General features: G+C 46.2%; 2 protein-coding genes across 3 annotated transcripts; both read right to left on the bottom strand.

Annotated features, from left to right (window-relative positions):
- Positions 1-14,481: 14,481 nt before the first annotated feature.
- On the bottom strand, positions 14,482-44,743 carry nudC (nuclear distribution C, dynein complex regulator). Its single transcript, XM_065449416.1, has 10 exons — positions 44,575-44,743; positions 44,050-44,127; positions 42,757-42,939; positions 39,948-40,007; positions 36,756-36,869; positions 28,382-28,450; positions 21,175-21,300; positions 20,371-20,454; positions 17,900-18,018; positions 14,482-14,599 (listed from the first exon to the last, which is right to left on the bottom strand). Exons 1-10 carry the CDS (start codon positions 44,650-44,652, stop codon positions 14,548-14,550), a joined length of 963 nt encoding a protein of 320 aa, XP_065305488.1. The 5' UTR covers positions 44,653-44,743; the 3' UTR covers positions 14,482-14,547.
- A 7,889-nt stretch (positions 44,744-52,632) lies between these two features.
- Positions 52,633-58,800, bottom strand: LOC135916149 (uncharacterized). 2 transcript variants are annotated; one of them, XM_065449414.1, is made up of 7 exons: positions 57,946-58,800; positions 55,223-56,184; positions 54,950-55,132; positions 54,680-54,871; positions 54,410-54,601; positions 54,140-54,331; positions 52,633-54,063 (listed from the first exon to the last, which is right to left on the bottom strand). In XM_065449414.1, exons 3-6 carry the CDS (start codon positions 55,073-55,075, stop codon positions 54,263-54,265), a joined length of 579 nt encoding a protein of 192 aa, XP_065305486.1. In that variant the 5' UTR covers positions 55,076-55,132; positions 55,223-56,184; positions 57,946-58,800; the 3' UTR covers positions 52,633-54,063; positions 54,140-54,262. The 2 variants fall into 2 exon arrangements, with proteins under 2 accessions (XP_065305486.1, XP_065305487.1); XM_065449415.1 differs by having other exon boundaries at positions 54,144-54,331.
- Between the last annotated feature and the right edge of the window lie 13,289 nt (positions 58,801-72,089).

Raw genomic sequence — 72,089 nt, 5'->3', positions numbered from 1 at the left:
GTCTTCACATTCTAATAAAACATGCTCCGTCGTTTCCCTAGCTTTACCGCAGCAAGCACAGGCTTCTTCTTCCTTCTTATATCTCGCTTTATATAGGTGCGGTTTCTAAGGCGTCCCGATATCGCTTCGAAAAGTAATGAGCTTCCCTTTGAGTTATCATAGGTAGTTTCTTTCCTGATTTCGTTTTTTTCCTCTTAAGTAGTTACTCATATGGCAGGTTTCTTTTCCATTGCCGCCACCCATGAGATTATTTCAGCCTCCCTGACTTTCCGCTTCGGTCTCATCTCGTGCGCCATCGAGGTGCAACACAAGCTGCTGGCTCGCGCACTCATCACGCCAACGCTCTGCAGAGAGCGCTGCAACCTAGTCTCATGTAGAGTTACTGTATATGCTACCAAAGGTATACGCTACCAAAGTTACTGTATATGCTACCTTTGGTAGCATATACAGTACCTCTAGTCTCATGAGACGCCTCCAGCGCAGTGCTAAACTTTGCTATCGCTTTGAATGCTTTGTACTCGGGCGAAACCGATACTTTATTTAGTTTCTCAAGATCGCCAGAGGGAGAGGGGAAAGAGGGAGGGAGGTTAGCCAGTGTAGATCGGCTGGCTACCTTGTGCTGGGGTACGAGGCTATCACTAATTAAACATACTGAGGAGGCAGTGCCTCTCACTCAGTTCACAGCAATTGAGTGAGGGGTAGTATCAGCGCTCGCGTTCACGTCTTCCCGTAGCCTCCCGCCTATACGCGCTCATTGTTCAAGATGTAGAAGTGTCAGTCACTAGAGCCACGGAATACATTAATAATGCGTTAGCATTAGGAGTTTCAAAGTGTGAAAAGTGTGTGTGTGTGAAGCCAGTCACCTGGTAAAGGTAAAGAGGGAATGGGAAAGTTTGGAAAAGTGTGAAAATAATAAATATAAATATATATATATATATATATATATATATACACCCTTAAACAGAATAAAGGATTCATTCAGAGTGATGGTGCGTAATTACCGCCCCGCGCTTAAGCTGAGCACCAATGCGCCTGCTACGTCACACTGATCCTTTAGCTTCAACAGAGATTCAAGATCTACATGTTCACGTAGTACATGTGAAACCTCGCTCATCCATATAGCCAATGCCAAGAGCTGTCGCGCATCTAGTCAGAAATCAACATTTCAACGATACAACCGCAACAAGGAAACCATAACTGTCGAACAAAATCGAGATCATTTTTGTGACTTTACAGCGAAGCTGTATACCTCTACCATCCAAGGAAATTTTCGTGTCGTAAGCAGAAAACTACCCTTACGTGGGCCGATCGCGAAGATAGTGCAATGCCGGGCCGACCTGCGGCGAAAGTGGAGCAGGCGTTAAAACCGTCTCCCTACATGGGCCTATCCCGAAGTTAGTGCAATGCCGGGCCGACCCATGGCGGTGAACCAGGCGTTAAGCACTCCCCATGAGTGGGCCGATCCCGAAGATAGTGCAATGCCGGGCCGACCCGCGCCTGAGGTGGAGCAGGCGTTAAGCACTCCTCATACGTGGGCCTATCCCGAAGTTAGTGCAATGCTGGGCCGACCCGCGGCGGAGGTGCAGTTCGCCATTAAAGCTTCGCTGGTCATCCTTCTTCACAGAGTGGAAGGGCACTGAAGATTTTTATGCGAAGCATATTACGAGAGCTCAACCCAGCTCCTCAGGCGCGGCGGTGTCGCCTTGAAACCACGTGACACCGTGACGTCACGACAGAGGAGAAGTGGCTTTGGCTCAACTCTTGCAAGACGGGCTGGGTGGGAATCGAACCAGGGTCTCCGGAGTGTGGGACGGAGACGCTACCACTGAGCCACGAGTACGATGCTTCAAAGCGGTACAAAAGCGCCTCTAGTGAATGCGGTGTTGCCTTAGAAACGAGCTGTTTCTAAGGCGTGCGTCTCTTGCTCAGGCGCACATTTCGTTGCCGCGCCGAACGCTGCTTTGCTCGACGCTCACCGCGTCCAATGCGGGGCGCGTAGTCGCTGCCCTGTAGCCCATTGTCTTACACCCCTTGGCGGGTCGACGGGAACGCTGTCGCGTTCCACTCTTGAAGGCGAAGCAGTAATGCATGAGTTGTTTCTTCGTCTAGCCGAACCAAATATAGCCAAGCAACAGCAGTTCACCAGGCTAAACAGTGGTTCAACAACTAAAATAAAGGCTAGTATGCTTCGCATCCTGGGCTTAACCTTACCTAAGCCACAGCCATTTTTTCAAGCCAGCTCTTTAGACTTACGCGTCTCTTCCCCGACTGCGTGCAATATCTGACCGTGTTGCACATAAGCCTCCCGTCTGATACATGACATGATCGTGTTCTATAAACAGGCACACGATGCATGCAAATCTTTTGCCATTCTATTTGGCACTTAACGCTTATTCCACTTGTCAAAGAAACAAATAACGATAACTTACATCGATCCCTAGAGTGTGTACGGTGGTTATGTAACATAGCAACTGCACGAAGGCTCCATATTCTCGGCGATTTTTTCCTTCGTTTACGGCTTGTGTCTTGTGGTGATGTACAACACAGCAAGTGCGCAAAGGTCACGTAATCAAATAGTAGGTTATCTATGACGTAAATGCGGATCTTAACCCTTTAAGGCGCCTTGTACACAATTGTGTACATTGTACTTCTGGTGTTTTTTTCGCGTTTAGGGCGCGCCATTTTCTATTAGGTTGGTTTTAGCACATTCCCAAACTTTAAACTGACAACCATGTGCATTTTGGGCACGATCTGTCGCATTTCGGTGAAGATGTTCATATCAAAACAAGAAATGGTGGACGCCGGAGCAGCAAAGAGCGGTGAGTCAAGTTCTTATTTTTTTTAGAGCCACTTTTTTTTATTGTGGCAAGCGAAAAAAATCAGACGCACTTGTGCATCATATGAAGTACCGAGGAGTGATAATTTTATCCTTTCTGAGGAGATGACCGAACGCTAACGCTCGCACGCGCATGTGTACACGATTGTGTACAAAGCGCCGTGGTCGCTGCAGAAATGAAGAACGCTGAGAGTTGCTTTGATTTTCTTTCCAGGTTTTTTGGCCATTCGTCGTTCTTTCTACACTGCAAACAAGTATAAGAAAACCCAAAAGACAGCTGAAAGGCTTTTGGAGCTCATTGCTGATAAATGTTTCAGACGTTGGGGAAAGTGACGAAGAAGAAGCCACGTGCGAAGCGACCGACGCCTGCGTTGCAGCTGCGTTCACCAACCTCACAAAAGAGGAAGACGCTGCTGCAGGGGAAACGCAAGCTGAAGAAGTGGACACAGAGTGTTTTTTCCTTTTGTGAACCTGGGTATCTGCAATTCTTGGCTGGACTACCACCGTGACAATCAAACGCTGCCTGGAGCTAAACTCCTATATTTGATGAATTTTCGCTTTCTTGCACGCTGCCGAAGCATTAATTAAATCGGTACTACCCGAGAAAAAGCGTGGAAGGCCTTCTCTTGCAGAGATCCAAGCACCACAACCAAAGATATGGCAAAAAAGCAAGAATATCGCGTCCTTGCACCGACGCGCACTACGACTCCTTTGACCATTGGTCCGAATCCCGCGACCAGAACGTGCGAATTAGGTGCAAGCTCGAGAAGTGCACATGAGGCACCCGGATATTCTGCATGAAATGCGCCGTGCAACTGTGCCTGACGAAAGAGAGCAATTGCTTCCTCGCCTTCCACAAGTGAATATTGTGACCACCGAGGCGCTGTGTACACAATTGTGTACGATGTTGCAAATAATAAAGTTTCATACTAACTTTCAAGAATTCAATGGTTTTGTGTTTCTTAGGTCCCAAAAAGAATGTTTATATATAAAAAGATTTTTTTCTATGCATAATTGCAAGTGGCGCCTGAAAGGGTTAAAGGGACACTAAAGTGAAGAATGATTTCTTCTGCATCAATAAATTACCGTTCTACAACACCAAAAACACCACTCTTAACACGATAAGACGTTTGGTAAGCCAGAAAAAGCGCAAGAAGGAAATACGAGTGGCGACGCCTACTCAAGTTCCCGCACCTGGGGGCTGTGACGTCTTGGATTTTGATGGCACCTTCTAGGGCCTATTAATTATATATAGCGGTACAGATTGACAATGTGCTCTTAAGGAACCAAACATTAAACATGGCAAGTTTCGGGAACCTTTATTCAGCCAACGCGGCCAAATGCGAAAACATACTTTGGAATCCCTGACGTAACGCTGACGTACCAGCGCTGGGGTTTCGGCGGGAAATTCAAATACTGATACTTGTACCTTCATTTTCTCATCTATTAATCAAACTATTTTTTGAAATGACTGCCTGCAGGGTTCTTAAACAATGCTTCATCAGTCTAAACGGATTTATTGTTTCGCTTTAGTGTCCCTTTAAGCATTGTATTGTGATTAATTCATGTTAGTGCATCTGTGTGGATATTTATGATGTACATGATGCCTCAATTGTATAGCATCTGACATACATACGTATACTGATACACGTCTTACCAAATAAGTCATGATACTTATAGGAGACACTCAAAGCCGTCATACAAGCCGTACCAACATTGCGGTCGCTGTCGGTGGGAGCAACGCTTAGGGGCGGCAGCGATTTCAAATTGAAATTCCGGGTTACAACGTGCTCTGAAGGCCAAGTTTATTTGTGTGTGAAACCTATTATCACTCTACCCTGTTTACGATGATAAAGTTAGAATAGTTGGACGAACATGTAGTGGCACTCATGATAGTTTATATACATTCCCTCCCGAACGGATTACGGCCACGGCAGCTGAGGATGAAGCCCTAACTTCGTGCTGAGCAAACGCCACACTCTTGGTGCTGCAACAAAACGCGCTGCTTCGTCTACAGCGTCGTTGGACGTGGCGCGATTCGGCGGCACTGAGCTACGTCATACACGTTCACGGAATTTTTGTCCGTCCTGTGATTCCTCATCTGAAGCCTAGATGGTGCGCATGACAATTATATATATATATATATATATATATATATATATATATATATATATATATATATATATATATATATATATATAGAGAGAGAGAGAGAGAGAGAGAGAGAGAGAAAGCGTTCCTAAAACCCCTTAAACTTCCTAAAGTAGCGACACTCTCCTCCTCCGCCTTCACTCGTCCTCGTTTCTCCTCTCTTTCACGCTCCCTCCTCGACCGTGGCGCCGCCTACACCGCTCGAGCGTAGCAGACGACCTTTCGCAGAGTGAATGCACGGATAGCAAGGTGCGGTGCGCTTTAAGCGCAGGCTTTCTAGCTCCGAATAACTTCGTGTACAGCTTAGAATTTCTATACGGAAGGTTATACAAATTCAGTGACGGCAGCTTTTTTTTCCTGTTTTGATAACTATATTTTAAATAGTATCGGAACGAGCGCTAAAGCTGTGCCACGACGACTACGAATGCATCGCATGCGCTACAATTAGGTATGCAACATTTATCAAGCGCGTACGTGTCGCAAGACGTTGGTGGGAATGGTTGTAAATAACAAATTACCTCCAGCAAGCCCTCAGTAGCCTAAATAATCCGCGCCATCCTTACCATGTGAATTCGCGGCACGGATCAGCTATGACGTACAAATGCCTACAGAGGGCGCGAACGATGACTGCTCTGTAAAGCCCCTTAAACTTCGTAAAGTAGCGACACTCTCCTCCTCCGCCTTCACTCCTACTCGTTTCTCCTTTCTTTCACGCTCCCTCCTCGACCGTGGCGCCACCTACACTGCTCGAGCGTAGCAACGACGCCAACATGCGCTTTTCGCCACTCCGTAGACGCTTCTCGAGCAAAAATGGCGCTGAAGCAAGGCGTGAGGGCCCACGTGATGCTATTAGGCCAATAGCGACGCGGCGGCGGCCTCGGCCAGAGCGCGCGAGGAGATGGAGGCATTCTTCAAAGCATGGCACCGCTTTACGAAGCTTAAGGGGCTTAACTGCTCTGAAGGTTCGAAAGAGTATTACAAGTTACAGTGCCGCCAACGTGCGTGTTTGCCAATCTTCTAAGCACGCGCAAAGGCTCAGAGGTGGGCGCTGGTGCTATACGTTTCTCGCGCCACAAAGTCGACAGAAACACGCGCGGTCGAACATCGTGTCGGGATTCTGCATATATAGAAAATGAAATCAGTTTTTTAGCATTCGTTCGCGAAGCGGGAATGCGGGAACAGCACTTCATTCGAACTCAAACAAGTGCATCATTTTTTCAGGTTAGTGAGTCATCACGAATAACATTTCATCGTGCTTTAGCTCGTCCGTTCGCGAATTGATGTACTTCGATCCGGGTCATGCTAAGGTGTATGCATTGAGGACGGTCGCGCTCGCTCCGAAATAACATTTGCGAGATATGACTTTAGTGAAGCGATGACCGCGCAAAGAATTGCCGCACTATGACGCGGCCGAAATTGCGGTAAGTGATATGATGCAGTCGTTCACAGTGAGACGCCATTTGTTGTCTCATTACGTGTGTCTCAGAGACATGGTGGTAGAACGAGCTAATAGTTGAGCAAACGAGTAAGCGAACGATGACTAAACCAGGCAGTGCACGAGAGTGCGACCGCACGTTTTCTTGGCGAGTGCTCTACTGCCGCATCTTAACGTATACCCACACTTTAAAGCAGACACGAACGAAGACGTTGGTTTCAAAGAATTATGATGCTGTCGTACGGCGACGAACGCGGTTTCGGGAGAGCACGCACACTTTTCCTTTGTAACGCAAATCCACTGGGCGACCGACTGACGAACAATAGATGCAAACAAACCTATTCGCTCTAAACAAGGCTAGTTAGTAACCACAAAATGCAGAGTATCTTTCCTGAGTTTTTACGCTCGAGCCTCAAATTTTGTCAATAGGAATGCGCTGAATCCAAAGGTTTCGTAATCACGTTTTCGCTCGCAGCCTTGCATGCCCGCGATTTCAAGCCTGCTGGCGTACAGTACGATTAAGCGCCCCAAATACGACCACGTACTGCTTATATAAACAGAGTACACGTCGCGTAGGTCTACACTACGACAGACTCGCAAATACCTCGTACACTCGAGTGAAGAATGTTGGTCTGAAGTTCTCCCTCCCAATTCGATGAATCTGTCTTTCTTAACCCGCAGCGCTTACCGGACGGTATCGAGAAGAGCTTCTTGCCTTTTCTGAAACTATTTTCGCATACGAAGGCGCAGCAGGTTATGGTGATCGAAAATGCCGTGAAGCGACGTCGCACTTGCCACAAAACTTGGTTCAACGCTTACGAGCAATAAAAACAGCGCTAAGCGACGGGACGAGTGAACGGACACAGACAATTTTAACAGCGCTGACTAACAACCAAAGTGTCTTTATCCTTTCAGTCAGCGTATATATGCTCATCGCTATCTGAAACCACAGAATCTACAGAATTGGGCATGCGCAGGGGGAATTGCAATTAATGTGATAGGAAGGCAATCTCCCTCGGGAGGAGAGAAATGGACGGAAGGCTTACACATGCTGTTTTTATTGCTCGTAATCATGAACCAACCAGCCCAAATGCGTACTCTTTTGCAGTTCACTTCAACGCGTTCACAAACAAAACAACACAGAATAGCAACGGCGCCAACATGCTCTCCTCGCCACTCCGTAGACGCTTCTCAAGCGAAAATGACTCGGAAGCGCGACCATATGGCGCAACTGTAAACAAACGATGACGGCGCAAGGGCCCACGTGATGCCATTAGGCCAATAGCGACGTGGCGTTGGCGTCGGCCAGAGCACGCGAGGAGGAGGCGGCATTCTTCAAAGCGTGGCGCTACTTTACGAAGTTTAAGGGGCTTTACATGTTCCGATTCTGACCACTGTCTGAGACAGTCCACGTAGACAGCTAATGAGACAGCTTAGAGGCCATGTAATGGAACGCGTTTCGAGCCTTCTGGAATACGCTTCTTCGACGTTATGCCACCTCGCAGTGACAAGAAAAAGTTGAGAAAAGCGCACATTACTTCTGTATTTTAAGACTGCGCCTGTGAACCTATGAAAAACAAGGTGCGACTTATATTAAGGGCACGGGAAAGCCTTACTACGTTTTCTTGTGCAAAGGCACCTTCCTGTCGAGCATCAGTCGAGTCGTGCCGCCATTTTGTTTGGACAGAAAAGTAGCCTGCATCATTCTTGACTTCCATGCCGTCTTCGCTAGGCGGCTGTGTACTTTGACATCTTAGTGAGAATGGGAACGAGACTTAAGATGACTGGCGTCCGCTTAGTCGTCTACTTTTCCATCTATGGCAAGTATTGGAAGACAGCAAGAGATAGCGAAAGGGAGGGAGCAACATCAATCGGGGTATAACATCAATTTTGTCAACACTATTAACTATAACATCAATTATGTTCTCCCATGCAACTGTAATATGTGCTCAGTCTGATCCTTTAATAGGCGAGAAGCATATGGTAGAGTTGCTACAATTCCGTAATACGAGTCTACTCCTTTTGAAAGGACACTAAACCAGGTTGTGGAACTGAAATCTTTTCGGTTCAGTTCAGCTTCGGAGCAAAAATATTTACGGATCGAACCGGTTCGGAGCATTCTGAACCGGTTCATTCAGGTTCAAACGAGTTCAAAGAAGCTAAAAATCCAAGGACACCTAAGCCCTTCTTATGAGTTGTGTAAGCGTAAGCATTAATTTCGAATTGAACGGCGCTGGAGCAGTCCGAGCTCTGCATAGAGGTACGTGCTGCCTGACCCATCATGCAGCAGCAGCGACCACCAAAGTCAGCCGGTGCGTGCAGCAGCTAAGCCCAGTAGTGGTGGGAGAGAGCTACGGACCACGCACCAGCTTCTGGGAGTGAGTGACGTGGCGTCGCTGCGACGCCCTCTCCCCTCAGGCAATAACCGGCACGCTAAGGCGGCAGAAGGCGTACCCTTTCGCCCGCTCTACTACATCGAGGTGCACTCGTGACAAGGCATCACAGCCAATGGGAGCTCCGTCGAGGTGTGCTCGTGACGTGGCGTCGTAGCCAATGGGTCTTTTGGGGCCGTTTCGCTGCTACAGACTACAGGCGCCGGCCTTTTCGCTCAATGGGCCATACGACGCTTTTGCATGAAGAACAACATTCGCGGGCCTTCGGTTGAAAAACACGCGATGCTTTTAGAAAAACGTAGTTCTCTTGGGTACTAGCTGTGTAAGAGCACTTTAATTTGCACTGACATCAACTTCACAAAGCTCTCAGAAAAAATGATTCGCGAGACAGTTGTACCACGGGGTTGGAATTTCTATACAGCGATGTTTCTGGCGCCCAGCTCGCCTACATGATGGTTTAGTGCGATATCACTCTCTCAATTTTTCTCCTTCATTGGGTTCTTGAAGGTGCTCATACTCGTCCATACTGTACATATGTAATCTGCTCGTACTACCCATGTGTTAGGTGCTCATATTTTTTAATAAGGCACCTACTTCTAAGAGAACCTGTAATGTCACAGTAAAATGGGTTGCTAGCAAGGCTAGTTCATACGTAGCTTAAAAGCAAGCCTGAAAACAAGACATGATGAGTGAGGCAGCTGGACTCACAACTAAGTGAATTCCACACGAGTTGTACACCTGTGAGCGTGACGGAATCTGCACCATATGAAGGTGAGTGAACTGAGAGGTCAGAAACGTTGGCCATTAAAGTAGTGATGCATACAATATCAAAATCATATGTAAATTGGGGATACAGAGTAATGAATTTTAAAAAATATGTGATAATACGGTAGCAAAGAACCTTTGATTTGGTTTGGAGGTAGTTTACATGTTCAACAAAGGTTAAGTTCGGATAAAATATAGCGCTGTGGATTTTCTTTTTTTCTGCCGATGGTGACTTTTGCAAGATGTGCACAACAGGGAAATAACATACTTAATAGTAGCAGGGTAATGCCTTGCTGGCAGTAAAGCGGTAAACGACAGTTCGATGTTTGAGGAAATATTTCTTAACTGATGGCAATGGTTTTTAGAGCAGTTACGAGGCTCTGAACAACTAATACCTTGGGATGCAAAACAATTGTCGAAGGGGCCTTTGAAACCGAAAGTGATGAGCAAAGCGTGCAGGTTTTTGCCTTTTATTTAATTGTTTTAGAGAGCACGTACAAGGCAAGGGGTGCGCTCTTCCCATATGAAAGCCAAATTGTTTAATATCTGCGAGAACTTAAAAGTGGTTCTGAAATTTTACCAGGAATGGAATTTATTTGATTAAGCTGGTGTGACAGGAGTGAGTTGGGTGATCAGTTAGGTTTTGCTACGAAAATTATGCTACAAGAATGAGAAAAAAAATCTCAGCTGCTCATGAAAAAGAATTTTCGGCATGGGAAGAGTGAGACCGTCCTGCGCATGCCCATTGGGCAGATCGGGCGTTACACAATGATGTTTGATTTCTTCAATGGTTTTTGAAAAGTACGTTATTAGTCAGACTGTGGCAATTAAGCCATTAATTGCCGGAGCCTATAGTCTAATAATCACCATCGGTGTATCTACTGAAATTTATGTGGTTAACAACTTAGCAGAATATAAAACACTTGTTGTGAACCACTGTCCGGAAGTGGAACGATAGAAGTTGTTATGTGGCATGCCGTTTCCCAAATGAGATTTGTAATGCGAGGCCAACATATTTCGCTGTCTTAACGATATGCAAAGCTGCTCAAAGCTGCTTTACAGCAAGATCAATGTACACTTTATAAGTAACGAAAGTGATATAGTATTGAAGTTTGTTGAAGTCCCCTAGTTGGGGTTCTGTTGTTCTTCTAAAGTTCCTAGATTTTCTGTTTTTTAAAGCACGGAGTATCTGTGGACTTTAGTTTTTCGGGATGACTTGATGTGTTTATGTTAAATCACCGAATCTGGTGCACACCAAGAATTGATCCCGCCTGGTCGCGTTACAGCTGGTCGTAAATGAGTTTTATGGAAGCATTTGACATTATTGTTTAATTTCCTAATGAAAAATTCCGGACCTCCTTTTCAATAAAGGAGAGTTTGTTGAAGCAACTGGGCCTTTGCAGGGCCTCCAAGCACAGGGCAAAGGCTACGATTAACTTACTACAAGTTTAAGCTTTAATTGTACTCTACTAATGAAATGAGTGAATTTAGGGCTACGACGCACACAGGGAAACAATGTATACAAAAAAAGTTAATCCTTTTGAGCACTTGGCTAAGCAATTCCTTGCAAAGCCCATAATTAATCAACTTGCACGAAGATTCCCCTGCACATCACCCATCAATACAGGCAACTTTCTGAAAAGCTATGATTAACTTACTACAAGAGTAAGCTATGATTAACTTACTACAAGGGTAAACTTTAGTTGTACTCTGCTAATGAAATGCGTCTATTTAGGGCTAATGTGTTGTGCCTGCTTTCATTTCCACTATCTCCAGTTTGTGGGACTCTGACATAATTGCATGCTGGCGTTGCATTTTGGCGTTGTGTTTCAAAATTTCCCTGTCACGTTTCCTTCCTTGAGTACGATGAATCAGACGCGACATGCCTGCCATTCCCACGCAAATCCAACCTCATGAGTAAAGGAGAGAACGCTGACTAAGAACTAAAGATTTATTGAAAAATGAAAAGATATATCGGCTCCCACACGGGAGCCGAAATGTTATAATTTATTACTCAATGTTTTTCAGTTCTTGGTCAGTGTTCTCTTTCTTCACCATGCCTCTTTCCGACCAGACGAGGTTCAGCCAAACCCTGGATTTTAAATTTAATGCAAGCACTTTTTGTAACGCTGCTAGAGAGAAAGAAAACAAGCATCTAGTCATTTCCAAAATCACGAGTTAACCTACACACTTCAAGCTTTCGATAGACACTGCCTATAACATGGTCCCCCATTCTTTCCAAACATAAAATTTCGGCCACATTCGCTTGTCCCAGGAAAAGAGGAAATTTTTAAAGCTTTTTATATATCACCCCAAAGACAGAAAAGCAATTTGCATATACCCCTTAATAAACCCACACATTTCAACTTTTACCTACACGACGTTCGTTCCCTCTAACTGTAAACTCTGCGAAGGATTTAGTTATCTCAGGCCACAGGGACACGCTAGTTTTCAAGCACTTCTATTCAGGCCAACAGCTTCACTGTGCTACGTTTCCTGCTAAGAGGAAACTGCCGCTTTCAAGAAATATTGGGCAAAAGATCACTCTGCTATGTTGGTGGCAGTAAATATTTTCCATGCACATCACAGGCACTGTAAGCCAAAGATATAATAGTGCTAACATCTCTGCAACAACTCTGTCCACACAAGAAATCAGTCAGCCGCCGACAGGCAGAAAATGAAATTTGCCTTCAAACAGCTGACAATTGTCGAGGCTGGTCATGCCGGTTATCCATCACACAAATTAAAATTCCACAATCTGACATCATTGCCACTGCTAATGTAGCATTCAAACAATCATCCAAAGATGCAAGATGGTCACGACACAACTGTTCATGCAAGGGTCCAGCTACCAGACTGCATGCAATCTTTGCAAACACAAGGTGTTCGCCGTGTGGTCATTAAAGATCACCCCCACATGGCAATAACGTACACCAAAAAATGAATGCTTACTTGGACTGTTCTAGCTGTCACTGAAAGTTTATAGTTTATAGAAAGTATAGTAGTTTATTCCAGTAACCTTGATATTGGGCACAGCACTAGTGGGTTTCTCGAGATTGATGTTCAATGGCGATCATAAGAAACGAGTAGAAATTTTATGTGAAAGTTCCAGCACTGTGTGTTTTCAGGACTACAGCAGATGCTAAACAACGATGTAAAACTGAAGGGCATAACCACAAAACATGCTTTTTGTTTTGCAGGAGGACTTCTTGTTGGGCTAGTTGGCATTTGCTTAACACATTGTAGTGTGAAGTCGCACTCCTTTGTAGTCGTGCCTTTGTGATACAATATGCCATGCTTTTGTTTGCCATCTTAAAACATGGTTCAAACAAATCAAGTAGCCCTTTTCTGGAATAAGGTTATTTCCTCAGTGATGTTGCTCACGCAATTTCTGAATCTTGTATGAATACTCATCCTGGTACTGTTACGGCAATTTTGGAATCTTCGGGCGATATTCGCAGTTGACCCCGTTCAGGAGTACTACAATCACTTTCGCAATATTTTCGCACGACTCGGGACCAATGCATGTCAGTGTCTACAGGCGACAGTGTACCTGGCACATCAATCTAGAGTACCACTCCTGCAGAAATATAGGCTAGCGCAGGTAGAGTCATCCAACAGCCTCATGGGCCAGAGGTTGCAAACGTATACGGTACCAAATCAACTGTAGAACACAGCCAAAGGGCGCAACTTGCTGCATCAATTAGGCACAACACTAATCAAGAACATAACCAGTAGCAGCTACAGTAAAACCTTGCTAAATGGTACCCGCTTAAGCAGTAGTTTCGTTTTAAAAGTAGTGAAGTCAAATCCCCGACTCAGTGGCCATTGAACATAATGTGTTTTGTATTCGAATAAACCGTACCAGCTTATTGCGTACGCATCGGTTAAAACGTAGCGTTTCCACTTTTCCTCGTACAAGGACAGCGGTGCGTCGTCTGCATCGGGCGGCCCGGCAGAACAACAAGCCTCAGAGATCGGAACAACAACCTCCAAGCGCCCTGCGTGTTTGGCGTGAAGCCACATCAACATCAACATCATTTCGGCGCCGTCCCAGAGAGCATTGTGGCGTTGTGTAAGCGAGGACTCGCGTCATGCCGAAGCTCGGATAAAAAAGAGGCCGGGTGCACAGCATAGAAGAAAAATTAGACCTCGTTCGTGGTGTCGAACATGACACGAAGAAGTCGGCGCTGGCACGCAACATGGGTCTACTGTTGGCTATGGTGTGTGGCATTTGGAATGCAAAGAAGTTCCTCGGCAGCGCTGCTGCGACCGCAAAGAGATGTCGACTACGAGGTTCGACTTTTCACCATAGTTGCCTCTGTTGTTGCCGAAGTGTCGACTCGCTACAGTGGTGAGGACGACATGGCGACATGGAAAGCAATAGCACGGGTGATTCGGGCCCGACAGTGGCAGAAACTGCGTGTTATGTCAGCCTCACGAATGCAATCACCACAACGAGAACAGCACCTGGCAATGAAAAAGGCGCCCTGGGACTTCAGCAGCTCTATTGCGTGCGTGAACAGAGAATACATAACGCCAACGAGTTTGAGACCGCTGTCGTCATGCTAGGCCGCCACGGCATCAAACGAAAATATCACTTTTGTCGTGCGAAATGAATAAATACTGCATGTCTTTTTCCCCTTTCATCGCACTCGCTCCGAGTTCCGTGTTACATTTTTGACAAGTAAGTGGGCGATCTCATGCTATTTCGTTTAAACAGTACTATCGTTTAGTACATACTTTTTTCGAGCTCCGGCCAACTACGGTTGAACGAGGTTTCACTGTATTAGGATAGGTTTCTTGTCTACTATTAACAGGGTATCCTTTTAGCTACATTTAAAGAAAATCATAAACGATTAGCTTATCGGTCTGTTTCAATTTGCCAGAGACTACACAAATGGCAGGAGATTGACATGTTTTTTATTACATAGAAATAGCGCTATTCAGGAATGATTGAGGCATGATCACGTAAACTTGCACTTGGAGAAGTCCATCTCTGGATGCTGCTCCATGAACCTAGAATGAGAAATCCAGAAAAATATTGCACCACAGATGTGTGTGACAGCATGACCTGTCCTACTGTCAACTGCCCGAGAATAATACAGACCCCATTGGTCTATAAGCAAAAGAGAAAGACAATTTTTTCCATTCGAAAAGAGCTCAGAGCATCATGAAAAAACAGGAAAATTGTGTGTTATAAGTTCACGTACTTTAAAACATTCAGCTAGCAAGTTTTTAAGACAGCCTGTGGAATGTCAACGTTGTCTGAAAACGGAAAACAATTTTGCTATGTCAGGCGCCCAATTATGATCCCAATGAAGCAGCCTTTCACGAAACGCACGCTGAGAGCACTGCATAAGGATACTGTGTTGGCATGGATTGCAAGAAACAAAACTATTTGCTTGGCATGCTGAACTGTTTTTCTTAGTTACTAAGTGAGCCAATTTAGTGGCCCCCTACAAAAGGAGCCTTATCAGCAGAAAGGTTTGCGCCGCTTCATCAATGCGCAGGTTGCACGAAAAACTGAAAAGTTGAAACGGAGCAGAGAGGAACTTGTGCTTCTTGAGATGCTGTACATAGTACTCTACAGAAGTGTGCAGCAGCACTAATGGCTAAAAACAAATGCGTGCAGTGCAGTCGGCAGTGACACAAAATGTGTAAGCAGCATAGCACTTACACTCCAAGCTAGCTATCACATTTGCTCTCACTTGAGTTGCTTTTGTGTGTATTAACGTTAAACAAAGCCCCCAGGCATTTCCTTCATTACTTGACTTCTTCACAGACAGAATCCTGCATAGCATTTGTTTTCGGATATACAGCACAAGCCGTAATATGTATGTGCAAACAGAGATGCCCCGGCATAGACAACCTTCTGTGTCCACCTCCGTAATGCTGGCACCATTTCATGCTGTTTGCAACCAAATTCACAAGCCCACTCATTCTCAGTGAGAACCATACACTCTTTCAGCTAAGTTGCAGCTTTTAATCTTTTGTAATTAAAGTGTGCCTTTATTGTTCGGGGCAGTTGTTTCATGCGTAACCATATACTCTATTTATTCAAATCTAGGTCTATAGTTTTTTTTTTCAAGTAATCATATACCAAACTCTAGGGCCGGCTTAAATTTGAAGGTTTTAAGAAAAGCACCAGTTTGTAATAGAAAATGATAAATATGGTGCACAGCTAGCCGCATCTAGAAAAATCAGCAATGCAGCTGCTACTAGCTGTGCCAATAGCCAACTGAAGTACATGAGCGACGTCGCTGTTTTGACCTGTGTCGTATCAACGTGTGGTGTGGCTCATATTGTGGCATTATCGTATAAGGGCCACCAAACAGGCAATGCCACTGTAGCGCTGCTTTCAAACGAAAAGTTGTGCTAGCCACAGAGGCTTCGTCAAACGTGCAAACTGGGCGAGACTTCAGCATCGATGAGAAAAACGTCTGTCAGAGGGGGCAATGGGAGATGCTTTTTGCATGTGCCACACGAGGAGGTGACAACGTCAATGAAGATAAGCACGCAATAACAGAGAAGAGCTGTTCACTGAGATTACGCTGCACTTCAATGCATGCGAGCTGTGCCGCACCATCTGTGCATGCATGGGTGTACGGACGCGAGCTCGTGCACGTCCGCAAGCACGTGTGTGGTCTGGGCTATAGCAACAAGGGTGGCAGCAATGATAACATAGAGTGAGCTTGGCATAATCATATTAAATAAATGCCGTTTCCACTTTGTTACTTTTTTGTTCGGCCTAGGTTCGAGGTAAGTTTTTTTAATTGTTTCCGGCTTCGTACGTTTGGGGGTCAGCTTAGAATCGGGGCCGGCCTAGATTCGAGTAAACACGGTACTAATGAGACTCTGCCCCTTGCAGTAAACTCTAAAATCCAGCTGCACTAAACTTCAACTTTGGATAAACTGGCTATAAATGAGTAGTATATACAGCTGAAGCAATCTTGGCAAAGCCACAAGGCTGGTGATACCTAATCTCTCTAATCTCGAACTCTCTTCCTGCCACGAGGAAAATGTTCGTTTTTTTGCAAGTTACACAAGATTTTTTTTTTTCTGAAGAGACTACTGCACTCAAAATTTTACACAATACATGAAAGTAAAGCAGAATGACTGCTTTTCAGGCATACAAGTTTGATTAACGAGATATAGGTCATAAGAAGATATAAATTGCCAAGAACAAGATTGTAGGGTTAAACTTAACAATGCTAGTAAAGACACACCTGTGTTAAAAAAGAATGTTAAATGTTTTTTTTTACCTATCCAAAATGTTTTGCTATCTAAAAGCCAATAACTGCAAGCAAACCAAATTCTTTCCTTGAGAAACTGCTTCTGCTAAAATAATTTAACTAGAAGCCCTACAGTTGGGCATACCATGAAGCAAAGCAGCTGATTGATGTGAAACAGGTGAACGTTGCAAGCCTTGCAGTAAAATCTTGTTTTCTGCTAGATTTTGCTGCTGCAACATTTCTGTGGTTTTGGCATGTCTCCATGTTAGCTGGCTATGCTCAATGGCTTTAGTTGGTGGAGGAGCACCGACTAAGGGTGCATCCTCATTTTCTGGATTGATCTGCTTCATCGTTGCTCTCAGAATCAAAGTCAGATGAAAAGGCAGAAACCTCTGACTCGCTGTTGCTTGAGCCATCGATAAAATCAGCCACAGATGTGAGATCTGCGATGTACTGGAGGCAGCCAATTTTGCATTTGAATTCTGACGAGTGTGCCCGTCATTGGAGCCCGTTTAATAGACAGCACCAGGAAGGAAAAAGCGAACTCCATAAGAAACAAAAGTTTAGTTTTCGTACTATGTCGGATGGCGCAGTGTATCTGAGCAGCATGGAAGGTGTCGAAAATGGCATTCGAAACCATCGTTAGCGGGCCAGCGAAGCCTAACTGGCACATTAGAGAAAGAGTTAAATAACAGCCTTTAAGTGGTGAGTAAGCAGACGACACGCGCATCTGGTCGCAAGCGGATACAACACAGATCGCAGAACACATGCGTGTTGATCTTGCTGTTGCACTTTGTCGCACAGGTGCCCATGCGAGTGCTGGTTCTTAATGTCCTGGGTTCTGCATCATTTGCAGTGAGCAGCATTGATGGCATTTTCTTGAGTTTCGACATCCAAGAATGTAAATTTTGCAAACCTTTTGAGATGCATCTGCTCATAATACAATCGTAAAAATTTGCATGGAAGTTGCTTTGTATCTACTGTATCAGAAACTAAGCTATGTTGTGGAGTCCAAAATTTCGTAGCCATTTCGTCCTTAGTTCACTCTTACCAAAAACAAGCGGAGAAGCTGTCGTTTACTCACTTCTTAAGAACGTCTTGTTTCTTTTGCTCGTCGGATGTTGGCAGTCCCATTTCCCGCTGCCTCTGGTCATACATCATTTTCTCCACCATCCCTCGCGTTTCACCGTCAAGGTCAGAGAGCTGCACAAACAAAGCTTTCAGTTACCCAGACAGCAGACACACGAGAATGGTGAGCAAATATTATTTCATGGGATTTAATGTTTGAAAGGTGGAAAAGCTTTGCCGCCTCAAGTTCTTTCTTTAAAAGAACATCTAACGTGCACATTAAGTCAAATGAATGTTGCCGATTAGCTCTACAAGGTGTCCAAAAACGTCACTTTACTCAGAACTGAGTTCTGCAATGCAATTAGCAATGCAGTAGTGCAAACACCGTGCCACCTCACATGATGCAACATTCCTATTTATAACTGATCAATTCTATACGACCACAGATATTAACACTTTTTATTTGCTTTTCCAATATGACAGGTAATTCATGCTGCCTCTCCACACCAATCGGTCAGAGCCATTTGCAGGAGTACGGCGCTACCTCTGTGCTGCGTTCTGACGTGAAGCGGGCATTTGTGGCCCAGCAGAGCACGACCTCCAAGATTCTAGACACTGATACGTATAAGATGCCACCCCGTTCATTAAGAGAGATTTAAGTCCTGGAACTGCATGGCTCCTATAGTCTGAAATTTCATTGCAGCAAAGTCACCTTCTAGCATAAAGTAAGCATTGTGAGGTTTTTTGATAGATAATGTAACATATTATATCAGGCCTTTCTTTTTCTTCCAAAGTGTATTTGCAAGGTGACTGATGGGCCAATAGACAAGTGCTAGTAAAGGCCCATCATGAACAGTTCATAAAGCAGTGACCGTACAGCTGCAGTAATGCCCGAGTATACACACTCAAACAAATGTAATTGCAAAGTGAACGGCGCTATTTAAGAAACAAAGAAAATAGCGCAGCCTTGATAACTTGCATAAGTGGAACAGTGGATGTGGAAGCTTAAGATAAAGAGATAGCTCGAATGTTTGACCTCTATGTCTCTTTAACATGCACTGAAATATCAGCCCATAAGTATATTTGCATTCTGCTCCACGGTAACAGCAGCCAGGAGTTGAACCAGTGATCTCGCACTCAGAAGCAGACCATCATGGCTACTGTTCCGTGTAGTGAAAGCAAAAAATTAAATTATGGAGTTTCACGCACAAGGACCACTGATAATCAGGCACACTGTAGAACTCTGAATTAATTCCGACCAACTGGAATTGTATAGCATGCACTTAAATTTAAGTATACGAGCGTTCTAACTTCGCCGCCATCGAAACGCTGTCACCGCAGCTGAGATTGATCGCGCAACCTCAAGATCGGCACCACAATGCCATAGCCACTAAGCCACCGTGGTGGTTAGTTCGGAAGGGAAATTAACAGATCATTTTGCACTGTTGAGGCCAAATTCTGGTACTGCTTATATAACTTATCTGGTGCTGCAGTTCAAAGGCCCTGCAAGCTGTTGGCTTCCTGGCACAAACACTAGTGCTGCCAATTCTTGCATGTGCTCGCCTGTGCTCTGTGTAACACAGCACACTTGGTTGAAAGTAGTGTTTTTACATTGAAATCGCACATGAACAGCTAAGCGCATAGCTTATGGCACGTGGAGGAAGGGTATACTTTAGTATATGCTGCGCCGTCTGTACATGCGCAGTAAAGGGGTTTTCCATGTGCTGGAGTCACAGTTTAGAACAATCCACATCGACTTCAGTTTTTTTTTTGTCCTTGATCACTAGCTCAGACAGAACTATTACTGAATTACTGAGAGAGCTGACAGAGCTATTACTATTATTGATAGAGCTATTAATGCCATATGGCCATAACAGTGGATAATAAGAATAAAAATTAAATGGATCATAACAAAATGTGGGCCTCTCAAGTTCCTCGCCATCACTGGGATTATTAGCATTTTATGAATGTGACAGCACAGCGCTGCAAACCTTTCATTTCCTGCAACATCTTTCGGTGGATGCCAGCGTAAAGCAAAACTTTTTTTTGTTGTTTAGAAGCATCCATTCTAGTACAGCAATGAGCACTGTATGAAATTGAAGACTTGCAGCGCTCATCCGGCACGTTCACAAAATGCTGTTGTGCTGCCACAGTTTTGTGTGCACACGACAACAGCGAAGATCATTGAGAATTGACAGGTGCATCAGAAAAGGTCGTCATTTCGTGCACAAAGATGTGGCAGAAAACAATCTTTTAAGGTTGTTTGGCAGTGCGGCACAGGCTTTTGTACAAGCTTACTCTGTGGTTACTAACAGCCCCCCCACCCCAGCGTGCAGTGTAAGCGGTGAAAAGAGAGAAGCCTTATAACTAAGTAATGAATATATGGAAGTAAGTTCGGCTCCCTCTTCCACTTCATTGAAGCAAGGTCTTGCTGCACAGAAGAAATTTTACATGAAATTCACGGTAGTGGAAATCATTAGCACGAACCTTGGATGGCTCGGGGTTCACTTTCCTAGTGTTGATTTCTGGGTCCGTCATCACCAGACGTGTCCACCATTCCATCTTGTTAATCTGATAGAGAGAGAGAGAGCAAGAAGACAATGTTGGGTTGCACCTTCACTCTATTTTCTAAAGCTAGGGAAAAGAGAAGTGCTGGACAGCATTGCTATAACAAACAGTAGAAATGCCACAAACTAGCTCCATATACTCAAGATTTGACATAAAAATGCAATTAGTTATCAATGCTTTTCTATAAGGAACTAGCACTAAACTGACATCAACGTTTGGACAGCATGCAGTTTGAACACTTTATCTTCATGAGCAAATGCCCAATCCCACAAGAGCTGTAAGCAAAAGCTTTAGATAACAACAACTTCGTAATACATTTGGCTATTTGACAGCACTTCGATTGGTTATGTAAGATAATGAAGCTGTATTACATGGACAAAAGAGTTTATTAGCACTATCCCAGCTTTGCTAACATTGTAGGAGCAGGCTTATTGGCACGGTAAAGGTTCTTTGCTATGTTGAACGATCTTAGAAGCTCTGCAGCAATGCTGGGAAATCACCAGTAAAACGTGACATCTACTTCCTCACAGATTCAATTTCCAGCCTGCAATTTAGAGGGGCAAAGCATTTGCCATGCACAGATGTAAAGTGCACTTTCTGATTTAGAGCAAGGCACTCAGGCTATGACACAAAGCCGAAGCTTACGTGGCAGTACAATCTACAGCAACAGTCGACAATGTGTGCTGGAGACACATTGGCACTCCTCACACCACAAACACTCACTTTTTCCATTGTGACTAGGATGGTCTTGGAATCCTCGAGGATCCAGCAGGACTCTTCCAACTTGATCTCATTGAACAGGTCACCATCAATGATGGGTGGGAAGCCCTTCAGACCAACTTTTAGGTGCTGCATAGAAATAGGAACACAGTTACACTTTCCTCAACTGTAAGCATCAACAGTTCACTGCATGAGAGCTAATAGCCAAGGTGTAGTACATCTCAAGCACCTGGCTACTCACACCTTATGCCCCTGAGAGACAGTTTCGAGCCATGTAAGCAGTCCTGTTAATGAGAGCTCTATCCTGTCTATTATCCTATTGCAGTATAAGGAATACCCCGACTCCGATGTAGATGGTAACCTCAGTGGCAGTAGCGCCATCTTGTGATGCTTTCCAACAAAGCCATGGAATTTTTTTTCTCTTGCTACATTGTTCCCACAGAAAGGGGGCGAGAAAAAATGCACTTCAGTTGAGCTCACTTACGGTGGCCTCACTTGAGACAAACACTCACTTATTGCAAACTAAACCGATATGACAGTCAAAATATACATTACTGCAATGTTGCCATGTCTCATGTACAATGAATGCAACTGACACGGTCAATCGGTTACAGCGGACACACAGCTGCAGAACAACACCTGGTACCTCTGCTACAGTGTCCATGCTCTAGGTGTTGCACTGATCATCACTCGCCTAACTCACCTGGAGTGCCTTCATAGACGCACAGTGCAGGCATGTGTGAAGGCTCTCACAGTCCCCCCTACTCTCACCATTACTATCATCAGCAAATTGTGACACACGGTCGCCGTGACCCACTACCACCATCATCAATTGCACTTCCTCACTTCAGTTTTACTAAGTTTGGAACTGGCTGTCCTCCAGTGTGTTAACAGTTTATTCAAGATGTCGGAAAGGAAGTCTTCTTTGCCTGTGTTAACCCTAAAAAAACCCTTATGCTTTATAAGAAACCAGTCCCGTGAAGACTTGTGGCAGCACTCTGTAGGCTCTGACACAGGTAGCCTTGATGTTGACTGGGACGATTTCGTTAGTGCAGATGATGACATCATACGTGAAGTGCATTAAGTGTAAGCAACACGAAAGTATTGAACGAAACTGCATGGCTAAATTTCTCGCACAGATGATGCACAACAACAACGCATGGATATTGTTTCAAAACATGTGCCGGGGAGACTGCATCGCTGCCGGTTTCTGCTGCAGGTAGTAAAAGTTGTGTGTCGCAATGCTATGCACACTTCTTCCACCAACGTATGTCCTCCTCATCCACAAGTAGCGGTGGTGTGCACTGTGTGGCTTTTGATAAAAACGCATTACTTGACACGAAAAATGAGCTGTAAACTTGCTGTGGCATTTCCGTCATGCAGTTGCTCTCACAGCGGTGGCTGCGCAGGTGTTTGCCGCAAGACGTGTTTTCATCCAATCGCACCACGCGGTTCCCGCTTCACAGCTTATCTACGCTGTGGGCCTCAGTGAGGGACATGTTTTCACAATAAACTTCAGAGCGCGGTTTCACTGGGGCTTGCTTCTGCAAAAGCGGCGATTACCAGCTTCTTGTTCATGTTTTTCTTGTCCCCCCCCGAGCAATCCTTTTATTACAAGCATCAGCATAACGGGCGACGTTCATTTTAAGTGGGCTCGATTGTACGGCTGACTTCCAATAATTTGATCCCGATAAGACTGAAGAAGCTGGTTAATTAAACAAAAAGCAGGAAAAGCATGCCATTGATTCACTTGGCAATATTTGCCTTTAAGGTTAGCTTTGCCGCAATACACTGGTGTTACGCGGTGAGGCATACTAAGGGACAAGAATGGCACTGTTATGGGATAACACGGGGAATGCGGGAGATGGAAATTCAAGACGATGAGCAAAACGTAAAGAAGGTGAATGCAGGACCTGCATTCACCTTGTTCACGTTTTGCTCACTGTTATGGGATATAGCACGTATTCCTTAATATACATGGGCATATGCACCATCTGAGGTCACAGTACAAGCACCAAAAAGACTAACAAGCTTACAGCCAAGCCTTCAGAGTTTTAGATAGACCCCTACTCTTTTATTGGCTTTAACCACTCCCTCGACTTTCAGTGCTTTTTTTTTTCATCTTACTGCCTCTTCCTTTTTGTGAGCTTTCTCAAAACACAGATGGTTTTTCTCCGCTTCACCAACGTTATATACCAGAAAACATGAATGAAGAACATATCAGTCGAGTTTTATTGTATCCGCGTTTGTTATATAGAGGTTCGACTGTACAAGAATCAACAAAAGCTTGATATCATCAAAGAAAACATACGCTGCTTGCCGGGACCAGAATGCAAGTAAAAATTATCCATCTTCCATCTTTTGAATGGATAAACATTGAATTGGATTACTGTCGCTAGTGTGGAAATATGGTACCAGCTCCCACAACATAGAATGCCTCATTTATGACCAGCTAATTGGAATTGGCCACTGATAACAATTAAATGTCTTTCAATATGAATGCATATGCAGTTTGGCCAGCTTATTAGGTTTTATTAAACAGCTTACTGATATTACTTCACACAGCCCTAGTGGCACTTTTTATGCCAGAGCACAGCGTGCACTTTCTATTTAAAAACAAGCAGTAGTGCTAGTACATAATGACTTCTGAGATTGCCGACAAAGCAATGCAAGGTATATTCATCACAGCCGGTTCGAATAGCTGAAGACATGTGTGGCTCCTCCAGCTACAATTTTCTTTGCATTTGCAACCAATTAATTTCTTAGCTTTATATGAAGCAAACACTCTTGAGTTTTCAAGAAGGGTTCAATGTTTGCCTTTACCATGACCTTAAAGGGCCCCCTGAAACGGTTCGGACACATTTTGTAGATGCGTAGGGTACAGCTTAAGTCGAAGATTCGCACCACAATTTAAGTGAAGCGTTACGTATTAATGGAGCTACAAGCGATTACAAGTTACCCTCCTCCCTAGCCATGCTTTTCCTCCTCAACTCGTTCGCTGAGCCAACGGGGCTAAGCTCCGCCTTCACTAACTATGCGTCATGATGCGAGGTCACATCGTCCACTTCCGGTTGCTTTGGAACCCGCGCGAAACCTCCCCGCTAGTCGCTTGGCCGTCGACTGCAAGTGAGAGCTATCGAAGCAGCGTGCATTGCGAGCATTCTGTTGTAGCGCCGAACGTGTCTGGTATTCCATTAATTACACACTAGCGGAACGTTTCCACTGAACGCTGGAAGCATAAACTCAAGCTGATGAAGGAACTTTAGCGTAGACGTACGTGAGCTGCCTGATCGGTCTGCACGGTCCAGCCACTCGTTGGCGCAGAGCTTCACCAGCCAAAGAAAGAGCTAATATTGCTCTAACCAAGTGTAAAACATTTTAAACATTTACAAAAACAACATGTTAACAATTACACTCCTGCAAAAAATTTACACCAGCAGCGTAGCAAAGAATACATTTTGTAACTGCTGCTGTGTCTGGTTGAGCTCTATGCCACCAGGTGGCTGCACCGTGCAGACCATTCACATTTGCGCTTCTGTTCGTCCCATGAAACGACACGCAAGGGGACACGACCAGGTCCTGTCCCCTTTGTGCTTGCGTTTACCCTAATACCGAACTCGCGAAAATATTGCGTTAGTAATCCTCCGGTGTAAAGTGACGGCCGCAATCGCGCAAATCCTGCCGCCGGTCGGATAGCGGCAGTCCGGTGCGCTGCAGCCAGTCCGCTCGTCTACTGGCTTGTAGAGGGACACGATGTCGCAGCTTGACATATTGCCAGTCGCTGCGTCTGCAGTCCACAACACAACAAAGTCAAATCATAGCACTCGCAAAAAGACAGACCAACACTGACGGCGGAGCTCTCATCAAAGACGGAGCATGTTGTAACACAAGCACATGACACTTACTGTGTGCCGGAAGTGCTTAAGTGTACTGAACAAATGCTATTGTGCATTCCCTTTGTGTTACTTTCTTTTTATAAAAACAAATTCACTAACATTTCAACTATTACGCATATTTGTTAACCAAAAGTTCGAAAAATTATCGATCACGCACCCTGGCCTGCCAATCGGATAGCTCGCCCCACGGACGTCATATGGGTGATTTGCGTCATATGGGTAGGGGCGACTTAAAATTATGCCGTGCAGTGTGCTGCGATCAGCAGCGATGTGCATTTTTAAAACCTTGTAATAAATTACAGACTTTATGCGGAGCACTTAGATGCATCAATTAATGATCAGAAGGACCTACTCTAACGACTCAGTACGTTTGTAGAAAATAGTTTGTAGAAAAGGCTTGCAGGAACATAAGCCTTGAGCTACAAAGGCAGATGTTCAACCATCATGGGAACTCGTGACAGTGCAATGTTTTTTATGCGAAGCATATTACGAGAGCTCAACCCAGCTCCTCAGGCGCGGCGGTGTCGCCATGAAACCACGTGACACCGTGACGTCACGACAGAGGAGAAGTGGCTTTGGCTCAACTCTTGCAAGACGGGCTGGGTGGGAATCGAACCAGGGTCTCCGGAGTGTGGGACGGAGACGCTACCACTGAGCCACGAGTACGATGCTTCATAGCGGTACAAAAGCGCCTCTAGTGAATGCGGTGTTGCCTTAGAAACGAGCTGTTTCTAAGGCGTGCGTCTCTTGCTCAGGCGCACATTTCGTTGCCGCGCCGAACGCTGCTTTGCTCGACGCTCACCGCGTCCAATGCGGGGCGCGTAGTCGCTGCCCTGTAGCCCATTGTCTTACACCCCTTGGCGGGTCGACGGGAACGCTGTCGCGTTCCACTCTTGAAGGCGAAGCAGTAATGCATGAGTTGTTTCTTCGTCTAGCCAAACCAAATATAGCCAAGCAACAGCAGTTCACCAGGCTAAACAGTGGTTCAACAACTAAAATAAAGGCTAGTATGCTTCGCATCCTGGGCTTAACCTTACCTAAGCCACAGCCATTTTTTTACTTGGTTTGGCACAGCATCACAGAGAAAGCACATAGCAGCTTTATGTCTGTCGGCTTTATCTGGTTGCGACTTATAAAAAACAGACCTCTTGGTTCCCTTTCTTATCATCCATTACATAGCGAAGGTGTTGTCTCTGGCAGCTTTGATGCTTTCAGGTAGCATACGAGGGTTTATTGACAAAGTTGCCCCCTTCCAAATTCATGTACCATGCGACGCCTTAAGGCAGGAAGGATATTTTACATCCACAGCTGAGGCCGCGAGTGGTAGCACTGGCTAACACTCTCAGGGTTAACTAGTACACACGCATAAACCCCAAAGAAAGTGGTCAGGAAAAGGGCCTACGGTAGCTCAATTGGTAAGAGCATCGCATGCGTAACGCGAAGACACAGATTCGTATCCCACCTGTGGCCAATTGTTCTTTTTATCTACTTTCAATTACAGTAAAATCTCGTTACTATGAACACTACATTAATGAACCTTTCAGATTAGCAAACTTTTCAGAAATCCCCTGCTTATAGTTTCAGAATAAAAATATTTCAGTATTACGAACTTCAGAATACCGAACTTTTCAGAATAACGAACGTTATTCAGTTTTCCTGTAATGTTAACATTTCAGTTCTACTAACTAATATTTGGAAAACTAGGGATTCTTAGATTCCCATGTATCCATTCCGGCAGCCGAAACAGTAGGCTATAGCAGACAATGCACAGAGGTCGGACGTCGCAGCACATGGGTTCAGAAAACATGAGACTGCGCCCGAGCAAAAAAGAATGCGGACGAGCGAAGATGATGACTCCTCAGGTGTTGCAAGCAAGCGCATGCTCCGCCCAGAAATGTGTTGCCTAGCAACAGAGGCGTGCTCTTCCTTCTTTCACCCTTCTTTCTGCGCACACTTCTTTCTGCAGCCGTACCAGCTATGAGTGCGGTGAAATGTAACCTCCGTACTCGCAAATGCCACGTGGTCGCACTTTGCACCTTTCCAGACGATGTCGTTTACGCATGCTTACACTTTGACATAGTTCAGGTGTCCTCCTCAAGCGAGCCAGTTGCGGTGTCCATGGCAAGAAGTGTGAAAAAACAAACAAAAAGCATGAACCATTGCGCTTTGGAGGCAACGTAAAGCTACGTTTTTGACGGTAGTTTTCTTGGCATCAGCATCTGTTTTGCACGCGTCACTCTTATTATACAGTGCTTTGGTGGTGCGTGGCGGTGGAATCTATGGAATGTAGCAACAGCGGGTGCTGAGAGAGCCAACAGCTACGTTTGCATGGATAGCTCACATGGTGACAACTTAGGAACAGATGGGTTGATGGGCAGTATGGTTAATGTTGAGGCTTTCCCTATAACAATCGTTCAGAATAACGAACAATTTACTGCGGTCCCCTGAAGTTTGTTATATCGAGATTTCCCTGTATTTATAAATTCTACATTTCAATTAAATAAACAAGTAATTCCCCCTATGCTTTCCTTCTTATCATTGTTTGTCGGCTTTATATTGTCATGACTTTCGAAAAAGTGGTTCCTTGGTTCCCTTTCTTTCCATTCATTACAATCCCTTTCACAAGACTCTACATCGGACTTGTATAGAAGTATGTGCTTTATAGCATTCCTAGCATTGTGCGCAGATAACAAGCTTGGAACGACGGCAGAAACGCTGACGGCCGATTACACCGATGCATCTGCTGCCGAGTCGCACAAAATCTTGTGAAAGTGATAATATGTCTGAAGCCGAGAGCATTTCTCTGGATCTTAGTCTAGCACAAATTGAACGAACAACAACCTTCACAATAACGTGCTCTGCCGCAATTTTGTGATGGCTATGACACTGCATCTGACGGCTCCAATGATTGGCCACAGGTAGAGCGTTGCGAATGCCGCAAAAGTGGTTTTATATTCGTGTCTGATTGGAATGCGCAATAAACTTTCGAACACATCTTGCTGGAATAAAGGTGCATGTTAAATTCAGGTAAATACGGTACTTTGGCTGCAAGCTAATTCACAGTTACAGATTCGTTCTAACATGAATGTGCAAATGAAACACTTAAAAAGTCAAACAAAACAACAACTACACTCAAGTGCAGGAAGGAATACAACAAAGGAATAATTCTATCCTGGTTCTATTGCGAGCTGTGCGGCGCGCGACTTTTACAACGAAGTGACCTGTATAATGAACGATTCAGGGAGCCTCAAGCACTCCGTTATAAAGGCGTTCGACTGTACTAATGCATTACTCAAAAAGTTGATGCCACTAACCTTTTTCTCAAAGTCGATGACAACATCTCGTGCCTTGATCTTTAGATTCCTTGGTATGGGGACCCTGAGCTGGAAAAGTAAAAAAAAAAAGTATTAATGGACATTTTGTGAGTGCAACACTATGAAAAATGCCCATCCTGTGTCAAGACACAGAAAAAAATTGAATGCACTGTAGAACAGCTGATAAACAATAATGAGAACATTCACGTGTTATTCCTACTCTAACTTGTGGTGGCTTACGGCTGCACCACAGATACTGAGCAAAGCCAAAACCACCCATCACACTCTGCTAACGTGCCGTGAGCAGGAGAGAAAATGAGGCTAAAACACTTTGTCAGAAAGTTGTCTTTTTTTCTCTTCAGTTTCACTTTCCTTATTACATGCACATAAAAAAAAAACACCCCCCACAGGTCATTATCCCTATGCTTTCTTAGCTTCAATGGCGACTTCGTGTGGCGACTAACAAAGTTTTCCTTAATTCAGAAAAGTTTTATAGATGTCCGTCGAATGTGTAACACGAAGGGCATCGCGAAATAGTTTTATATATCAATAATATGAAATTAGATGTGTGCGAATATTTGAAGCGTTCGAATATTATCGAATATTATATTCTTAATGTTCGTATTCAATTTGCAAAATAGATGTTCTAGAATGTTTGAATATTCAGTCGGATACAAATATTTCTATCGAATCAAATATATTACTGCCTGTGAGGGAGACAATACAGTTCTCAGCATTTGTTTCTATCTTATCTAAGTATACCGGGGCAATCTTGTGCTGAATTTTGTGATGCTTCTGAGCTGCTTGCGAAATTTAGCCTGATAAGCACACTTAGCCACTAAACGTTTGACCTTTGTGGGAAAACCAGCCTTTCAATACAAGGGGGCGCGGGTTTGTGAACAGCGAGGGTGCATTTCTTTTTTTTTCTTCACATATCTGCCTCCAATTCCGAGCTTATTGTTTACAGCAAGTGCAATGAGCGATGACTGGTACAGTGTCAAAAGCCTCCGAGTTTACAGGCATTTGATGCATTATATTAAGGCACAGGCTGTTGAGGACCGCTAGTGGGAATTACTAAACATGAGCCAAATACACAATGTTTTAGAATAACGGCTAACTAGTCTTGCTAACATTGGCAATGTAATTGCAATGTTCCAACATAACACGTTAACGCAACTTGCTAATAAACGCGTGTGCACATCATTATTCGATACGCAAAACTAAGCATTCGTATTCCGATCATATTAGAAAATTTTTATATTCGCACAACCCTATTTGAAGTACAGTAAAAGCTTGTTAATTAAAATTAAAAAAAATTGAACTAATGAAATCAAAGAAAAATATAGCTCGGTTAAGGTGTGCATGTGGTCCGATGCAGCGTGAGTGCGCATGCACACGCTACGTCGTGTTGGCGAGAACAACGTCTGTGGTTCAAAGAACTGGCGCAGCCAACGTAACCGGGCACGGCCAACGCAGTCCAACGTGCCTGATGTCATGATGGCTCTTGCTCTATCTGCACGTTTGTTGCAACGACTGCACCAACCCACAATGCATGGCACGGAGAAAAAAGGTGCCTACGCCGCTTCGCCGACGTACGCAAGCAGTTATTCAAAGCAGCACGTGGCTTAGGGATTGTTTTGCGCATAATGGAAAGAAAGCATTAGACAGCGCACGCAGCAAATTCTATAGGGGACGGCATTTCAGCTGGTGCAGCGCAAGCAGTGTAGTGTGACTGGCCATAAGCGACGTGTGCCGAAAACGCTGAACTATAAACGCGCCTTTGCACTACCGATGCTCGCCACAGAAACAAGAGCTGTGCTCTAAAATGCTCACGCAAAAGACACCACAACCTGCTGCGACGTTGGTCTCAGTTGTACTTTCATAGGTGCCCTGGCTGCACGCTGCTGAATTCCACTACATGTATAGGTGGCATCCAAACACATATCCCAGCGATGCTTTCCTTTGAGTAATAGCCACGAATCTCAAAGGCTATGCTTATTGGTAATGCAAAGGCCAATAAACGTCAAGGCCACCATTTTCAGACATTACCTAGTGCCGCTTCATGGCAGAACACCTCGTAAAGAAAGAGCACAGCCTCCAACATCAACATAATAAAAAAAAAGGAAGAAGAGAATGTTGGCCATGCCTGACCACGGCCAATGCGTCTCTCCAGTGAGGCCGAAACAAAGGGCCGCAGATGGAAAGAGCAAAGCTGCGCAGTGATGCCAGCGTCGCCAACATGCACCCACGCACTAGCACTCTCTCCCCATATAAGATCGCAGAGTTCGAGTTATCAGTGGCGGTGTGTGGATTTCAGTGTCAATTGGCAGGATGCTACCGTATTTTTGCGATTCTAAGCACCCCCCGATTCTAAGCAACCCCCTCTATTTTCGCGAGAAAATTGTCAAAAAAGTTGCGAAAAAAAAAAATGCGAATCTAAGCACCCCCCTATTTGTTACGAAGAGCGCGTAGCCAAGGCTGCCAAGCTCGCTTGCTCACTCTGTCATTGAGCCGGAGCCGCCGGAGTCCCGAGATGGCACGGCGACCGCGGCGCGTGTACGCCGTACAGCCGGACTGTACGGCAAAAGCTGCAGAAAGCGTACCCATCAACCATCGCAATGTGGATTTCGGACGCTTGGAAGCGGGTCCAAGTGGACGTTGTGGTCAAATGATTTGAGAAGTGCTCGATCACAAACCACTTTGATGGAACGGAAGACAACCTGCTGTGGGATACCGAGAGCGGCGGTTCAAGCGGTGCGACGAACTTGAGTGGCAGTGATAGTGACTGAGCATCCGACACAAGCGGTGGGTTCACACTCTGCGCCAATTTTTCTTTTATATGTTTACAAAATAAAATCGTATTTCTCGCACCCATCTCGTCGTGACATAGCAACGAAAAGAAGGAGTGGGGGGTCATTCTAGATTTTTCGGATCTAAGCACCCCCCACCTCCCTTTGGGCATCACAATCGCGAAAAAAATTAGGTGCTTAGAATCAAGTAAATACAGTATTGATTTCAATACATTGTTGGACAGACTGCGGCAGCTACAGTCGAACCCGGTTATATTGAACTCGCAAGAAAATGCCTATCAGTTTGATATAGGGCATAATTCGATATAAGCCTGCTAAAGAATTGGCCGTCATAAAAGCACATAAGCACATATCATTAATAAAAGCGCTTTAATGATGAAACCAGCTTAGTTTCGCATGAAAAAGTCCTGTATTTTCTTCCGATTGGGCAATTTCGGTGCCTGTGATGCACACACTTTTCCACATTGTCTAAGGAGTCGGAGCAGCTATGGCCACTACCTTCCACAATCACGCAGAAGCACCAGATCAGTGCAAGTGCACCAATCCTCTCGGATGATGATGGCAAAGAATCATCGTTGCTTTCCTCATTGTGCCCACTATAACTTGTGCTCGGTATGATGTCGGCAATGTAGTCTTCGTTTTCAGGCTCCGCCGTGGTCACGACACCATCATCCACACTAACAAGCTCGTCGACCAATGATCCGTCAATGGCTTCCAGAAATTCTGACAGCTCGCTCCAAACTTCGGCCACACCGGCAACGGCTTCGTCGTACTCATCAGAACCACCAGTCACCACCGGGCATGCAGAAGCCGGTATGTCTGAAGCAATTTCGGATGAACCACTTGCACACAGCCGCCTCGACATCGCCGTATGTACGTATCGGGTGCCATGGGCATTGGGTCGCGAGTTTGTCCACTTTATCCCCTAATCTTCCCGTTATTCTACCTTCAAGATCGTGCCGAGAGTGCTCCTCAGAATCTTGAATGCTGCGGCGACATCCGACTTCTTACCACCTTCGAATCGATTCATGATTTCGAGCTTCACGGCGAAAAACAAATTTTGCTACTTTGCGCTAGCCATCATGGCAGCACTGTGGGACAAGGCCCACAAGGCGCAAACACAATGAACCAGAAAAGCAGTGAGACGACTCGCACTTCCACCACCTTGCACAACTAGGGTGCAAGGGACTCTGACTGGCCGTCTCAGCAAGGGCTGCGGGTATGGTAAAACATTATTGAAGTCCTGCAGATCGTGAGTCTTCATGAAGCGGGCCGCTCCCACGTGGGAACCAGAAGGACAAGCCTCTCGGCCGCATCATGGGCCTGCTGAACAGCCCAGAGTTGGTCAGCCAGAAGAGGGCTGCGGAGAACCGCCTCCCTTCTGGATGAGCTGTTATCGATGATAGAGTGTGACCGGACACACCTATTTGGCTATTTGACACCTATTGGACACACCTATATGGACACATATTTGGCGATTGTGGCTATTTCTCCACAATCGCGGCAGGTAGCTTTGGTGTAAGTATATGGATAGATTTTATGTAAGAGCGACGGATTGGGTCCACTGTATTCGTTTGTAGTAGATGAAGCGTTAATGCTTGAGCTCTATTGAGCAGCGGATGAGGAACAAAGTAAGTTCTACGGCTGAGATAGTAGTGTTTCGTAATCTCGTTGTAGGTGAAGGGCGTGTCCCTGTTCTCCGGGGAGTCGGTTTCCGATTGGTCGAGGATAGCGCAGTGGGCAAGCTTAAGCGCAGCCCCTTGAGCCGACTCGTTGAAGTTGGGAGGAGCACCCTTTACTTGACCCTGATGTGTGGGAAACCAATAAATGAAGTGGTGCGTGACTGCCTTTCCCCCAAGAAGTCTGAGGGCCTGTTTGGAAACGGTGCCTTCTTCAAATGCTCTGACTGCAGACCTTGAATCACTGTGATAACATCCTGTGAGCTATCCAGCAGGGCTAGTGCAATAGCCAATTGTTCAGCTTTTTTTATGCGAAGCATATTACGAGGGCTCAACCCAGCTCCTCAGGCGCGGCGGTGACCATGAAATCACGTGACACCGTGACGTCACGACAGAGGAGAAGTGGCTTTGGCTCAACTCTTGCAAGACGGGCTGGGTGGGAATCGAACCAGGGTCTCCGGAGTGTGGGACGGAGACGCTACCACTGAGCCACGAGTACAACGCTTCAAAGCGGTACAAAAGCGCCTCTAGTGAATGCGGTGTTGCCTTAGAAACGCGCTGTTTCTAAGGCGTGCGTCTCTTGCTCAGGCGCACATTTCGCTGCCGCGCCGAACGCTGCTTTGCTCGACGCTCACCGCGTCCAATGCGGGGCGCGTAGTCGCTGCCCTGTAGCCCATTGTCTTACACCCCTTGGCGGGTCGACGGGAACGCTGTCGCGTTCCACTCTTGAAGGCGAAGAAGTAATGCATGAGTTGTTTCTTCGTCTAGCCGAACCAAATATAGCCAAGCAACAGCAGTTCACCAGGCTAAACAGTGGTTCAACAACTAAAATAAAGGCTAGTATGCTTCGCATCCTGGGCTTAACCTTACCTAAGCCACAGCCATTTTTTTTTTCCAGCACATTTTTTTTGCAGGGGGCGTCGATGGCTCACATGACGTGGCACAGTCGCGGTAGGCAGAGTGGGTGGATAGAGCCGTGTCACCGGGTTTGCCCGCCACCATGAGGGAAAGCCAACTTCTGGGTGCACTTCTGCACCACTTGACGTTTGATGTATATGGAGTCAGTGCTATTTTTGTTCGATGTAAGCGCAGCTTTTGCTATATATACTCACTGTAACTATACTCTGTTCAGAAAATGTTTGATATAGAGGATAATTTCATGTAAACGGGTTCGATATAGTTTGGCTCGACTGTACTTTGAATTATCTGAAATTTGGTTTAACGAGTTCTGAATTAACGAGCTTTTACTGTATAAAATTTACCAATATGAAGCTTATCTGAAAGCTTCGAACGACTTGGAGTTTCCAGAGATAACGGAAAGCGGGAATTTTTCTGTTTGCTTCTCAAAAGCTGTGTCAAAAGCAAAAACATTTACTTACTTTTTTTGCACACGAATGCCAAAACTCACTCGCACTACGAATGGTCTTTGATATACTGACCATGTTAACTTTAAAAGCCAGCGTTTCCTGGCACCAAGACCACAATGTGCCTCTTGCGTCGAAGCATTTATTGTGCGTTTTTATTCAGGATAAGGTAGAAATGGATGCAGCTCAGAAGCAAGCCAGCATGTATGGATATGCATCATGACACCACCAGTGCACTTGCTCTGCGAAGTGCATGTGAATGTTCCCAGCATGTCCGTTACAATGCGCACTTTACAACCGATTGTCATACATCGGCAGGGAATCAATCCAGGCAGACACTGTTAAATTCGAAATTGGCTTTCAGCTTGCACCACATCCCGAGTCCATTCCCACTCACGTGCAACCATGCAAGCATGAATGAAACGCGTTCACCGTGGACCCACAAAGTGCACAGCGATGAGTCCTGCGCACCACTGTTGCGATGGCATTTCCTAAATAATGACCTATGTGTGGATGTGGGGTCAGGTGGTTTTGTTCAATTCAAACTGTAATCTAAAATTTGCCAGTGTGAAGAGTTGAGGTCGATTTCATTTTGGCCACTTTCGAACCTTAAAATGTCGATTGCGGAAACCCACAGTCTGAAATGACAAATCCAGTGGTGCAAAATATCCGGTTCGGAATTCCATGCCTGGATCCACTCAGTCAAAAAAAAGTGCCATCCACACTTTCTTGTGGAATGCATAAAGTAAAACTTCGTTAATTCGGATTTCACGGATCCAAAAGAAATGTCCAAATTAACCGAATGCCTAATTATCCAAGGTATCAAGAAAACAAACAAATGCATACTACGCCAACAAGCCCTCATTCACTGAATTAAACAGCAAATCCCGTTCCTGTTTTGCACAAAAGCAGTGCGGAAACTGCAATTGTGCAATCCCGTGACTGATTAGCGTTTGCAGCAACAAAGGCTTTTCAATCGATTTCCTTGGCAGCGCAGTCTCGGTGCATATCATCTGAGACATGCGCACACATCCCGATTATTTTTTCACCAGCGTCGCCACCCATCGCAGTGTAAACAGTGCTCTTCATCCTCGACAGCTTTGCACCGAATAAAAACGAAGCTACTGTTTCTCACAACCACTGCGGACGAAACCGCGGCTGCAGACAACGTGATCATGGGCGGCGACCTTGCGGTTCTGGAGGCGTGCAGCCAATGCACTCACTGGGTCAAAACGAAACTACCGTTTGCTGCAACTGCGGACGAAACTGCAGTCGCTATAGATGCGATCATGGATAGCCACTACACAATCATGAAGGCACAAGGCTGATGCGCGTACCAAGCCAAAACGAAACCACTCCTTGCCACAATCGCTGCGGACGAAACTGTGGCCGCTGTCGATGCAATCGTGGATGGCGACTGTGCAGTCATGAAGGCACACTTCCAACATGCACGCCGAATCAAAGCGAAACTACTGCCGCAACCGCTGCAGACAAAACCACAGCTGCTATCAATGCGATTGTGGGTGGCGACTGTGCAGTCATGAAAGCATGCCACAAACGCAGTATTATGCACGGTAGCAACTGCAAAAATAATGGCTTTAAAGGCACAAATAGGCATGTAGCATTCTGACATTGGTGTCATTCACGTATGATTTCCACTGACGACTATGGTGATGCGAACTCCGCCACTTCGTTTCAGCGGATTCCAATGCGTTTTTTGCTCTTTTGCGTCGCACATTTGCGGCGCTCGCCGATGTCCGAGAGTTGGCAGAATTAACCTATGTGCGCCCGAATACGTCCGAATTAATGACAGTTTCATTGCATTAAATAATGCACATGCCTGCCGGGACGAAAGGGCAGGTCCGAATTTTGCGATTTTCCGAATTACTGACGGTCAAATTAAGAAGGTTTTACTGTATTGGCAGCGCAGGTCTTCTATGTTTTTGAGGCAGTGTGGAAATCCACTCTTGCCAATTATAAATGGCTGCTTTCCGTGACACATACTTTGCTATCTTTCCTCTGCGGTAGGTGACACTTTTCATACTCAACGTCTTTTTTGACAGCATCTAATAAAACAGCATAGGTCACCAAACTCACTCATCAGTTGATTCACTCATACTTAGACCAATCCATGAGCCTGAGTGAGCTTGGCTGAGACTTTTGGCAAGTATGAGTCCAAGAGAGCCCGGCTGAGTGCAATTTTGGTCAGTCTGAGACTGAGTGAGCGCAGCCGAGTAGAATTTGAGTGAGACCCAGTCAGAGCGAGGTCTAAGCCAAAAATATTATTGTGAGTGTGTTCCGTTCATTTTGCTGACCTATGCAAAACAGTACTATTTTGTCGGCATTTAATATTTCACACAAAAAGTGATTGCGGCCCCATTAGGAAAGAGGTGCATGTGTAGGGATGCGGAGTGGTGCAGTGTTCAACATATAGAATGTGGCGACACATTCGAGTTTGATATGGGCAAAACTTTGAAGAAAACACTGCGGGATAATGTACCAACACATTCGTTAAGCTTACCTCAATTTCAGAGAGGGTCTGAGTCCACCTGTAGTTCTCCAAGTCACAGCCATTGCCAGCATTGGGCTTGAGCTTCCCTTTGTCCTTCTCGTCTTCCTCCTCGTCCTCATCTCCCTGTTCAAAGTGAGCCCAACAATAATGAGCCACAAGCACAGTCAGAACTTCTCATCAGCAAATAATAACAATTTACTGTATTTAATCGCACAATGATTGAGCTCGCGTAATGATCGCACCCCTGAATTTTGTCGTCAATATTCAATTTTTTTTTCCTTTCCCGTGTAATGATCGCACCCCGAACTTGTCGCAGCGATGTCGTGTGCCAAGTCTAGGCAATAATGATCGCGCTTACCATCTGTCGAATGCTACGCGAACGACTCTTCAAGACGAACCAAGCGGTCTGCACGCACCAAACATCCTTAAGCAGATGCCCCATTTCATTCCTTTCATCACTTTCCGCACTTCCATGACAAAAAAAAAAAAAAAACCAGCTACAACCAAACTTGCCTTTATTATGTGTAGGCATTATAATGGTTGTGGTCAACAACAACAAAAAAGGCGCCTTTCGATTCTTCTCGTCTGCACTCGTGGACACGCAACAAACCGCGAGTGGCAACGATAGCAGCCACATTTACACTGATACATTAGAAGTGTACCCTATTCATACGCCGACGCTTGTAACACAGTTGTGATATTCGCCCACCCTTAGCGGAAACGTACCGTATTAGGATAGTAGTGAAGACAAATGCCGCAGGGGCTGGTAATATGTCTCTTTTATTATGAAAGATCATTTAAGAGTTATTTTACGTGCTAACCTAGTGGTAACAGAGCACCACACCATATTCTTTATGCTCCAGAGACACTTGTGTTAAGCTGAACTGGAGAATTACCGCATTTACTCGAACCTAACACGCACATTTTTTCCGATAAGACGGGTCCAAACATTGTGTGCACGTTAGAATCGAGTACAACCCTAAATCTGCATTACCATATCGCCACCGGCATTTCAATATGGCCACCTCGTATGCGCTTCAAGCCTAGCTACGGCGGATTCCTCTGTGTGATGTACGTGTGCTTAGGCAATACGGGCAATGCTTTCTTTGGCTTAGGTTAGTGCACCGTCCGTCTTGCTGTTTTTTGTGCTTGCTCTATCAACATGGAAGTGCGGACTGCAAAGACGTGCTGATTTCATCAAGATGCTGCAATTAAAAGGAAAGTGATCATGCCTGTGGAGACAGACGGAAATCGGGCCGCATCACGGGCATTCAATGTTACTGAAACATGCGTTCAGGACTGGCGCAAGCAGAAGAGGTGCTCTACACCAGCGGCTGCTAAGTAAGGCATGGCCTATCTTGAAAGAGATCCGAGAGTTTGCAATGGAGACAAGGGTATGCATCTAGGCACACCGCGCTGTGTTCGCGTTGCTTAGCTTGCGTTAAAGTGAGAGGCCGCACTAAGGCGAATTCCCTCGCTTCTGCTACCGCACTCCCTTGCTCCAGCGCTTTGATAAAGAGTTTCTGCGGTCATTGAGTGAGACATGTTTATTTGCCTGTGCGCGCTTGACACCGTGCTTGTGAATTTAGTTAGTAAACAAATGGTTAAAAGTTTATACGGCCGAAAAAACTACTATCCTTACTTTTCGTATAGCTATCTACTAATTTGCTATCGTAATCGATGCTTCGCCTCTCAGGCGAAACTGTGACTTTTTTCATTTATCGTAGCTTTAGTGCACTTGGAGTAAATCTTTTTTTCCAAATGAGAGAAGTTTTATTTCTGTATGAAAGACTGAGGTGCGCAATACTGTAAAGGACCTTTCTTTTTTTTCGGCCACAGCAAACGGGTGCGCGTTACAATCCAGGGCGTGTTAGAAACAAGTAAATACGGTAGTTAGTCAGGGCATGAACTATCAGCTCATTTGTGATGGTTGCAGTCATTTGAAAAAATAAGAATATTGAACACGTGTTGTGGTACATAGACAGCAATGAAAAGCTGCCCAAGCGTACATAAATTTTAGTTCTGAGAAGGCAAATTTTGGAGGCTGAATTTTTTCTGGTAACAAAAATTGGAGGTACAGAACTTTTATTTTAGTTAAAGTGGGTGTGCATTCAACTCAAGTGCCCATTACTTTCTTACTCTGAACCCATAGAAAGTGGGTGTGAGGATGAATGTGTGAATGGAGTGCTGCAACTTTAAGCCCTTGGGGACATTTCTAGTGCCCACTAGGAAAAACAAAATTGAATTGTGTTCAGACACGCATCACAGCTGTAATACTATACCACAGCTGCGTATACATGGTGTAAAACCCTCCACATGGTCAGTCCAAGGAATAGCGTACAGTAAGGGAAATTTTGGCTGACGTCATGCACCATTTCCACAGCAGCACATCACAGCACCCAGGAGGTCAACACACTCACTCATGAGCCCACTGGCTCATGCACACTCTACGTCTACTTCACAGGCTTGGGATACAGAATGTGAGTGACAAAAGGTGTGGTTGGCCACAAGTATGAACAGGAATGACAGCTGGTGAGTTTGAGCGGGTACGAAGAGTGACTGAGCACTGGTTAATGTGAGTATCTGCTTACTGTACTGATCTATGACAGCACCAGAAGGTCATAACCATAGCACATAACCACTCCGACCTCGAAAATTTTTTTTTAGTCGCAGCTGGTGTCCCAGCCTACAATGAACATGCAGCTGCAAGAAGTCTGCGAAATGATGCCACAATAGCCAAGTTGCAGGCTTATGACCATGACTGTGCAGCCGCCTTAGTTTCTTACTCACTTTGCTCCCTTCTCGGAACACACAGCCAGCTCTTGCCATGTTGGCTCTCTCATCCCTTGATCAATAAACAGCATTTACCCTGATATCGTCACCCGCATGACCTTGCTGGCCCTATGACATGTGAAGATGGGATTGGAAAAGCCCAAAGAGGAGCGCAGGATTGTATTCTTGGTGTGTGGCTTCCCCTCAGCGAATGATGCTGCCATGTTCACTGAACGCGATCATTGTGCCATTTTGCATACAATATGAATGTTTATTTCAAATGTGTTGTTAAAAGTGTCAAAGGTGGTTTGGGGTCTTCTAAAAATAGGTGCAAAAAAAAAAAAAGTTAGCCAGCAGTGTAAATTTATACATAGTACACTAACCCTGCCCCCCCCCCCCTGCCCCCACTTCTGCATCTTTCTCATTTACCTTTTTCTCCTCGTCTTCCTTTTGTGCCTCAGCAGCCCTCTTTGCTTTCTCTTCCTTTTCCTGAAACATAGTGCAAAGCATAGATGAATGATTCGGAATAATTTCCTGTTGGCGTTTACAGAGCCTTAGAAATCGGGGGAAGAAAAAAAAAACTAAGCGCATGTTTACAAATGCTCGAACAAGCTATGTGCCATTTATGAGCCACGTAATGCAAAATACACTACATATAAACGAATTTGAATATTGTTAGAAATGGCCAGAATTAACATGATTAGTCTCTTGCGATAAGGACATAAATTATGTTTAATTAAGAAACAACATATTTACAGTATGCAAGACACACAACTCACTTGTGCAGATCCACACAGTTCTTTCGATTTCACACACTGCAGCATTTCCTTGAACCACTCAGCCACACGTGCACGCACGCACGCGCGCGCGCACACGCACACACACACACACGCAAAAGAATGTGCGCATTACTGGGCACACACAGTTGGATAATCCTGGGGCGAAATAAAGTGTGCAATTCAAAACTCGCACCAAACTACATATACGAATTTGAACATCGCTGGCAGCAGATTAGCTGGAGATAAAAGAAGCCAAAGAACCGCTCCTAGAAAAAAATTTTTCATGGAGCACCAGACACACTTCAGACATGTTTAACTGCAACTTTGGTGCTCTTCTATTACAAGTGCAACACACATGGCACTTTCCACTTCGGTCTTCAAATGCAGTCAGGATACTGCACTTTAGATGTGCAAATAGAAAGTTAATCACATGTACCAATATAACTAAATTTCTTGCACAAGAAACCATGTCGAAAGGAACAACACACAGGAATTTAATGAATGCTGACTCAATATCAGTATGAGTGGGAAAAAAATGTCCAGAATACATTTCACAACTTAGTACAGCCCCTGTTTGAACTCAGCAAGAGTTGCACCTTTATGTTGGTGTCTGCCCTGCATGACGTGCTGCGTATGTGCGTACATCTGTTCAATGTCGTGAAACGTTTACAGAAGGCATGCCATTCCCTCTGCCGTTCCTTCATAAACCTAACGAGTTATCATTACAGCTCCACAGACCCTTAACATAATAGGGGCGTTCCTCCCAAAAGGAACTAGTTCCATGAATGCCGTTCCGTAAAACAGTGACAGGTACCATCAGAACTTCTCTCTTGTATGCACTTTTTTGCAATCTAGAGGCACCTCGTTCTTTAACCCCATTAATACTTGCATTTTTCATAAAACTGGTTGCAACATTTGTAAAATCATAGAATAACCCCAAATTCGAAAACATCACAAAAAATCGGGAGAGTTGGCAGGTATGCATCCAGTTTTTGTCAAAAGTAAGGCAGCCACTGCTCCCATGGCCACAGCTGGCTCTGATGTATCCCTATCGACCATCTCATATATTTATGCAGCTTGAAAGCTCGGAGGAGACAGGTGACTTCCATCTTACTTTGCAGAGTTTTCAAGTATAGAGTTAAACAGGTACTACACAAAGTTGCCAGGACTCTGCAATGCTCCATTTCACTTCACTGCTCTTGGCAAATGACTGTTCAGTTGGCAAAAAAAAAAAAGCTTACAGGACACAGGTTTCACATCAAGGGTGAATTTCTGTCCTGTTAGAGCACAGCACCTCCAATTTAATAAAAATCTATGTAGGTCACAATAACTACTATAGTTTGAAACTTTGGACTCAAGGCTATGCACCCAGGCTATGTGAGAATTTGGCCTTTCACAAACTTCCTGTCCAACAGATGCTGCGCACAAGAACAGAAAACTGGGCAAGTTGAATTACATTCACGATGCAGCAGCACAAAGAACTGATGCAGACAAGAATACGCTTAAAAGAAAATGCTTGTGTCATCCCTTGTACGCTTGCCTTAAAGATGGCACACTGCTTTTCAAACTGGGATACATAGCACAAGAATGACACAGGGACAAGCAGGAACACGGGATGAGCGCTAACCCTCCGTGCTCGTCCCGTGTTCCTGCTTGTCCCTGCATCATTCTTGCGCGATGTATTCCAGTTTGTATGTGTCCCATCAACACGCCCAAACTTCTTCCTTGCTAAAGTGCTTTTCAAGGTTAACTTGGAAGAAATCCCTCCAAATATTCACTTTGCGTATGAACATGTAGAACTGAGCAAGAATTTTTTACTCATACACTTCTCATTCGCTTTGGCAAAATTTGACACTAAATTGATCCAGACATTTGTGCTGTCACAGACAGCAGAAAGCAAGGTTGAAGTGCGTTTCAAATTCCTTGAAATTGCAAGAAAATCAGCAGCAGCAACATGGCAACATACTACACATAGTAGTATGTTGCTAACCATCTCCTCTTGTAACAAGAGGAGATGGTTACTTTTTCCACGTACATGGAGATGCGTGTTTTGGTATGTAAATGTATTTAAATTGAAAACAACGCCTATTATGTTCGTGCCATACCACTAGACAATAAAAACCAGCTTGAAAAACAATTATATCTTGTATCTATGTTCAAGTGTCAGGATACTAGCAGGTCAAGTAGCTGTATAAACAATAAATGTGACAGCACGACACAGCACTACATGCTTGTCTTGCACCAAGCAACAAATTGACAACAGTAATAATCAGGTGAAAAACGGTCGCCGTCTAAACGCAAAACGTGTTACGAATGATAGCATGGTGCGCCGACATCATGGCTGCATTGTTTGGGTTAATAGCGCAGTGAGAAGCCACCCTTGCAAAATCGTGCCAAAACTATCTTTAGTGGCCGACTGTATATAGCCATTTCGTGCAGAATTAAACAGTGGTACACACCTTTTCCAGTTCTTTTTGAAGGGCTTCAGCCTCAGCGTCGCTAATCTCTTGGACTGTGCACTCTTCTTTGTCCTTCTTGAGCTTCGCCTTCCGCCGCTCCTCGGCTTCCTTCGACTTCTTTTCCTTCTCCGCCTTCTCTGCTAGTGCCACTGACTCGTACTTGGAAAACTTCTCGAGTATGAGCTGAAACGCGTGAAAATAACTGTTGACAACACAATCACCAACATACAAAAACACATGCCACCACTGGTGGCATGAACCACTGAAGATGATCGTCAATGTCAGCAATAGCCTTCTTGGGTGACCTGCTGCATATGCCCAGGCAACCTGTCAATTGCAAAACCTTATGGGCACATCAAACAACAAACGAAGTGGCAACCTCACCGTCAACCACAATGCCAAATGACACCCCAACATAGTACACCTTCTTGTAATCACAGCACCCCGGTTGAAACTCCGTAGCAGCACCCACTGTCTCAAGTGTCCTGGTTGCAACTTTGTTGCAATGCCTACCCATCAAGTGGCTGTGCTTGATGCGGAGTTGTCTGTTGCGGATGGGGCAATATCGTTTTAATATATTTATGGTTTACTTACCCTAAAGTAGGGGCAAAGTCGGGGGGAAACCCAAGAAAGCTATGGCATAATAACATTATGCTCTTTCAAAATGGGCTCCGATATTGTACTTGTCGGAGACAAGGCAAAGCACCACTTGGGGCTATGAGGCATTCCACAGTGGAGTGCTCCACATTGTTTTGCTTAGTAACGTCTGTTGTCCGGCTGGTTGGTAACATGTCTAGAAACTGTTTTAGGCACAATGTTAGACACGGACAAGCGCTTGTCCATGCCTATTCTTAGCCCGTGCCTGAATAGCTGAGCAGGGCTCTTTGACATGCGCCGAAAATCTGAACACGCGGCAACAAACACCATGACACAGTAGCAGACAGTTGGCCGCAGCAAACCAGCCTGTACAAAATCGTCTGCCGTACTACTCAATCAAGCAAGTTTCTTAGCTACAAAAGTCATCAGCTTTAACAGTTGCTCGCTGATCTGCATTGGTACAGAATGAACTGATGGAGCTGCCTATTAAACACAGTATGTATAAATTCATACTAAGAATCGGAAATGTAACCAACAGGTCGTCTCAAAAACGCGCAGGTGATTAGAAGAGGTGAACAGCGAAATTACTTCAATTGACACCCGTTTCCACTGACGCGGAATGTGCTCGAACAGTTACAGTTACAGTAGAATCTTATCAACCTTAGCAAAACACAACAGAAAGGTCGTGTTACCCACCTTTTTCGCGGAGCCTGGTCCACCGCCAATGTAGAAATCAGTTTTTCTGGCGAGAAAGCTGAAGATTGTGTCTAGGAGCTAGAAAACAAAACGAAAGCACATCATTACTCCAAACATCATTACTCCAAAAGGTCGAGTAGTTGGGCCGCTATTTCGTATCCAAAAGTGCACCACTTCCATGCTTTCAATGGCTAAGTATGATATTATGTTCATTATGTTCGTGAGCAAGCAAGAACGTTTTTAGACTCAACATGAGCGATAAAGCAGTCAAAAATCGTCAGCGCAGCTCGTTTACATACTCATGCTCAAACTTGAATAAACTGAGAGATGCAGGTTCAATAGACCTAAGATCATTTCAACGTTTCTACTTCAGGCGACGCTGGTTTATCTACCACGAAGGCCACGCCGGCTCCAGTCGCAGATCCGTCAATCGCCGGATCATGCAGGCGTGTTTACGTCGTTAGGCCTAGTAACAACCACGAGCGGTACGGCGAACGGGAGTCACTACAATTCGAGTCAACTCACATGCTGCACGCCACCTTCGTGCTGTTGCGCCAAGGCAAGCAGCATACCGTCGAATTTCTCAACATCCGATTCAGGCATTGTGGTTTCTACTAGGTAGTCAGTTCACTAAATCGGGCTTGGCTCAAACTGCCACAGCACGTCCGTCTCGTCAGTCGTTTACCGGCGTTGCCTGGCAATGCGCAAATAGAGCGTCACAAATATCATGATATAAAAAAGTATGTAAAAAAAGTAAGAAAGCGCAACTTACATATCAAATTAATTTAAATTAATATTTTCATTGGCTAAATCTGGCAGGATCTAGTTAACAAAAATGTAATTTAGACAATTGGTTACGATTTCGCTTTCGCCGCTAGATGCAAACTTGTCGATTTGCTCCGTGTGCGTAAAATTGTTTGCTAGCATGGAATTGAGAAAACAATACGGCACTTTGTCGCTGTAGAAAGCCGCAGAAATAAAATCTGGAAAGTTTGTGTTTCAGCACGCAACGACGCGTAAATCCGGACTCGTGTCAGAGAATACCCTGTGATATATTTGGTCAATGCTGACACACACGTACGCATACGAATTGACAGCCTTGAGAGTAGATTATGACGTACCACAACATCAAGAATGTATTTGTTCGACGGTGTGTTGTCTGGGATCGGCCGTCCCTGGGAGTTTCGATTCGTGAAAACGCAGAGCGGAACATAATGCGTTGGCAATTTCGGAGGCCAGTTAAACTTGCCGTGGGTCACGTTACCTCTTCCTCTTTATTTCCAGTAGATGGCGACTCCAGTCACGTGAGTTTCTTTTTATTCGTAGGTCGTCTGACGAGACGTTTATTTGAGGGATCGCCAGTCGTTTGTGCGCAGGCGCGAATAACAGCAAACGCGAGAGAAAATGTGGGGGATTCTGTGGAGCAGGTTTGTGTTGTATGCGTGCGTCGAGTTTGTTTACGCTCGGACAGGTGCGATAAAATAGGTGAAGCAGCGGGCACTGACCGCCGATTTGGCGACCGCTGTGTCGGACAGACTGTCTCACACCTGCGGCGCTCGTGCTGTTGGCGGGTGGACGTAACTATATTTAATCAATCGTGTTTCTTGCTAATTGTAACAACGTGTCATTATTTCGCATAATTGGCATTATTTCGCGTGCCAGGGGTGTATATGATCGGCTCTCCGCTATCGCAGACAGCCAATTTTTTATGCGAGCACCCCCTGGCACGCTTCGGCCTCCACGGCCCCAACCCGCGGGCCGCCCTGCTTCCATCTTCGATCCCCTCGCTGCCCCTTGGGTGTCCTGGAGATCCCGAGCCTCCTGCTTTATTATAACCTCAGGCGCTCTCCTGAGGCCTCCGCTGGCCGGTTACATGTGCCTTCCTGGAGCAGTGCTTGTAAAAAATCCAATCTATCGTCGCGACGAAAAAAAGCGACCCGCGACTTATACAACACTAGTCAGAAACTTGCCCCTTCAGATACAGCGATCACCAAATGGGGCGTCCGTGCCCTCTGCCTCACTGCGCGGGCAGCTGCAGCGGCGGAGTGTACTCGACCGCACGCCGCAATGGCGGCATGTCTATGGAACAAACGCATACAACACGCGCTAAGAAACCTCCTTGAACAGCTTGAAGGGGCAGCGCAATAAGACGAAAACAGAAGGCAGGAATACACAGGACAGCGCTGAACTCACAACTAACTTTATTCGAAGGCATACACACACTTATGTACACAACCCATAGCGACGTGCTCTGCCATCTATGGCGTGATTATCAGTGCGCAGGCAAAAAAAACACGCAGAATCATTTAATCTAATGCTATATACGCTATGAGGCGGCTTAAAGATTCAAATTCACTGTCATGCAAATTTAACGATGGCATGCTTACACAACGCGACCCAACGCGACGTGTTTTTTGCCTGCGCACTGATAATGGCGCCATAGATGGCAGATCACGTGGCTATGGGTTGTGTACATAAGTGTGTGTAAGTTAGTTGCGAGTTCAGCGCTGTCCTGTGTATTCCTGCCTTCTGTTTTCGTCTTTTTGCGCTGCCCCTTCAAGATGTTCAACCAGTACCAACTCGCCCAAATGTCGATCCTTCTAAAGAGACCTCCTCCACAGTGCCCAGGCAGAGTCACATATTCAAGGAGCAAAATCCCCCATATTTTCTCTCTAGCGCCTGCTCTTACTCGCGCCTGCGCACAAACGGCTGGAGATCCCTCAAATGAACGTCTCGTGAACTATTGAACGATGTTTTGAAGTACTCTTTTCTCCGTTCGGAAAGAGGAAAAACACTCAATTTAGCAGCATCAGGGTGTCTACCCAGTCAACATCTTCAAATTCCCTTAGTTTTCCAGGTTCCCCCTGAGTGACACAGAACTTTGTTTTATGTCAAGACTGGCTGGACACCATGTCGCCCGGTCTGTCACTCTCTAGTAAGCATGTCAAAAATTAAAAACCACCTAATCCAGTTTGAATAGTAAGGATCTAGCAGTGTTTATTTTATGCAAAATAGAAAACTGAAGGGAGGTTTAGTAAAATGCACAGTGAATATCTGAAAAAAAAAATGGTAAAGTACGTTGCAAATGGAGTCGGACATATTCAAATACGAATGAAAAGGGATGCAAACAGCCGCAAATATTTTCGAAAACGACCTATTTCTATGAACCGACAGCAAGCTCGTTGGTGTTAGGCCCGAGCTTTGCACAAGTGAGATTTTCTCAGCAGCTGGAAAGTCGACCTCAACTGTCCTGACACGCTCTCAGCCCGCGCACAATGCCGCAGTGTTGTGTTTCACTGCTTTAGAGAGTTTGTTTTGGTTTGGATGAGGGTCACCTGCTTAAGTTGTTGAGTTGAGTGGTTGTAGGCTACTAGTGGGATTAGTCTTGCAGTTGCTGCCGGTAACAGGGTCACCTGCGTCTCGGCGTCAGGCAACACTTTGCTTTTTGAGCTCAAGCTCCTTCAAAGAAGAGGCGGCACAGTTCCTTTCCCGATCGCTCCTTAAAGGGACACTAAAGTGGAAAATGATTTCTTCTGCATCAGTAAATTACCGTTTTACACCAAAAATGCCACTCTGACAACGATAAGACGTTTGGTAAGCCAGAAAAACCGCAAGAAAGAAATACGGGTGGCGACGCCTACCTAAGTTACCGCACCTGGGGGCTGTGACGTCATGGATTTTTATGGCATCTTCTAGGGCCTGATAATTATATGCAGCGGTACAGATTGACTACATTGAGTTCTGAAGCAACCAATTATTAAACATGGCCAGTTTCGGGAACCTTTACTCAGCCAACGCGGCCCAAATGCGAAAACATACTTTGGGAACCCTGACGTCACGCTGACGTACCGGCGCTGGGGTTTCAGCGCGAAATTCAAATACTGATACTTGGACCTTCATTTTCTCATCTAATAATCAAACTATTTTTTTGAAATGACTGCCCCTCAGGGTTCTCAAACAATGCTTCATTAGTCTAAACTGATTTATTGTTTCGCTTTAGTGTCCCTTTAATGCGACGCTCCTTTCTCGTCCTCGTTCCGCAGCGCGTTTTCACGAGTACTGGACTCCGTGCATGGCAGCAATGCGAAAGAAATCTAATTTTGTTTCGACAACGGAGCGACCGTCGCAACGCGTGCCGTAACCGAAGGCTCGCCGCGTAGGCGTCGCGGTCATCCTGACATAGGTGCCTTTGTGATTGGAGGTCACGCGCGCGTACTATAGGTAACCGTTTGTGTACTTTTTTTTTTGAAAGAGGTGGAAATTTATTGCCTTAGAAATGGGCGAGCAAGACATTCCACGATGGAGGTGCGCAATCGAGTTTCGCGGTGCCTACCGAGCTGGTTTGAACGTCTCGTCATATTCCCAAGTACCGCCACTTCCCGATGCACAAGTCGCACATTTTTATAACACTTCCCATGAAAAAAAAAAAAAATGCTGTGTAAGAGACACCCATTTTAGATTGGTCAACCAAGGAGGTTAAAGAAAAACTGCTGCAGTGGAAACTATGTCCCGAACCTGAAGCCGCAGAGGAGGGGCACGGTAAAACTATAAATAAACGATAAAAATGGTGAATAAACGCTTTCTGCACACTTTTCACAAGTGAATCAGCCTCCTTGGTCAATCAAGGCTTATTTGAGCAGACAGAGACCTATCTACGTGTCTCTCTGTATTACTGGCTATAGTGGGAAATCCGACTATCCTGGCATACTGCACTAGGCAGAACGTCATCAATATTAAGAAGCTACTATTTTCATTGGGAATAACCAGCCTTTATTTTTTAATTAGCTTAGCATTACAATAACAGAGCCAAATCACTTAATCTGTAAGCGGACGTCACTCGACAAGGCTCTGTTTCAGGTGATGGAGGGGCAAGCATTGGCTTCATCTTTCCTGGTAAAAAGCTACGGAAGCTTCCACTCCAGCAGTTCTTCTTCAACCTCCTTGTGGTCAACGGTAGGTCGGAGGCGCGCGCGTCTAACACACCGGAAGAAACGTTACATGAAAATTTAACGATGAAACACTCTAACCAGCTTAAACGCCGACTGCGGTGTTCCAAATGGTCATGAACCAGTAGTATTCCCGTTAAAAATGACCTCAGCAAAGCTGCAGTGCTCGCAATCCGGCTTCTTTTTTTCCCGCTTTCCTGTGCTGCCCTCTGCCGCACCCGTTGGAAATGTTTTGGAAGCGCGCCGGGGCTTTCGCCGATTGATTTATGTACCAATGCCCATGTTGAGTTTGCGTCGGCAGGGCATTTCGCGGGTTGCCATTGATTATTAATGACTTCTCCGGGGCAGCATGTTGTAGCTGGAAGCCATGTTGCGCTTACCGCGAATACTGGATGAGCAAGCCGTAAGCGCGCTGTTGTGCCAACAGTGCGGCCGTTGAAGAAGTGCCGAGTTTGGTCTGCCGACGCGGCTGTCTTGGAGTTTGGTGTAGCCGATTTCCGGCCTCGCACCTCTGCTTTTGTACTGCTTCTGCACATTCTTTAGAGATTTTGCACATCCGGGAAGACTTCGAGCGCAGCCTTCCGCGTCGGAGTTAGCAAAGCGGTGTGTTAGTCATCTGCAGCCACGGATAGTTAATTTTTAGCTTCAAATGTTGTGGAAAGGCGCTTCACTGATATAAAATAACATCAAAACGTAGCAAAACATACACATATCTGCGCGTATGACTCCCGTTGTTGCACATAGAGACGAGTCAATATGAGCTTAACCCATTAAGAACGAGATGTTTGAATACCCCCCAAAGATGTTTATGTTCTACCTAAACGTGCAAAACGCGTCAATATCCATAATCAACAAAATTTTTAAAAAAATCTTGCAGAATTTTTTTCAGCAAATTGGGGAAAACACCCAGGCAGGAAACTGGAAATGCACTTCACCTCAAGCCACCCGAGGTTTCGTTTTATATTTCTATATACAGCTCTTTCCATATGCGAACCAAAGGTACACGTACATTTCATTTGCTTCACACTCCTTGTGTAACACCAATGCAGCTGGATATCGCGTCGGCCGCTCACCTCTGACCATTTTTTTTCATTTTTTTTATTGAAATGAAAATAAAAGAAAGAGACATAGTCACCTTACAATGGTGATGGCCACTCCTTTTCTCATAGCGGAAACAATATAAAAAATATGTAGGAAAATGAAATCACTTGACCTTTTGCTCGAAAGAAATGATGACCTTGATGAGTTTGGCGCACACCCACTCACGGGGATTGGCCAAGAGTCGGGCAGGTTGCAGGGAGTCGCGAGCTAAACTGCTTCCTCGTTCAGTGTTCCAGCTCTAAACCGACAATGACGCTTGCTGCCTGTCATTCAGTGTAGGCCTAAGACATAGCCAGAAACTTCATAGTCAAAACGGAATCTCGGCAAAAAAAAAAAAAATTCTGGTACGTTGCCTGCAGGCAACAGCTAGTAGTCAACAAAAGGCTAAACAACGTCAGCTGTGATCCAGACACATTACGGGCTGTTATTCCGATTACCGGTTTTGTGTTACTACGTCATACTTAGTATGCGCGTGCCATAAAGTATTGGATAAGGAAACTGCTCGACATAAGCTCTCACTTATTGGCCATGTTATTCCCTCGAGAATACGCGCATGCCAGCGCGCTGGTAATTGAGCGAAGGAAGGAAGGAAAAACTTTATTGCCCTATAGAGGTCTTCATGTTTTACTGAAGTCACTCTCGTCTTGAGTGGTCGGCGCCCCTATTCCAGAGCACCGCCGAGCCTGGCCACTTTGAGAGCGTGTTGCGCCAATCCTTTTTGGACTGTGAGCACGCCGCTGGTGAGCAGGCCCTCCCACGGTTCCGCACTGGCTTTTTTTTTTCTTTGTGGAAAGAGAAGTTATTTCTGCACTCCCGTGTGATGCGATATAGCGTTGGGATGGCCCCACACCATGGGCATGTGTCCCTGTATTGACTGGGAAATATATATCAAAACGTTTATCATTTTATGTAGGATGTACGTGTAGATTGGAGAATGCTCTTGTCTGCAGCCTTCGCCAGCCGACTTCGTGTTCTGTTAAAGGTGGGTGGGGTGGTGGATATATTATCCTTTTGCCTCTGTGATGGTTTAGTATTTCCGCCTACGTTGGTTCCACCGCCATAGTGGTATCCGGGTCCATTGACTGTCCCACTCGGTATGTAAGCTCGCGAGCTAGACCCTACAGGCACTCTGGTTATCCTGTATTCCGGTGACCCGGCACCCAGAAAATCGTATGCAGCATCTTTTCGTTCGGAAGCCCTACCTCGAGGAGGATTCATAGCGCCCCTTTGTTGATTCTACCTGCCGTGTAGTTTCTGCATGCTTCTTTGGAGTCTGAGTATTATCAAGGATCTGTTTCTACGGTAACCCTCCGCCGCTGCTAGAGCCACAGCTGCTTCTTCCCCCCCCCCCCCCCCCTGTTACCGTGCAGCTCCTTGGGGTTGCGCTGCTTATCAGCTCTCCAATGTGATCCACGGTCACTGCCGCAACTCTGTTCTTTGGTGCTGTGGTCCCACGGGTATAGGGCTGCATCCGTGTATACCCCATTGTTTTTAGTGGCCAGGTGTTTTTCTACATATTCTGCTCGCGCCTGTCTTCTGGCCGCATTAAGATTCGGGTCCATATCCCTGGGTAGGGGGCTAGCTTTCAGTGTCTGGCGAAAAGAGTCTGGCATGTTAGCCATCCTATCCTCCGTTGCTTCTGTGTTCTTATAGCCCAATCTTTTAAGGAGCGCCCTGCCGGTGGTTGACTGCTGGAGCCTGTACACCCAACTGCGCACCCAGTTGCGCCTCTTTGAGCTCTTCAAATTTGTGAATACCTAGCTTGAGAAGCTTGTCGTTCGAAGTCTTTCTGGGCAGATTCAACGCATGCAGTCTTGTATGCTTTCCTGATGAGAGTCTCGGCTTGTTCTCTCTCTTGTTGCGTCTTGTTGTGGTACGGGAGTGAGTACGTGACCCTGCTGACCACCAGGCTCCTGACCAGCTTGATCGTGTCCCCTCCCTCCATGCCGCTCCGTCTTTGCGACACTCGCGATCATCCTGCCGACTTGCTCCGTCGATTGCTTGAGCAGGCCTAGCGTGTGTCCGCAGTTTGCTGCTCTGGATCCACATGCCAATGATGCGAGGCATGCTGCTCTACCAAACGCACATTCTCATGTTTCCCCGTGTGATGTAGACGTAAACATGCATCCCTGGAATTAAACTTTGCATAACAGCATGTACGGACCCACCAATCTACGCAGCGAATGTGACTGGCAGTCTTCGGGAACGGTGAGGTACACATGTTGGCTCGGGGCTCTTTCGCCGCTTGCCATTTATTGTGTACGTGCCGTGCAAAGTAAAGATGGCGATTTTAAATCGCTAAGGTCAGAACTGAACGATAAAAGCAGCTTTCAGCAACATAACTGATTACATTGCAGGTCGGCCGGTAGTGGGTGCGCTAACTCGACGGCGCCAGGCCTTACCTTCGTTGAACAGGACCGTGGGCGATGACCGGATACGGTCCCACACGACGGTGTCGAAGGCTATCAGCACGCTGCAAGTAAGCTGAAAATCCTTGGAGGCATTTCAAATGCAACACATTTCAGAAGCTGCATCATCGACTCTGGAACTACGTCCAAAATTTTATTTCAGTTCGCATATAACTCCAGTGAACGCCGAGTTGGCAGGAATATGCACTACAATAAAGGTAAGAATGATTTCAACTGTACAATGTACGCCACACAGGAGAAATATTCCTAAAGAACAGCTTCGTCATTTTATTAAGTTACAGTGAACATTGTACCGCAAGTGCATGTTATAAAAAGTATAAGTGGATCCAAGCAGGTAAATTTACACAGGGCAGTGAACAGTGAAGTACAAAAGCAACGGTGATGAAACAGTGATCAGGAAGTAACATCGCAGACACGTGCGGTGGTGGCTTCCGATCAATGCCCAATCTCGCTGAAGGGAGGTTCAGGATCCACTTCGCTTGGCTGTGTAGTGATACGCGGGTTTACCGCTAACATGAATAATGACTATAGACAGGTTTTTAAAACTAAGTTCGGTGACATGCCAGCACTATATTTCAAAGGATAAGCAAGATGCTCACAAGCTAACGGAAATGTTTTATTGCCTTTAATTCACACCATATGCTTTTTGTAACGGTACGCTGATGCTTCGCATTAGCCATGATGAATAACTTGATAAACAAGGAAGATATGGACAAAGAAAATATACCGACAAAGGCCTCTTCGAATAGAAGTCGACGAGGCAACGGCCACGTAAACACACCACTGGATGCCTTTCAATTAAGGGGAACACCCAGAGCCAGAGTTGGGAGGACTTTGGAAAAGACTGGCGACCATCACTAAGAAACCATCAACGAGCTTGCTGAAGAATTCAGATGAGACGAGGCGAGCCACGAAGAATTCCATGAAATAAGTGAGAACGCACCCAGCTAAAAATATGCCAACAACCAGATGAAGTGATCGAAGTTGCACGCACATGGAATTACAACATACATGCAGCAACACACGCACACACACGCATACGCGCGCATACACGCATACACCCATACACGCACAGATACGCGCGCGCGCAACTTCACAATGCGAACCAGCATCAGCGTACCATTACGAGAGCCCAGGATGTGATTTAACGTGCACCAAATTCCAGATTGACTGAGCAGTGTACCACAGATGAGCCAGCATGTTACCTGGAATTGCTTTGGTCTGCTCGTGAAACACTCAGGGCCCTCAATACGAGTCTTTAGCGAACGGCAATAATACAGCTACCGGGCGGAAAAACTTCCACAGGGATGTCGTGATCGGTGTTGGCATTACGACTCCGTAGTTGTGCAGCGTCATCGAGGCAGCACGGAGAAGGCAAGGAGGGACTTTCTGCGGCTCAACGTCAGCGGCTGTAGCAATCTGACGGACTGTAGTGAGCAAGGCTTGCCACACTACGGTGAGCACTGGACGCCATATGGCCGACTACGCAGGCGGAACAAATCTTGATGGGCGGCGGATGTCAATACAAGGGTTGCAGACTGAAAAGAAAAAAAAAGAATGTTAATTATCCGTCAGCACACTGTCGCAGCACGGGTCGGAAGAATTCTGATTTACCTACGCACAGCCGACGTACAGCATGGCGGGTCTTGCAGGTTTCTTCGTTGGCCAGGAAACCAGTAGCTTGTGTGGCTGGAGCAGAAGTGCACAGGCGGTCAGCCGCGGAACAGGCGATGAACGTCATGCGCCCGGGACACGGCAGGGTGCAGGAAAATCCGCCGCACACGACAGATGGCCAAGTCTGCGGAACTGAAACGACATGGAGGCATCGTGTTAAGCAGTCGTCAACAGGAAATCACAGTGCGGGCCCAAAGAACCCCGATTTACTTTCGACCAGTCGACGTTCTGCAGGGCTGGTCGTGCAGGTTTCTCCATTGGCCAAGAAACCAGTAGCTGTATGGCTGGAGGAGTAGTGCACAGGTGGTCAGCCACGGAACAGGCTATGAACGTCATCCGTCCGGGACACGGCAGGGTGCAGGAAAAATCCGCCGCACACGACAGATGGCCAAGTCTGGGGAACTGAAACGACATGGAGGCATCGTGTTAAGCAGTCGTCAACAGGAAAGCACAGTGCGGGCCCAAAGAACCCCGATTTACTTTCGACCAGTCGACGTACTGCAGGGCTGGTCGTGCAGGTTTTTCCACTGGCCAAGAAACCAGTAGCTGTATGGCTGGAGGAGTAGTGCACAGGTGGTCAGCCACGGAACAGGCTATGAACGTCATCCGTCCGGGACACGGCAGGGTGCAGGAAAAATCCGCCGCACACGACAGATGGCCAAGTCTGGGGAACTGAAACGACATGGAGGCATCGTGTTAAGCAGTCGTCAACAGGAAAGCACAGTGCGGGCCCAAAGAACCCCGATTTACTTTCGACCAGTCGACGTTCTGCAGGGCTGGTCGTGCAGGTTTCTCCATTGGCCAAGAAACCAGTAGCGGTGTGGCTGGAGCAGAAGGGTACAGACGGCCAGCAGCGGAACAGGTGATGAACGTCATCCGTCCGGGACACGGCTGGGTGCAGGAAAATCAGCCGCACGTGACTGATGGCCAAGTCTGGGGAACCGAAACGACATGGAGGCATCGTGTTAAGCACTCGTCAACACGAAAGCACAGTGCGGGCCCGAAGAACCCCGATTTACTTACAAGCAGTCGACCTACTGCAGGGCTGGTCGTGCAGGTTTGTCCATTGGCCAGCAAACCAGTAGCTGTATGGCTGGAGTAGTGCACAGGCGGTCAGCCACGGTACGACAGACACTGAACGTGAACAGTCCGGCACACTGCTTCGCACAGAGACGTTGGTGGAGTGCGCTGGAAGTGGAGGCCTAGGATGCGTACCTGAAATTTGTAAGAAGGGGCAACTGTTCTAATTACGATATATAACCAGAAAGTAGGTACTCACCGTGACAAGCGTCATCGCACGAGCCGTGGGCGGAGATGAACTCGTCAAACACGGTCCGCGTGTCGAGCGACAAAAGCACAGCGTGGCACAAGGAATGGAAAAGTAAAAAAAAGTGTGCACGTACTTTGGCCGCAACGCGCCGCGTCGCGGACCGAAGGCAACGTCCGTTCTTCAGCGTAGCTGGACGAACTGGAAGTAATACGCCACTGGGTTAGCCTGCACGCTAATTCCGGATGCCACCGACTTCCGCGAGTCCACATTTCGCGCCCTTTTGCGCGCGCGTGGACGCGAAACTGTGGCCGGGAAGCGACAGGCACTCGGAACGGGCCGATGGCCGTGTCGCAAGCGAGAGAGAGGACCCCTGCCAGCTGTTGCCTGCGCGCAGCGTCGGCTACCCTGCCTAGTGTTAGCTAAGCCTGAAGCTATAGAATCGTCCCACCCCGTCCTCTTCGCTTCCGTCACGGCGACGACCCGATGTGGCTGCGGCCGTCCAAGGAAGCTCGTGCCCATAATTAAGCACCACAGTTAACTGCACACAATTTGCCAATGTTGTCAATCAGTTTCGGTGAGGAAGTTAATGGCCGCGCCGCCCTCGCCAGCTAAACACTCCCACCTCGGAGATTAGATGCCGAAGCGAGGCTGCGGCGAGAGTAGCTGCGTTGTCCCTCGGGGTAGTGCCACAGTCACCTGGTTGCACGAGCTGCACCTACGGTTGGGAAAATAAAAAAAAGACAAGTCATGGCAAGCACGGGAGTTCTGAAACCTAACGTATTGGTAAGTGAATAATGCACACACGAATACAACGCCATGACGTAGGACTTTCGGTACCAGAAATGCAAAGATAACGGTGCATATATATCCATGTTAGGAATATAACGCGACATGTCGAACAAGGAAAACGCATGCAACGCAAAGCTTTTTCATCGTTATTGTGAAATGCGGTCGCCAAACGAAGTAAAACTACGGGCTCGGACGTATCGCTGTCGACGAGAGCGGCGTCATGCGTTGCTCTAACTATTAGTTACTGGACAAACAGCACCTCAAGTGTATTACAGCGACACAATCGAACGGGACAGAGTCTTTCGCGGACTGTGCGGCGATTCACCGCGCGACTTCGAAGACAGCGTGACGCGCCTGCACACCGGCGTCTATCGTCTTGCGCAGAGTTGCGATGGTTTCACTGCGAGCACGTTCACGCCTCACTAATGGCGCTGTAAATGAGAATACTGCGCAAAAATATGCAGTGGCAGCGGGCACGGAGAATTGGAGTATACGGAGGTGAGCAGCCTTGTCTAAAGAGCACGCATCCCTGACCCCTTCAGTGCAAGACAGCACTGTCTATAACGTTAGCCTCTGGGCTAGAGTAGCACTGCTCACGTGCCCATAAGAACACTAAACATTTCCATTCTTTGAGGTGTATGTTTGCCACAGAACAATAATAGTCATCTGTCTTGCCCGCATTTCCTTTCTTTAACGCTGCGAGCCCGGTACTTCCAAGTTAGGAACGGCATGGGCGTCATCAGCATGACATAGCATTACTGACAGGAAAGTAACGAGCGCAGTGTTTTCAAGAAAGGAAATGTGGGCAAGACAGATGACGATTATCGTTCCGTGGCAAATATACACCCCAAAGAGTGCAACTGTTTTTAGAGTGAAGAGCTGGGTGACTCATCGCTTCACTGTCCAGTTCCCGCCTTGTGCGCTCGCTTCCCGCCCCCATGGCCGCGCTGCATGGCTATGTGGTTTTAATACGAGGCGCGGTCTCCCCGCCATCACCCTCGCTTGCTTGCCTGGAAGCCGTGGCAACGTCGTTTCAAAGCCACAATATGGATGAAGCGCGGCCACAGCGGCAGAAAGCGAACGCCCGAAATGGGAACCAGTCAAGGAAGCGACGAGCAGGCACCCGGCCGACTGTTAGCTGCGCATGCGCAGTTGACACTAAACTCGAGCCCAGCGGTTAGGCTTAAGACGAGTCGCTCCGCAGGGCCCCGGCGGCACGCCCTAGACAAGGCTGCCCACCTCCGTACAGAACAGCATCAGAGACGCTATAATCGTGCCACGAATGCGAAGACTTCGCGAGGAGCGTTAAGAGGCGAGAAATATAGCGGGGGAAAGAAAAAAACTCGTTATATTTATGGAAATACGCTCGTTACGTATTAAGGGCTAAACATGGGAAGAGGCCGTCATGCAGGCATAACAGCAAAAAAGAAAAAGCCACGCCGCCGCAAGATATGGCGTTCCAGCTAACCTTAGCCAAGGTGTTACAGAAAAAAAAAAGCATGCTGCAAAACACTCTTAAGGCTACGGTGTTCGGTTGCCAGAATTCCGACGATGGAAAACCGCAGGTTTTATCCCATCTTACACCGTGAATTCTTACGCTTTTTCTTACTATTTTTTTAACACTGTGCATAACTTGAGCTGCGACATACAGTATACAAGCGCGTGCACGCACACACAGTGGGCTCACCTCACAAGGTAGTTGAAGCACCTGCCGACGACAGTTGCCTCGTCTCCCGGTTAAGTGGCAGGGTCAGTTCGTTCGTGGGAACACGCGCACAAAAGAAAAGACCGCGACAGGCGAGACTTCAGACTTGTCGGCAGCAACGGCGTCGTTGGCGTCATGGCGCGACAGTTCGAGCGTGAGGAAGGACGCAATGGCCGCCGCGCGTCGTCGCATGCGTATATTCCGGGAGCTCCAATGGGCGGTGCGAGAACTCCGGAGCACAAGAGAGTCCCGTAACCGCAATTGCAGAAGTCCGTGCCGTAACTGGTGCAGCCGCGACTTAAAGCTTCGAAGCACGCCATACGGCAGGAGCCCGCGCCGAAACCCATGGCTGTGTTTCGGGGTCGGTGATGTGGTCGACAATCGCTGCCAGAGCATATACGGTACGACGCGGAGGTTCAGCTGACACGGGCGGCTGCGGCGTGAAACGCAAAATGAAGGGTGGGTCAGGGTGGGTCTCTCGGCGGCCGCATCTTAAAACAAAATTTAAGCGCGACTATCAACTGTTGGCGCATGCGCTGCTGTGCCCAGGCGTCTTTCCTTCGTGCGCCGTAGTACGTCATCGCTCGCGGCGCCGCTGGATCGCAACAGCCGTTATCGCCGAAATCAACAACTCGATGCAACCGCTTGTCTGCAAGAACAAACAAACAAACACGAGGAAACAGAAGCAAAATGATCGTTGCCATAATCTGGCCATCCATAATCCGCCGGTTTCGGAATGTTCCAGTAGCATCCACTTAGTTCAACGGCGGCGGCATGCCGCAGTGAGGATTACGGTACCGACCGCAGTCGCATTGTCTATCGGTAGGGTACGCGGACGCAACCGCTGCTCCAAACGCGCTATCAGAAACTGCGTGACTTGCAATCCACGGGCGCGTATATACCACGTAACGTGTCGGAGCCCCTTTCCGAGTTTCATTATCGATTTCATTTTTTATTCGCGCCGTCTCGTTACGGACTTCTAGAGACAATGGCTCGCCGTTTATTATTTGATGTGACCCCGCGTGGCAGATGTTTCGATTTCATATCGCGCGCGCTTATATCGTGACACCGACTCCGTGGATATGCTATAGCAGAGCCCTAAATCACGTTTAACGGTTAAAAAAATATTAAGGCAAAGTGCTGTTCGCTGCAATGCTGGCGCGAATGAGGCCAACCGTCGAGGCAAAGGCCCGTGTCTCGACGACGGTGACTATACTACGTTGCGAGAAACATTTAGCGCCAACGATGCGGCTGTTCCATAACGTCTCTTTCTACGGCTGTTTTCAGAGCGTGCTTTGCGGTGCGGTATAAGCTCACTGTGCTTTAGCTAACCACTTACCCTCAGTATATATGTACAGTCGCGGACAGAATATTATGGACCATGAAATGTAAGAAAAAGCTGAATATCTCCGCAACCTCACAACGCAATCTGGTATTTGCATTTTGGACCTCGACTAGAATATGCTAACAACGTTGTCGTGGGCAGTTTTACTGGTTACTGCTACAGGCTGCTCGGGAATTGAACGTTTTCGGAGATGCCGTGGTCCATTTTATTCTGTCCGCGACTGTACGTCCTCGTAGCTGCCCGCCGCCGCAGTTGTGGCATTCTGCTGCCCAACCCGAGGCCGCCGGTTCGGTTCCCGGTGTGGCGACTGCCACATTCTGATGTGGTAAGAGAATGCTCGTGTAAATAAATGTATACAATCGGCCTCACCATTGTGTAGAGCACGGGAACGGCAGACCCCGCGGCTCACCGAAGGCAGCCAGCGACGTCTAACGCTAAGCTGCTGCTGGACCCGACGTCTAACGGTAGCTGCTGGGTAGTTTTGAGCCCAGCAACTATCGTTACACGTCGCTGGCTGGCCCGGGAGCACCCCGGAGGCCGCCGTTCCCGCGTTCCACACAAGGGTGACGCCGACTGTCCTTACAGTACATCTCTTTATGTAAAAAATCACTGCAGCCGTTATGACCGTTAGTGTCTGACGTTGGTCGTGTCTGAACCGATTCTCTGGCATTTTCTATCTCGATCACGGTTGTCGACAACACGGAGTGCCTCGCTTATCTTACCGTCAACGCATCATTTTGGTACATTTAGAAGGCTAATTTACGTCCATCTTGGACGAAAATTAAAGAAAAAGTAAGAAGACAACGCAAAAGCGAACGACGACCGCAACGTAGCCAGTACTGTTACCCTTGATAGTATTCCATCCCACAGTGGCATTCTAATGTCGCGAAAATGAAGCAGGTGTGCTGTCCCGCTTCTTGACCTGAGCATAAAAAAAATTCACCATGCTGGTACTCATGAAATAACTAACGCCTCTCTTGTGAGATGTGCCGAACGATGCGCTCTGCTTTATAATGAGAAATTTCTCGCCCGGAAATTCAACTGGATTGGAAGCACGCAATAATTATTCCTAAATCAGAAGATCGGTTGTTGCTTCCTCCGGCCCTCCGATATCCGTACTTCGTACGTCATCAAAAACACAGGGACACCTCGATGAACAACATATCCACGAACAACACATTCACGATGAATATATCCCACGATGAATGATGACGTTAACGCGATTAGCATTCAACCACTGTAGCTACCTATGGTGTTGCTGAAGACACCGTTATTTGGAATCTGTAGTGGTCTTTCTGCGATTTGTATCGTTTCGGCCATATGCCACACGCACCGTCTCCGGGACGAGCCAACTTTGCTGAGACACCCGCTCCTTACATACGGTCAACCTCGCGCATGACAACACGTGACGGCATCTGTATGACGACCACTCCCTCCAAACACACCAGCGCTCCTGCTGAGCTTCTGTGTGTGTAATTAGCATTCGGTATGGTAAAAGTCAAGGGAGAGAAACGAAGAGGGATATGTAGGAAGGTCAACCAAGGACGTGCCCGGTTGGCTACCCTACACTTGAGGAGGGGGACAAGGGAAAACCAGATAAGGAGAGAAAAGAAAAATAGTTAAGCAGAACCGTAGGGATGCGACGCCAGTGATGGCGTCCCTAATCCCGCCAGCGTAATGAGGACCCAGCTGCCAAGCGCTGTTCCTTCTGCCCGAAAGTAGCTGCCTTGCGTGCTGCGTACGATTAGCACACCGACTAAGGAGTTCAGGCACAACGGCGATACCTATTGCTTATAATTAGTAAATTACCACATCAGATCCTCGAACAACATAGACGTCGGACGCTTTCGGAGCCAAAGCATAGAGAAAGAAATTCAACAAGAGGGGACACTCTTCAAAAACTGGCAACAGGAAACACGTCACGCCTAGTTTCAACAACATCCGTTAGTTGACGCGAGCATCAGAAAAGAAAGAATGTGAAATAAACTTCCAGACAACGTTTTATCTTTTTTATTCCTTCCCACTAAAAGTGAAAAAGTTTTGCGTGTAAATGAACTTGTACTTTGCAACTTTTTGTTGCGTTGCCTAGCAACAAGCTAGCGGCACGCCAAACGCGCGTGCATACGTCATGCGCCAGACAAGCCGCAGGAGTGAGCGAGGCCGGTCGTATGTGCGAAGCTGGCGTGCTCGGCGACCCGTCTGTTTTGGATATAGCCCATTTTTTTGGGGGGGGCTCCCGGCCTTCTCTATGCTTCTCGTGCGTATCGTCTGCATTTCGACACGGCACCACTGCACTACTGGACTACGGCAAGGTGAGAAATTGTGTTTGACAGTGTGCGGCGCATTTTAAGCATTTAGGCTTAGTTCGAGTGGCGCAGTTAGCGAAAAACAGCTCCGCCGTCCTGGCGCAGTTAACTTGAGTTAAAGCCTCGTCCTGGGAGATGTTTGCGATGCTTTCTATGAGCCCCAACATTACTGTAACTTATTTCGGTAGTTTTTGGGCACGCTTGCCGCGCCTGGCTTATTGACGCAGCTGTTCAGCGAAAACCGGCTCGGCCGTGCGACGCATTTGCGCGTGTACTTGCGTGTACTACGTCGTAGCGCCTAAGACACAAGTTTTCGCGCATTCTGTGGCCCCCAACATTATTGTAACTAACGTCGTTATATTTGGGGTAGTTTAGAAGCACGGTTGCCACGCCCGGCTTATTGACGCAGTTAGCGAAAAGCAGCTCGGCTGTGTGCCGCAGTTAGTTTCGCGTGTACTGAATCTTACTGGTAGAAGTTCGTGACGCATTCTGGGACCAGAAAAAGTATCGTAATTTATTTTGTAACTTTTTGGGATATATTGAGGCTTGCTCGCCGCGCCTGGGGTTGTGAAGCTGTTATCAAAAAAGCAAGCCGGCCATAGTGAGTTAGTTTTGCGTGTACTGAATTTTAGTGGGACAAGTTTGTGACGCATTTTATAGCCCTGCAACAACATATAGCTTATTTCGGTACTCACGCTTCTCGAAAACGCGACGAGCGATTGCCGAGAGTGATAACACGGGAGTGTTGCATGCGCCGGCAGGACGCGTAAAAGATAACACGGAGGAGCTCAAGAACATGACATTTACGTATTCTGAGCGTCTGAAAACAGGCTTTGCACCCACGAGTCTGACTTGAGTGCGATTAGAAGGCATTCTGCGAGCGTGTAACATGGTCTGGCTCAGCCTGTGTTGTGGCCATCTTTTTGTACTTGACGTACCATCGTGTCGACCAAGGCCAAGTTGTTTTGGAAACGCGCAGTCACCCGTGTATTTGTGCTCTTAAAGTGCAGGAAATAATGCCCGGGAAAGGAGGGGTGCTTGAAAATCGGATGTTCAGATTTTATAGCATTGTTTGGGAGAAGTCTTTGTTGCGAAATTTACGTAAAAGTGAATTTATCTGTGATACCGCTCATTCACCACTTACGCACGTTTCGCCTCAACACGAAATACTCCTGTTAGGTCAATATACCGAAATGATACGTGCTTGTAATTTACTTTCTTTCAGCTGATGGCATCCGGTGGAGCATCGTACGGCAACGACTCCTGCTTACCTGGTGCCACAACTTTGGATGAATGCAGAAGAAGCCCGGAACGAGCATTTATATAGAGCAAAATAAACATTTCATCATTTTAGAAGACGTCTTTCGTTTTCTTTATGAAATTGCACCTGGCAGATTCGGTGTAGTCTTGTAAAGGTCAATCGCAATAATTTCTACTTAATAATGAAACGCGAGGTTCAGCAGAAGCGAAAAAAAAAACGAAAATGAATGCCGCGCCGAGCAGCGGAGCCGGCGCGGCGTGTACCAACTGGTGTTCAAAACGCGCGCGCCCAAAACCGAAACCGGAAGGAGTCAACAACATCCGCTTGGTGTGCTACAGTCAATTCGGCCGCTGGGCTCTATGGGAGTGTCCGCTATTGTTGAAATTTCTTTCTCTATGGCCAAAGCGCCCATCAGTACGTCTGTAGCATGCCATCCCTAAAAATCTGCGCAGTAGCTCCGACAATCCCAAAGGTATTTCTGATGCAGTTATTCAAAAATTTCGGAAAAACGTGAAAAGCCGCGAACATCAGATGATTAGTTGCTCGGCACGTATGTCTTTTAACCTAACTTTCATAACCCTTTGAGGTCTCAAGTCCATGATTGAAACTAAGTTCACCACATTGAAACGTTATGTTCAGAAGCTCGATTCAGGTGCGATTTGCAACTGACGGTGGTCCGAAGCAGATCACCGTAAGTTGCCATGTGTATAATATATATATATATATAGTCATGGCTTGAGGAAATCACGCTGGCCCCGGTAGTAAAATGAAGAAAAGAATGTACGACGTACGTTGAATAAGCACAGTATATTGCACTGATGTTCACACACACACACACACACACACACACACACACACACACACACACACACACACACACACACACACACACACACACACACACACACACACACACACACACACACACACACACACACACACACACACACACACACACACACACACACACACACACACACACACACACACACACACACACACACACACACACACACACACACACACACACACACACACACACACACACACACACACACACACACACACACACACACACACACACACACACACACACACACACACACACACACACACACACACACACACACACACACACACACACACACACACACACACACACACACACACACACACACACACACACACACACACACACACACACACACACACACACACACACACACACACACACACACACACACACACACACACACACACACACACACACACACACACACACACACACACACACACACACACACACACACACACACACACACACACACACACACACACACACACACACACACACACACACACACACACACACACACACACACACACACACACACACACACACACACACACACACACACACACACACACACACACACACACACACACACACACACACACACACACACACACACACACACACACACACACACACACACACACACACACACACACACACACACACACACACACACACACACACACACACACACACACACACACACACACACACACACACACACACACACACACACACACACACACACACACACACACACACACACACACACACACACACACACACACACACACACACACACACACACACACACACACATCTGTGTGCATGCGCTTACACGCACATACACGCTCTTCTATGCTCTCCGGTCACTTCTCTAGCTGCCTCTGCCACATGACCGGTTTCCCACACAGATACACTTTTTTCACTTTGACGTTCTCAATGCTAACATATTAATATACACGACAGCAGTCGGGAATTACAAAAAAAGAAAAAGAAAGAATAGTCACCCTCCACAAAAGCAACTAAGGCTGCGAGTTTATTAAGCACCAAAACAAGCAAGAGCCACGGGCGGCCGCCAACTAACGCAAATTGCAACTATCATGCCGGCACGCAGGAAACTGTATTCGAAACTAAAAGAAAAAAAAAGGAAATAATAACACAGCAAGAAAGCAAAACCAACGAAAACAAAACACGTTAGGAAAATAACAGACAGCGCATGTGAACCGCTAAACACCAAATATGCAACAAATCAGCCGTATAAATTTATCTGTAATGGAAAGAATCGTGGTGCGGGACGAGTGTAAAATATGGAATAAAATTATTAGAAAAAGTCAAGAAGAAATAAAGAAAATTTGCTTGTCAATATCGCTCTTGATCGTAAATTATACGCCCGCTAACCAAGTCTCGTTTAGAGGAGCATCTCCCGGTCTATCTACGTAGCAGCGAGAACAAGGCAACGACACGCTGTAAACCACGCCCACTGAACACATTACAAACCGTCTGGTGTGACTGTCACACCACTTCGCAGTGCTGGCGTTTTCCGGCGTCTACACGCCTGCACAGCCATCCAAACTCGTTCAGAGCTGTGAGAAATGACACCAGCGCCCACCTTTAGTGCTATAGCTTTTTGATCAGGTGGGATGTATGCTGTGGAAGTAGGGAATGACGCTTCTCGAATTCCTTTTAAACCGGTGGAACATTGGAACGAGGAGAGACGTCCATGCTGGAAACTGGAGTATATGTAAGCCCCGATACGTTTTGTGCAGACACATTTTTCTTATAACGCAGTAAACGCTAATAATAATTATTGGATATAAACGTTTATAGCAAAACGTAACAGCATTTGCAGTCTTGTACAAAACTGCGACAAATTGTGGCTTTTGCTTCTTGTGAAGATGTGTGGCGCACGCCGGGTTTTTGCGTTGCAAGTGTCATCATCATCATCATCATCATAATCATCATCATCTTCTACTTCTTAAAATTAATGATAATAATAATTATTATTATTATTATAATATTTTATCACTGCAGGACGAAGGCCTCTCCATGAGACCTCCAATTACCCCTGTCTTTCTTTTTATTTCAGTTCAGTAAACAGGCTTTCACCGTTCCACTAAATAGACGGGTGAAAACGTATAAAATTATGCGATTATAACTTTATTTCTTGTGATTACCGCTTAAATTAGGTAACCAGAGAAGTTTGAAGTACGACCTATTTGCAGTTTCACGGAGGAACAGTGGCTGGCGGTTATATGAGGGCGCTGGCGGGGCTTCACTGCAGACTTGAGTTGTATCCGACTATGCGTGAATTTGGTGCATTGTTTACAAGGGTTATGCGAGAGCCATACTCACACATAAGTGGTACATTTAGGAGCTATGCATGTTAATACATTTTTAGATGTACTATTAGATGCAATTTACAGATTTCTAACTTTCATGTTTCATTGCTGAGTTACACAGCTGTAAACTTGATAATTTCTCAAAAATTATGATATTCATCAATTTTTATTAAAACATCGACGCTATAATTAAAGAATGCGCTCGCAGCATTCACTACCTTTTAACTTCGCCTTTTAAATGCAACGATACTAATCAGGTTTGGTGCAGTGGCTGCCAAGTAACATGGTTTCTTCTTTTTCGTCGATAGAAGCCCCCCGAGTTCAAGCTTTTAATGCTGATCAGTGAGAGTAACGGTTACACTGAGCATGGTGTTTACATCTACTTCGCTCACGTAGCATGATGTAAAATACACACATATCAATAACAAAACCTGGAAATGTGATTGATGAAAGATGATTTGGTCTGCAATCTCTGCTGGTTTCCACCAGCCTTTTCCGACTGCAACGAAATTTCACTTTGGCTCAATTGACTATATCTGCCTAGCGTATACTCTCGAAGTAACATTGGCAAAGCCGCAGGGGTGGTAATTGGCTAATTTTGTTATTAGCAGATGTTAAATACAGTGCCTATGTACGCAGACGGCGCGTGCACCTAGCGGCAAAACGGTGCACTCCTTTTTAAGGGAGTGCACCGCATTTAACTCCCTTTTAACTCCCTTTTAGGCCCGCCTCTTCATTTTCTGTTTCCCCTCTTTGTTTCTCTATTTCACATTGCTTTGTCTACCACATGTATTCTCTGTATGTCTCGCACTTGCGTATTATTTTTAAGTGCGCCAGTACGAAGGCTCCGTAGCTATTCCTGACCACTATAATAAACATCTTATTTATTTATTTATTTAATTATTTGTGGAGGGAGTGCAGCTTCAAGATGAGCACATGTTTGACAATACGCAGGAGGTTAAGACTGGCCGGAGGCATTTGGACCAGCGTTGCCAACCTCCGAAGTCAGTTTTTTCCTAAGTTGGACAACAAAAAATTCGCAAGATTTCTGTGCATTCTTCGCAAGATGTGGTTCATAACCAGTTTGTCAACATAATTTCTGCAAGGATGAATGCTTGCATTACGCAAGTACACTACACTTTTTACAGCTCAAATTTATTTCCAACCTCGTCTTAAGGTACTCAAATAATGAAGTCATGTACTCAAGCTTAAATTGTGTCAAGATGGTATGCTAACAAGAATGCCTCCTGCATGGTTTGAGTCCATATCCACAGAAAGAAAAAGTCATCACGTATTCATTTGTTGTTGCCCAGAGTTGCTTTCCAACAAGAACAAAGTGCAGAACCGCCTAGACTTGAGCGCCGGACCTCTCTTACAGAATGTAAACATGCTAAAAAAGGTGCGCCACTCAGCGAAACCGATGTAAAGATGTGAATATATTGTTTTGCATGCCACGCACAAACGTCACATAGCCACATCTACGCGCTTAGGCGTTATTTGCAGCGAAGCACGCAGATACGCGGCCAATATGTATCTTTCCTCTAAAGCAATACTCGCCCACTGAACACGTGATCCCTGGGACTCTGTCCAAGGTTGCTCCGGTTATACATAGGCGTCTTCCAGTAAATTTTGGTATAAGCATGAACTGTCGACTGTTACGACCTAATCGTCGTGCCCAGCGTTAGGCATACGCGTCCGCTTAGGTTCAAATTCGCCTGTGCTGCTTTGTTTGGTGCTGCAGTATGGTGCCTTCGTGTCGCCGGTTGCAGACAACTATTTCATTCTGAATGCGTTGACGTCGACAGCACAGCTAGGGGTGCCAACGGCAAAATTGCGGTACACGAGCACTTCCGTAAAGAGCCCAGGGCGTCCGCGCCGGCCCTGTCGTTTGCTTGGTGAGTGAGTGAGTGAGTGAGTGAGTGAGTGAGTGAGTGAGTGAGTGAGTGAGTGAGTGAGTGAGTGAGTGAGTGAGTGAGTGAGTGAGTGAGTGAGTGAGTGAGTGAGTGAGTGAGTGAGTGAGTGAGAGAAACAACTTCATTCGGTCTAGAGAAGACGCAAGAGAGACCTTGGTGACACGCGTGCACTGCGCCTGCAGTACGACGCAGTGCTATGCTTCTCATGCTAATGTGCAGGTAATAATTTGCGGTGGCTGAAGTCAAAACACGCTGTCACGTGAGCCGTTCTGCTGTTTCCATGTCACAGCGCGAAGTATCCCTAGACCTAGAGATATTTCTCGAACGTTGGCAGCACTGATCTGGACTTCTAGAGCAGTTGGGAGAAGTGTGATAGACCGGTCGGGCGTGAACGGAATGTGTCACATAATTTTCCACCTATGACAAGGTGAGACAATATTGGTTACTACCACTACACTAAGAGGCCAACATCTGTTGGCCTGTGTCTTTGTCGGTCTCTTCCCGTCCGTCCATCCATCTACCCATCCATCCCTGCGAAGGAAGGAACCACAGTGCGATTCCTAACGTGTAAAGTAAACAAAATGCAAACAAAATAAAATGTAAAAGTAAATAAAATGAGAGTGCCAGGTTGAATGCTCCGAGTCATCATCATCATCGTCGTCGTCATCATAATAATCCTCTTTTATGTTCACTGCAAGGTGAATTCCCCTCCTATGGATCGCCAATTACCCTTGTCTTGCGCCAGCTGGCCACATATTATGCCTGCAAACTTTTCTCGTCTCATCACGACACCTAGTTCTCTGTCCTCGTTAGAGTACGCTTCTTCTTCCCTTGACAACCCCTCTGCAACTTTAGTAGACCATCGGGTATATGTCTTACGGATTACATAGCCACCCAACTCCGTTTCTTTTTCTTGATTGCGGTTTGAATATCGGCCACCCTCGTTTGCCCTCTATATAATCAAACACCGATGTTTTCCTATCTGAGTGCTTCACAGAATTCGGTTATCTGATGCTCCGCTCCGTAACCTTTTTTGCAAGGTATATATACATACACTGCAACTTATAGACAGTTTTTTCCTAGGCGCCGCCATATTGTGAACGCAGTGGCACCGCCTATGAGCAGCGCCATATATTGGCTTGGGTGTAAGCGGTATTCTGCATGGCAGGTATAGACCGTTTCATCGGGCGAGGAGGATAGGCTGCGCGGAGAGCCTTTCCTCCTCTCTGGCTTGGGTGATCCGGCGCGGCGCTGCTTGAAAGTATTGCTGTCGCGTGCTGCGGAACGATTTCGAGATGTTTTAGATGGTACTTTGTGAACTTTACGCCATGTACATTCATATAAGGTCGTCAGGGAAGCATTCCGGTGTATCGGTAACTACAGTAGGCGGAAATATCTCTTGGGGGCGCAAAAATGTGACGCGCTTTATCAGCCGCGGTGTACGCACATTATCAGTCGCGATGTGTGTATGTGCTGTGAACACTTTTGCTTATATCGGTTTTAATTCAACAAAGAAAACCGGTGTCTCTGTATTAGCAGTATGAAATGGTAAATCTGCTCACTATCTGATCGCTTGGCGTAGGGAGCAAAACCTAAAGCATAAGAGCGCATGCTCATGCACGGCCAACCTAAGGCAACCACGAAACATCTAAGCGGCAGGCGCTATCAAACATTTGTGATGCACCGGCATCGTTCTCGCGCATTTAAAGTCTAGTAGGCTTCAAATTACCACATGTCTACGCTAGCATTTCCTGCATGAGGCCGACGGCGCTGCTCAACACAGCGATCACTGCGGTTGATGAACCAGCACGATACATATGTAAGCTGTGCGCTTCGGCATTGTCTTTTTGGCCTGCATACAGCCATAACATATGAGAGGGATCGCATAAAAAGAATGCGATGCCAACATTTCCGTAATACGTGTGAGTGCGTCGTAGAGAACGGAACGAACACAACCGAAAAAAAAATTCGGTTATCATCCTCTTTCTCGAAGAAGCAAGAGAAAACTGGCTAATGCCACGATAGGACCTCGCATACTCACTCCGCACAACGTTTATAAATATGTAACCGCTGATGCCGTATGCTTGGACCATGCGGTATATAGAACAAAGATATATGTAATCCAGCACCTACCACTGCTTAGGACGCTCGCGCAATTCGTAAACAGTCCCTTTGCTGGAGAAGCTTAATTCAGACTGTTAGGTATGCTGCTATCACTTGTCAAAACTATTTTATTCAGGGGCGGAAACCTCATCCATGGAACCAAGTAGTCACGCAATGTAACCTGCAGCGAACAGAAAGATGCCTGGGTGAGGGTGAAAGTAGCGGGTGGTTGCATGGTGCTCCCCAGTTGTTAAAAGAACAAAGGGAACGCATGTGGACAATACGGGTTCTCGCCGCAGTAAAAAAACAGTGGTCTTCATTCACTGTGCCATAACCGTTCTGAACGCGTCATTGTTTCTACATATTGTATAGACGAATGATCATAACCACATCAAAACAACGGAGTCCAACAGCATTGAAAGCGACACTCGTATCCAGCTTTTCTGGACACAAGGGTTTAGTTCGCGTGAATGCCACCACGTGGCGTACTGACCTTAAACTTTTCAAACTTCCCGCGGTGACGCGTGATGACGTCAACCAAACAAAAATAAAAAAAAGTAAAAGCTATCCCTGTGCATTGAACTTCGCCACAATGCTTGTCCCGCCAGCGTTATCAGTGTTCTTGATCAAGCGTATTCGCTCGTCGCCTGGAAATTGCTCGTCATCCAGCGTTTACTCGCGACGAGCAATTGTTGATTCTGGGCTTTTGATTCGGTTCCTTTTTTTTCTTCTCTTTTCCTTTTCTTTTTCTTTTTTTTCATTATACGGAGTAAAGAAGCTAGCCTAACCGTCAGAAGCACTTCGGGGCAGCCTTTCTTCAATCGGCATACATTGTTAACGTCCGAACATCGCACCGCGCCTACTAGAGACGCCGTCGTGGATGGATTTTGATTTTCCCTTATCGAATTTGTTAAGGTGCACACAATTATTTCACTAGCGACTTTGCAATGCGCACTCATGGGCTATCGCCGCAGCTGCAAATCTAGATGTGCTTAAGTATTAAGACATATACATGGATATGTCGGTTTTTCATCTTGACCCAAAAGTCACGAAACAAGAGTTGAGCAAACTGTCCCTGTGTCGTCGCAGGGCGTGAGAGGGGGCTAGTTGGTATTCCATGCTAAAGTGACTAGCGCAAGACACTAAAGAGGCGACAAGGATAAGCGCAAACTTCCAACTGGGCGCTTGTCCTTGTAGCGTCTCTCTCTTGTCCACTCTTGCGCTAGTCACTTCAGTCTGTGTCGTCATCCGTTAGCATGCTATGGCCGAAGCTGCTCGCAATATTACGTCACATTTACTGGCCACCAGGCCAGGTACATCCTTGGGTACGACATATACAGTACTTGCAGTTAGTTTCCAAAGTAGTCTCCTTTGGCGGCTATCCACGTGCGTGAAGCAAGAACGCTATTTAAAATTATTGTGCAGTAATATAGGCGGGATTTGTAGGTTCTCCACATTCTCTACTATGTTGCCGTTCCGCCTTTATTATATAGCCGCAATGTAGACTAGCAGCTATCGAACGCCATAAAGGCTATCCACATATTCAACCCTTAATGACCATCGGTTATCTTCCCTCCTCATTACATGTCCTGCCCATGCCAATTTCTTTTTCTTGATTTCAACTAAGATGTCATTAACTCGCGTTTGTTCCCTCACCCAATCTGCTCTTTTCTTATCCCTTAACGTTACACCCGTCATTCTTCTTTCAATAGCTCGTTGCCTCGTCCATAATTTAAGTAGAATCCTTTTCGTAAGGCTCCAACTTTCTGCCCCGTAGGTGAGTACTGGTAAGACACAGCTATTATACACAGACTGGATTCCAAGGGAAGGGAAGCGTAGCAGGGGGCGGCAGAAGGTTAGGTGGGCGGATGAGATTAAGAAGTTTGCAGGGACGACATGGCCACAATTAGTAGGTGACCGGGGTTGTTGGAGAAGCATGGGAGAGGTCTTTGCCCTGCAGTGGGCGTAACCAGGCTGATGATGATGATGATGATGATGAT

The sequence above is a fragment of the Dermacentor albipictus genome, chromosome 5 (assembly GCF_038994185.2).
Source record: "Dermacentor albipictus isolate Rhodes 1998 colony chromosome 5, USDA_Dalb.pri_finalv2, whole genome shotgun sequence".
Lineage (NCBI taxonomy): Eukaryota > Metazoa > Arthropoda > Arachnida > Ixodida > Ixodidae > Dermacentor > Dermacentor albipictus.
The sequence above is the reverse complement of the archived record's forward strand: the minus strand, read 5'-3'. Positions and strand labels throughout refer to the sequence as shown.

Coding starts and splice junctions, on each gene's coding strand:
- LOC135916149 (XM_065449414.1), bottom strand. CDS start 55,075: ATGACGTTCATCACCTGTTCCGCTGCTGGCCGTCTGTACCCTTCTGCT. Junction 54,872..54,949: donor AGAACGTCGACTGGTCGAAA/GTAAATCGGGGT, acceptor ATGTCGTTTCAG/TTCCCCAGACTTGGCCATCT. Junction 54,332..54,409: donor AGAACGTCGACTGGTCGAAA/GTAAATCGGGGT, acceptor ATGTCGTTTCAG/TTCCGCAGACTTGGCCATCT.
- nudC (XM_065449416.1), bottom strand. CDS start 44,652: ATGCCTGAATCGGATGTTGAGAAATTCGACGGTATGCTGCTTGCCTTG. Junction 42,940..44,049: donor GACCAGGCTCCGCGAAAAAG/GTGGGTAACACG, acceptor CACGCGTTTCAG/CTCATACTCGAGAAGTTTTC. Junction 18,019..20,370: donor TGAACCCCGAGCCATCCAAG/GTTCGTGCTAAT, acceptor TTGTTTGTGCAG/CTCTCTGACCTTGACGGTGA.